The sequence below is a fragment of the Pleurodeles waltl genome, chromosome 4_2 (genome assembly GCF_031143425.1).
Source record: "Pleurodeles waltl isolate 20211129_DDA chromosome 4_2, aPleWal1.hap1.20221129, whole genome shotgun sequence".
NCBI classification, from domain to species: domain Eukaryota; kingdom Metazoa; phylum Chordata; class Amphibia; order Caudata; family Salamandridae; genus Pleurodeles; species Pleurodeles waltl.
The window spans coordinates 737,303,787-737,375,875 of record NC_090443.1 but is presented as its reverse complement, the minus strand read 5'-3'; the positions used below and the strand labels follow the sequence as shown (position 1 = coordinate 737,375,875).

General features: G+C 46.1%; 1 protein-coding gene across 1 annotated transcript; it reads left to right on the top strand.

The window, feature by feature from the left end:
• The first annotated feature begins 34,840 nt into the window (after positions 1 to 34,840).
• GFI1 (growth factor independent 1 transcriptional repressor) lies at positions 34,841 to 59,525 on the top strand. Its single transcript, XM_069232358.1, has 7 exons — positions 34,841 to 34,978; positions 35,637 to 35,897; positions 39,026 to 39,181; positions 44,681 to 45,144; positions 49,872 to 50,009; positions 51,443 to 51,608; positions 57,279 to 59,525. Exons 2-7 carry the CDS (start codon positions 35,783 to 35,785, stop codon positions 57,455 to 57,457), a joined length of 1,218 nt encoding a protein of 405 aa, XP_069088459.1. The 5' UTR covers positions 34,841 to 34,978; positions 35,637 to 35,782; the 3' UTR covers positions 57,458 to 59,525.
• Positions 59,526 to 72,089: the final 12,564 nt, after the last annotated feature.

Below are 72,089 nucleotides of genomic sequence, written 5' to 3'. Positions count from 1 at the left end.
CTAGCCTGGCTCACTTATCCACCGAAACAACAAATAGTCATAGTTGAAATTGAAGAAACCCCAGGTAATGGCATATATAGCCAGAAAGAGATAAACGCTAGCTTTGCTAAATACTATTCTACATTGTATGCGCCACCCACCGAAACCCTAAGTAACTCCCAGATACAGGAGCTAGAGGAACTGGCCCTCCCTAAACTGGGACCTGAGGAGAGTTTGACCCTGGCCGTACCAATATCGATTGCGGAGATCAAGGTCGCGATTCAAAGTATGGCAAAGGGCAAGGTTCCGGGAACGGATGGACTCCCATTAGAGTTCTATATTCTATACCAGGATCTACTAGCCCCACATCTTTGCACAGTATACGCAGAAGCATGGAACAATAAAAGCCTACCTCCGTCCATAAACAAAGCTATTATGGTACCTCTCCTGAAACCACCTACTGATGTCCGCTCCTACCTACCATTATCCATGCTTAACATGGATTATAAAATCTTAAACCGGGTACTAGCTAATAGACTTCTACCTCATATGCCCTCACTAATCCATCAATACAAATCGGGCTTCATCCCACATCGTAGTACAGCTAAAAATATTAGGCGCCTGGTTTCAGTACTCCATTCCATACCCCCAACAATGGCACAAGCAGTGATTATATCAGTAGACATCGAGAAGGCCTTTGACAGCCTTGGGACTATCTGGAACAGGTCATGCTAAAGCTAGGGCTGGGAGAGGGATTTGTACGGTGGACAAAACTGCTGTATACTAATCCTACCACAAGAGTGCGAACAGGCAGTACTATGTCTGGCCCTTTCCAGGTTTGTAGGGGCACCAGACAGGTTTGCCCATTATCTCCCCTCCTCTTTGCGGTGGCAGTCGAACCCTTAGCTCAAATGGCCAGAACAGGGCAGTACTTCAGGGGCATCCCAATTAGCCATTGGACTCATCATATTGCCCTCTACGCAGATGACATGCTGCTCTTCCTTCAGAACCTGGAGGCCGATCTACCAGGAGCAATGGCTATGTTGGAGAGCTACGGAGTAGCCTCCGGGCTCCGAATCAATTGGAGGAAATCTTCTATCTTTCCCGTGATCGAGGGCACCACTAAGCCCAATGACACAAGAGGTCTGCTCTGGTCCCCTAACACGTTTAAATATTTAGGAGTGAACATATACCACAAAATGGAAGATTTGTTGGAAGGAAACATACATGGAGCACTCAGAGGGACTACAGCTAGCATGCGCTTCTGGGAAACACTGCCCCTGATGGTATCAGGAAGAATTGCCTTGCTTAAAATGATAGTACTGCCCAGAATGTTATATTACTTCTCCACTATCCCACTCATAATCCCGAAAGCAGTGTTCAGAGAAACTGAATCCATGACCACGAGCTTCATTTGGGGAACAGGTAGGCACAGAATCACATTACGCTCCCTTCAAAGACCCACTGCAGAGGGAGGATTGGCTGCCCCAGATCTAGAGATATATTACTGGGCAGGGCAACTACAATGGCTAGCAAAACTAATTAGTGAACCCCCAGTTGCAAAAGAACTACAGATCCCTTTAAACTGCCCACTTGAAAAGATACTGGGTATATTATTGAACCCCAGGAAATCAAAACGACAATTGCCACTGGAGTGGGAATCGACAAGATATTGTTGGGAACAATACCTAAAGCGCACTCACACTAAGACTCCATACGCACCAGAGGCGCCTCTGGCCTGCTTGAAACATATAACAGGGGACCAAGCGCTAATAGGCCTTAATAAACTAGTGGCACATAGCATCACAAAGCTGGGAGATCTGTACTGTAACGGAAAACTGCGCACATACCCAGAACTACAACATCATTTCGATCTCCCATCTGGAATATTCATTACCTACAGCGCAATCACCAGAATCACTCATAGAAAGCGGGAACACTGGAGCCTCTGACCCACAGAGGTTGTAGCCTTATTTGCTCATTAGGGGAGCAGAAAGGAGTGATATCAGCAATATATAAATCCTTACAAAACAGCACATGCACACCTCTAAACAAATTTAAAACTAAGTGGCAGACAGAGTTAGAAACCACCATAGATGAACCACAGTGGGCAAGGATCACATCTCATATTTACTCAGTGTCTAGAAACACCAGATTTAAATTAATAAATTTATATATCTACCATAGAGCCTACTTAACCCCGCAAATGATAACTAAAATATACAATACAAATGGCACAGGCTGCCCCAGATGTGCCGAACCAGCCGCAGGACTTGTACACATGCTGTGGAGTTGCCCACGGATTAGTTCATACTGGGAAGAAATATTTAGGAAAATCTCCACTAGCACTGAAAGGGCGCTGACTCTGTCTCCTTTAGTGGCTCTACTGGGGGACTTCCCTCATCCCTCAGTTCATAAAACGTCTAATATATTTATCGATCTGGCTCTTGTCCTCGCCAAAAGGGAAAATCACATCACATTGGAAAGACTCAGTAGACCCGCAAGTAAAGAGATGGCAAGACGCGTTAAAACAGTGGGCGGAAACCGAGGGAACTGTACTACTACAAGAAGCATTACAAGGGCGGAGACCTAGGGATAGTGCTAAGCAAAAGGACTCAATACTGGAGAGCCTGAGGGCCCTTGACGCCCCTGTTCCTGAAGACACTTCGGTGGTCATTCTGACCCTGGCGGTCAAAGACCGCCAGGGCGGAGGACCGCGGGAGCACCGCCGACAGGCCGGCGGTGCTCCAATGGGGATTCCGACCGCGGCGGTAAAGCCGCGGTCGGACCGGCAACACTGGCGGGCTCCCGCCAGTGTACCGCCGCCCCATTGAATCCTCCACGGCGGCGCAGCTTGCTGCACCGCCGCGGGGATTCCGACCCCCCCTACCGCCATCCAGATCCCGGCGGTCCGACCGCCGGGATCCGGATGGCGGTAGGGGGGGTCGCGGGGCCAGTGAAATACGCGACGGGTGCAACTGCACCCGTCGCACAGCTTCCACTCCGCCGGCTCGATTCCGAGCCGGCTTCATCGTGGAAGCCTCTTTCCCGCTGGGCTGGCGGGCGGTCTGAAGGCGACCGCCCGCCCGCCAGCCCAGCAGGAAAGTCAGAATTACCGCCGCGGTCTTTCGACCGCGGAACGGTAATCTGACGGCGGGACTTTGGCGGGCGGCCTCCGCCGCCTGCCAAGGTCAGAATGAGGGCCTTCGTCTGCCTCAGAATCCAAACCTAAGTTTGCCCCTACGCTAACAACATAGAACTGTGCACGCTTGTGTTGGGCTGTCATCTCAATCAGAGAACTATTGGCTTTGGAATATAACATGATGTCATAAGTGCATGAATGGGGGGAGGGTGGGATCCGTAGAGTGATGTTAGAAATGTCAATTATGTGCATATTATTGACATGTTTAAAAAAAAAAGCAATGCAAGATATTTAAAAAAAAAAATAAGGTGTCTAACAACTGGAAATTGTAACCGAATACTGTTTCCAGTATTGGTGGTCCAAGTCCATGCACCCTGGGGGCTCCACTATGGACCCCCGGTCCTGCCATACCAGCCTTCTGAGGTTTTCACTGCAGCTCCAGCTGCTTCCATCTCACAGACAGGTTTCTGCACTCCTGGGGCTTGAGCAGCTCAATCCCAGAAAGGCAGAACAATTCATTTCATTTAGGAGAGGGGTATTACTCCCTCTCCATTTGGAAATAGGAGTTACAGGCATGGGAGGGGTATCCTCCTAGAGCCTCTGGAAATGCTTTGAAGGACACAAATGGTGCCCTCCTTGCATAATACAGTAGTCTACACCCGATCAGGGACCCCCAGTCCCTGCTCTGGTGCCACACTGGACAGAGGAAATGGGAGTGACCACTCCCCTGTCCATCACCACCCCAGGGGTGGTGTCCAGAGCTCCTCCAGAGTGTCACTGGGTTTTGCCATCTTGGATCCAAGGTGGTGGGATACTCTGGGAGATTCTGAGTGGCCAGTGCCAGCGGGTGATGTCAAAGACCCCTCCTGACAGGTCCATACCTGGTTAGGTAGCCAATCCCCCTCTGAGAGCTATTTAGGGTCTCTCCTGTGGGTGTTTCCTCAGATTTGGATTCAACACTCCAGCAGGAATCCGTTGTCTCCTTTATTTCATCTTCTACCGACGGATCGACCGATGCTCCAGGAACTCTACAAAACTGCAACAAAGAAGCAAAGACGACTTCTGCAACAGTTTCCAGGTTGTGCATGCTCCGAGGACTACCTGTTTTCATCCTGCACCAGAAGAACCGAAGGATTCTCCGGTAGAGTGACAGAGTACTTCCCTGCTTCAGCAGGCTCCTCTTTGCAGTGACGACCGGTACTCTGGGTCCCCTCTCCTGACTTGGATCCTGGAACACAGGTCATAGACTAAAGTGACCCAGACTGTCCAAAAGTTCAGCTGTCCAAATTTGGTGGAGGTAAGAGTTTGCCTCCCCGTGCCAGACAGTAGCCCTGTGCACCACATGTTTTGCAGCTCCTAGGGCTTCTGTGCACTTTTCCACGAATTCCTTTGTGCATAGCCTAGCCCATGTCCCCAGCACTCTATCCTGTTATGCTCAGCTCCCTGAGTTGTTCTCCTGTGGCACTGGATCCCTTTGTGTAGTGCTGCAATGACTGCCATTTGCAACTCTTTTGACCCCGTGCTGTGGGACTCCTGTGTGCACTGCCTGGCCTTTTGAGTGCCCTCTGAGTTCCTGAGAGCCCTCTTTGTCCCCCCCTTCTGGGTAGAGTCAACCAGGTCCTTCCTGGGCCCAGGCAGTGCTATTTTCAGTGAATCGTAAGCTTTGCGCTTACCAAGGCTTGTTTGCAGAATCCAGTAATGAAAAATAGAATGCATTCTTCCACCCAGCGTGGGACATCTTCTGCACCAACCAGGAACCCGCACCTATCTTCTTTGGTGCAATACTGACTTTGTCTTCTCACAGGTGCTTCTTCTTTTGCACCTTCATCCGGGTTAGCAGGGGCTCCTGTTCTCCCTGGACTCTTCAGTGCTTGTTGGACTTGGTCCCCTTCTTCCACAGGTCTTCAGGTCCAGGAACCCATTGTTGGTGTCTTGCAGTCTCTTCTGGTTCTTGCACTGTCTTCTACCACGACATCTAGTGTGTTTTAGGAAAATTGCTGTCTTTTACTCCTGCTTTCCTCGGCTCTGGGGTGGGGTATTTTACTTACCTTTGGTGTTTTCTTACACTCCCAGCGCCCCTCTACACACTACACTTGCCTAGGTGAGAAACTGAATTTCGCATTCCACTTTTTTAGTATATGGTTTGTGTTCCCCCTAGGCTCATTGCAACCTATTGTGATTTTCACTGTTTGCACTATTTTCTGAGTATTTACTTGCCTCTTTTGGTTACTAGTGTGTATATTGTGTAATTTACTTACCTCCTAAGGGAGTATAGTCTCCAAAGTATTTTTGGCATTGTGTCACTAAAATAAAGCACCTTTATTGTTGGTAACACTGAGTATTGTCTTTCATGTGTGTGAGTACTGTGTGACTACAGTGGTATTGCAAGAGCTTTGCATGTCTCCTAGTTCAGCCTTGGTTGCTCTGCCTACAGCTACCTCTAGACAGCCTGGCTCCTAGACACTGACTACATTTCACTAATAAGGGATAACTGGACCTGGTATATGCTGTAAGTACCTTAGGTACCCATTACAAACCAGGCCATCCTCCTACATGTGATGATGCAGTGCTGGCAGGTGTGAGTGGTGAAGTGACTGTAAGGGAGGCAGTGTGAGAAGTGTCTGTTGTTGTGTATGCAGATGTGTGGTGTGTGTGTGCATGCCTGTGGGTTTGTTTGTGGTGCTTATGTTTATCTTTGCACACCTTGTGTGTTGTAGTGGGTGTATGCTGGTCTGTAGGTGTGCCCTAGACAAGTGTAGGGAGAGGGGTTGTGGATTGGGAACAGGTAGCTGGCAGGGGGATGGAAGATGAAGGGACACTGGCTGCCATCAACGAGGAGGCCAGAGCCTGAAACGATCTCTGTAGGCCAGACAAGGCACCATGAATGCTTTCCAGGAAGGCATTGGGCTGCTCCATCTAGGATGCCAGTTCCTGGATGGCATTCAGGATGGTTGTCTGGCCCACAGAGATGGACCTTAGGAAGTCAATAGCCTCCTCATTGAGGGCAAGAGGGCTGACTGGGGCAGGAGCAGAGGTACCTGTGGTGAAGAAGACGCCCACCCTCCTGGGTGAGTGGGCACGGCCAACTGGGTGGGGAGCTACTGGGAGGGCGGTGCTGGTAAGGAGGTCGGTGGACAAGGATTGTGCTGGGGTGGTCCCAGATGGGTCCGCCACCACCAGAGAGTCACCATCAGAGGAGGAATCTGAATCAAATGTGGTGGTAGCTCCAGTCTCCCCAGTGGTGCTCCCCTCACCTTCCATCCCACTGGTCCCCTTGGATTCGCTGGTGCCAGCCTCGAGGGTCGTGGGCTGCTGCATCCCCACTTGCCGGTGCCCTTCCTCCTTCACCAGATGATGCTAATGCACACATAGGCAGAGGTGGAGAAAGAAGGAGGGTGGGAGAAAATGAAAGAGAGGAAATGGTAATAACCCACACATCCACTTCACATACAAACAATACATACATTTGCCCCTGTCGGGAAAACAAGAGACCATTTTGCAGTCATGAACAATAAAGTCCTGCAAGCCATATCTAAACTTATCACCTCATCCATGCAGCCTAGACACCTGATTGAAAAGTCCTACATGCCTGTCAACTGGCTTAATGACTGATCCAACAATTTAACCCATTAACATACCCAACCACATGTCAGTCATTACAGGATGAAACAAATCTGACCTCAGAGGAACTGTGCACACAAACCAAATGGGAGGTATATGTGGAGTACAATTGGTACAGATGTCCATTGATGTTGCAATTAAATCAATTGCAATGTTAACTAAACATACCTGTCATTACCCAAGTACAGTGCCAATAAGATCACTTTGGACTACTACAGTATACGGAGAGATGGAGTATGAAGCCAATAAAATGCCTGAACATTTGAACAACCCATATGTACAGTAGAATGTGTTACAGCACCACCACTTCTGTTCTTGCATGGCTCTACATAGCTAACGTGTCACACTCCAACAAGATTGGTGTGACAACCAGGATTGAACACTCTCAAATTTCATCTGACCACGTAAATCCCAAGTCAAGTGAGGGTCACAGTACACAACCATGCAGAAGTAACCTAACAGTCTACACCTTCCCCCCAGTGGCTGCTGTGCTGCCCTCAAGCATCCATCCAACTCTTGGTAGCAACCATCAGTATGCAGGCCATTAGGGGTCAGGGTCCGACGGGCACACCTTCCACATTGGGAGGCCATCCACAGCTGGGCCTCTGCGGTATTCCAGACCCAGCATCTGAGGTCTTTCCACCGCTTCGTGCAGTGGGTGTTCCGCCGGCTGAGGACCCTCAGGGTCCACACTTCCTTGGTGATGGCTCTCCACATTTCATCTGACCTCGTAAATGCCAAGTCAAGTGAGGGTCATAGTACACAACCATGCAGAAGTAACCTAACAGTCTACACTTTCCCCCCAGTGGCTGCTGTGCTGCCCTCAAGCACCCATCCAAATCTTGGTAGCAACCATCAGTATGCAGGCCATTAGGGGTCAGGGTCCGACGGGCACCCCTTCCACATTGGGAGGCCATCCACAGCTGGGCCTCTGAGGTATTCCAGACCCAGCATCTGAGGTCTTTCCACCGCTTCGTGCAGTGGGTGTTCCGCCGGCTAAGGACCCTCAGGGTCCACACTTCCTTGGTGATATCTCTCCACATTTCATCTGACCACGTAAATGCCAAGTCAAGTGAGGGTCACAGTACACAACCATGCAGAAGTAACCTAACAGTCTACACTTTCCCCCCAGTGGCTGCTGTTCTGCCCTCAAGCACCCATCCAACTCTTGGTAGCAACCATCAGTATGCGGGCCATTAGGGGTCAGGGTCCGACGGGCACCCCTTCCACATTGGGAGGCCATCCCCAGCTGGGCCTCTGCGGTATTCCAGACCCAGCATCTGAGGTCTTTCCACCGCTTCGTGCAGTGGGTGTTCCACAGGCTATGGACCCTCAGGGTCCACACTTCCTTGGTGATGGCTCTCCACAACCCTTTTTTCAGGTGGGCGCTGACCTGAATGGGAAACATTCCAAAAGTAGAGGACATGATGTAAACATTACCAATACAGCTGCAATCTTTGGCGTCACTCAACATACACAGACCATGCACACTGCCAATATACCACACACCACACACATCATGTGCATGCAAAACCCTAAATCAGTCATCCCATCTCAATGTCTGCGCACATTCACCATCAAACACCACCTGAAATGTGGGACAAAGGACATTGTACTGACCTATTGCCCAGGAGCCCCATACAACCGCCTATACAGGGGTAGGACCCCTTCCACCAGTTTATCTAGCTCCTCAGCTGTGAAGGCTGGGGCAGTACGTGCCATTGTTGGCAGTGCATGCCATCGTTGCCCCAAGATTCAGGACACAGCAGCACACAAAGTGGAGGTCTTCCTTGCCCGAATGCCAGGAATGAAGTAAGCTTGCCCATACAAAATGGCGGTCACGACCGTCAGCGCCGGTGGTGATCGTCATTGGTCCCAGTTTCCCATAGACGTCAATGTTAATCAAAGAGGAGTTGCACGGCGGTTCCGACCGCCTTCCGCCATGATGAGTGCCGCCGGCGGAATGCGGTCACTTCCATCTGTCCAATGCATGCATGACAGGCGGATTCCATTTTAGTATGTTACATGACTGTCCTGGGTTCACACTGTATCATTACTTGCATATCGTCACAAATTGATTCATGTAGGTTACATCTTGTGGATAGTCACAAATGTAGTGAGTGTCAGGTGACATCACCACACGTGTCACTAGATATATATATGTATTGACAATCCGTATGGTGGAACACATGAAAGGTGTATGTTTACATGTTCTGTACACATCCCTTGTCACAGGGATTATGTGGCATTGTCTGTCTAGGAATGGAGTGTGGAGTAATGTGTCTTTCCACAACATGACAGCCAACTTACATGACCAATACTTCATGATTGTCGTATGTCATACTTGGTGCACAACATTGTGAGAGGTGCCCAGATTGTTGTTTGTCTCTCTGCCTAGATACCACCAAACTGGGGTGATGAGGAATGCACCAGCTTACTGGCCCCTAGTAGATCTTGAAACCATGGAGGAGCGCCACATCATCCTGACCTATCGACTGAACCGTGTGACCATCAGGGAACTGGTCACCCAGTTGGAGCCAGACCTTCTGCTGGCTTTGAGAAATCCCCATGTCATCCCTCCAACAGTCCAGGTGTTGGCAGTCCTGCATTTTCTGGCAAGTGGCTCATTTCAGGTGACTGTGGGACTGGCTGCAGGGATGTCACAGCCCAAGATCAGTAAGGTGTTACAGGATGTGCTGGATACCCTACTCAAGCATGTGAACAGGTACATAAAGTTCCCACAACATGCTGAATTGCCTGCTGTTAAAGCAGCCTTCTACAATGTATCACATGTCCCATATGTAATAGGGTCCATTGATGGGACTCACATTGCCATGGTACCTCCCATGATGATAATTCTGGGGGAGGTAGTAGATGCTAACCACCAGTCCTCATGATAGCGATTTGGTGCCTGGAAGCCATGGCCAGTACCATCCCCCTAGGTCATTCCACCTCTTTCTAATGTCCTCTCTTGTGTGAATGATTTCCCACATCATTCACCCTGACGATGATCCTCTGCCATAAGTAGTTTTTCTGGGCTATGGATGTCTGCTGAACCTGTGCTCCAAACAGTTGCGGCTTCACTCTGACGATTTCGTCGTCCATGACCCTCAGCTCTTCATCTGTGAATTGTGGGGGTTTTTGTGGTGTCATGGTGGTTGTGTTGTGCGTGGTAGGGTGTGTGTTGTGTAGGGATGCTGGGTGTGCTATTTGTTGGTGTGATTTTGGGTGATAGGATGTGTGTGTGGTTTGTGGTGTTTGTGTGCAGTGGTGATGTGCATGTTGTGTTTCCATTGACGTTGTGTGATGCATGTTCAGTGTGATGGTGCCTGTGATATCTGGGTGCAGTGCCTCCTTTCAGTGTGTTCTTGTCTATTATACTTTCTGGGTGCAAAGGGTTCCAGGTATGTGTGGGGTGTGTTTTGTAGTGCTGTGGCCAGGTGTGTGTGGTATGTGTATGTGTATCAGGTGTGGGGTATTGGTATTGCCCAATGTGGTGCAGTGTTCTGGTGGAGGTGCTTTTTTCCTACTGCGGTTCGGACCGCCAATGGATTGGCGCCATGCTAAGACTGCGGAGCTGATTTGTGATTCGTGATATGGCAGGTGGGATGTTTTCGGCATGGCGGTGCTGGTGGTGCAGACGCTTCTTTCACGCCATCGTTCAGGCCGATAGTGTCTTTTTTTTGGTGGTGCTGTGTTGGACACACGCAATACGGCGGTCTTCAGTCCGCCATCACTGGCGGTCTTTCGCCGCCTGCTTACACAGTGGTCTTCGGTAAAGACCGCCAAAGTCAGAATGACTACCTGAGTGTGTGTCTCATATATTGCCTGTGTGTGTACAACAAATGCTTTGCACTACCCTCTGATAAGCCTTACTGCTCGACCACACTACCACAAAACAGAGCATTAGTATTATCTACTTTAGGCTCTGTTAAGCCTATGGGGAACCCCTGGACTCTGAGCACTCTATAACTCATTTTGAATAGTATATACAGAGTCAGCTTCCTACAGAAACCATTACACATTCCAAACACCTATTTGCATAAGAAGTCAAGTACACTCTCATTTAATGAGGAATAACAGTACACTGAGGGGGAAACATTTTTGGTATATTTCAATAAATTGAAGGTAGAGCAAACGAAGACAGTTAGCTTCTTCCTGTAGGCTCTTTCTGTTATTTCAGTTAGAGTTTTGTCTGGACATAAGGGCTTAATGAATGGGTTTTCTCAATTATTCTATAATAGTACACTAAAATTACTAATGATCTTGTGTACATGTGCTTGCTATGCAGTGGTGTAACGAAACTTGAGGTGGCCCCCTGCAAACTGCCTGGAGAGGGCACCCCCCAGACCCAGTAAAGGGCCTGCCACCCGTGCACACTGTACTGTGCTGGGGGCCCCCTTGCACCGCTGGCCCTACGGTGGCCTTTGTTATGCCACTGATGCTTAGGATGACCGACCTACACAATGTTATCCCCCGTTGCTGCATAAATTCGAGTGGCCCGGACAATTGTGAAGCTCTGTATAGTGGTTTGGGGGTTCTCACTGCGATGATGAAACCTATATTTTGCAGGAGCCTGTCAAATATTACTCATATGTTATGGATTCGTGTGAAATATGGATCTTTACGTCACTGCATTTTGAGCAATTGAAGCACCTAAAATGGTTAAGTAAAAAAATACAGCTTGACGCATTTGATCAAATATTACAACACTGTGTGGCAAAAGCCATCAGTTATGACATATAAGCATTGATAACAATTTCGGCAACACAGAATTACCCACCTGAATTTTTGACTTTGTCGAAAATAATTTAGCCCTTTCCTCTGACTCTAACGTGGTATAACTTACCGATATGAATTACCTTATCATCTTCTGAAAGTCCGAACTCCCCTATAATAATACACTTCTCTGTCTACAATTTGCATGTTTACAGATAAGACATGATAATGGGATCAAAAGACAAAGAACTCTTCATGGGTGGATGCATTATTTGGACGAAGGCAGTAAACTGTGTTTTATTTTTATCTAAGTCAGTGCAACAATCACGCATGTTCATTGAGAGACCCCCGTTTACAAAGGCATGAGACCCCACAGTGTGACTAAGAAGTCGAGGAAGCACCCAAAGTGCATTCTTTAGGTCGAGCATAGAAGTGCACAAGCGCTGCTTTTCCTACGTGTTGGTATGTATCTGGGCTTTTAACCACACCCACCGCAGGCCCATCATTATAACTCGTTCATGGCTTGCCCTTCAAAAATCCTTTATTTTCGTTGGTAAATGCTTTATGTTTGTCCCTCCTTGGAGCAGTTTAGTTACAGCCTTGGACATGGCCCTTGTTACATGGCTAATTGCACTTTTGCTGATATGTTTGACTGCGAGCGAACTTCTTTTTCCTTTTGTGTACCGCTTCACGCTGATGCCGCGGCGCTTTGAATCGGCTCGCTTATGTGAAACTGTATTACTTTTCATTTTCAATTTATGTGGCAAGAAAAGTACAGTTAAGAGTTTACAACGCCAATAGCTCTAACTTGAGCAAATGTGAGACCCATTGCATTGCAAATGCTTGTTTTTTAGGGAGTGGCTGCTGCTCCATTCACCCAGAAACTGTGGGACTGCCAGAGGTGGCAGTACTGATTCTAGTGAAGAGACAGGACTTTTATGAGAGAGATGCCTACTAGCCTCCCCTCTTTAAATATTCTGCCAGTTTGTCATAATTGGTGTCTTTCGACTGTGTAAAAGGCACATGAGCACTGTATCTATGGCGTAGGGTGAGTGGAGAGCTTGTAACCATGTCTGGCTAGGTGCAACAGAGAATCTGTTTTGATTTCCCTTTATGTGTAAGCCAGCAAAAAGGTGAATACGCTTGGGTAAGGCTACTCAGGTATTTTTTGTTAACAAGAGAGCCTGTTCTATAGAATTCCTTCCCCCAGAAAGCAGTGAATCCCAGGAGCTGGTCAGGCTTAAATCTGAATACAAACAGCGGATTAAAGAGAAAAATACCTCTTCCTTCCATAGTAAGTAGGACGAGATGCAGGAGATCATTCAATCAGGGGATCAACGAGAATTTTGGGTCCAGTGGCCTAAATGGGGGGACCCTAGTATATATAATTCCCGAGGATACATGGGCAGGGTATTTGATAGATCTGTATTGTAGCCCTTCCACCTCAGTTAGGTCCCTGTGCACTGCTGACATGAAGCTCCCCTCTCCCTGGTTTTCAGTGAAAGAGGTAAGGGCAGTTGTCGATAGGATAAAGCTTTCAAAAGCCGCAGGCTCAGACAATATACGGGCAGTGATGATTAAATCCAATAGCAATTGGTGGGAAAGGGTGCACTCTCTTTTGTTCTGCTGGATCGCCTCAATGGGCCTCCATCCCGCAAAGTGGAAAGGGTCAATAGTGAAACCCATTTTTAAAAAGAGCAATTGTTCAGATCCCTCACTTTACGGGCTGATTAGCCTTTGGGACATCTCGGTCAAAACGTTCTCTAAAATTATTTTTATCAAACCTAGAGGACTGGAGATAGAGAGCAAGGGGGTTTTGGGGAGGGCCATTCAACCTTAGGCTATTGCTTTGTTTTATGGGCCATTACTTAAAAGGCTCTGGAAGTGAACCAAGGGCTCTGTTGTTGTTTTATTGATTTCCGACAGCTTTTGATTTGGTGGACAGGGAAATCCTATGGAGAAAAGCTGCCACGTGGGAGCTTCTTTCAGACCTCCTTAGTGTATTGCAAACTTTACACACAGACAACTGGGCCCCGGTTGAACTAGATAAACCAAGCAGGCTATCCCAGAAAATCTCCATCAAGAATGGCCTTTGGCAGGGGTGCGTCTTAGCCCCCCTGCTTTTTAGTTTATTCCTAGCCAACATCCCTAACCCAAGCAAAGTCCTTCTCCCCTAAAGCTGGGAATCAGCACATCTCCTGTCTGCTTTATGCAGACGACCTGGTGCTGTTAGATCAATTAATCAATCAGAATTTATAAAGCATGACTAATCACCCCATACGGTATCCAGGTGCTTCCCTTGGAGTCCACCCCGACTGGCCTGCAGAAGAAAAGTACACTCCCTTGAGGTATATAGCAAGCCGAACCAGTTGGAAATCAATCTAGAGAAGACCAACGTGCTGGTCTTTGGAAAAAATGTTAAAAGACTTAGCTGGTACCTATATGCTTGGAAGGTGGAGACAATGAGTTCCTATAAATATCTAGGCTTGACCTTTAAGAGAAACTTAAAATGGGACACACACATGGATAGTATTAAGCAGAGGTCCTTGCTGCAAGCTAGTTGTCTGACTAGATTTAATCTGAACTATGGAGGGTGTCCCATACTCCTTTATTGAAGAGCAATGAAGTTAAAATACCCCTGTATGGCGTCAAGGTCTTTGCTCTTGACTCCTCCTGTGAGTGGGACCGGTTGGAGAGGGTGGTTCTCAGAAGGCTCTTGTTGCTACCATTAGGCACCATGGTCCAGGGTATAAGTAGAGAATTGAACCTAACTCCCTTGGACGCTGTTGCCGTTTTCCCCGGTTTTAAGATTTTTTAATAAGCTTTAGGTGGAGTGTGAAGTGGTAAAGGTCTCCAAACGTTGCTGGGATGAGATCCAAGGTAGTGAAAGAAGGTATGCAAGGGAAGTGAGGAATAGATTAAGGGACCTTGAGAATTTACATTCAGAGTGTGGTACAATCTTAACCTGGTCCCTTTTTCCCAGTAAACAAGTATTGAAAGAGTCTGTGGCAAAGGTGGCTGGGACCCTTGACTTTGCTTACTTGAGAAAGAAATTGTCTATTAACTTTTTAACAAGTACTCTTGGCCTTGACACGGTCTTCCCCTACTTTGTGCAGTTACCCAACTCCAGACTGCAGAATGAAATTTTATGGGTGAAACTGGGATGTAACTCAATCGTTTCGTTCCACATCTGATGTGCTATGATCCAGGATAACAACCCATGCCCTCTGAATGTAAAATGTTCCCTGTTACACATACCTATTGATTGTGCTTTTTATATTTCTTCTTAAGACCTTTGTTTTTAATGTATAGAACAGTATTAAGAGAGAAGTAATAGAATTGCTTTCCAAATTCGTTATTTAGATGTGGCAGTAGAAATTGCTCATTTTTTATGCACTGTCAAAGAGCTTTTATGATTGGCTACAGTAGTGTGGCAGAGAGTGCAGTAGTGCAGAGTGGTGCAGTGGCATAGAGTGCAGCGTAGATGTGTGTGGCATAGAGTGCAGTGGCATAGAGTGGTGCAGAGTGGAGTAGTGTAGAGTGGTGCAGAGCAGAGTATAATGCTGCAAAGCGCAGTGACGTACAGTTTAGTTATGCAGAGTAGAGTGGTATGGAGTGCAGTGGAATAGAGTGTATTGCTGCAGAATGAAGTAGTACAGAGTAAAGTGGTGTAGAGTATAGTGACAGCCAGTGCAGTGTTGCAGAGTAGAGTGTCAGAGTGCAGTGGCATATACAGCAGTTGTTTAGAGTGCACTGGTGTAGAGTACACAGAAGTGGAGTGCAGTGGGGCAGAGTGACGTAGAGTGCAGTGGCATACGTTAGATTGTTTCAGAGTAGAGTGCAGTGGCATATAGTGGAGAAGTGTGGGGTAGAGTGCACTGGCACAGAATCTAGTGGCACAGAGTGCAGTGGCGTAAAGTAGATTGTTTCACAGTAGAGTGAAGTGGTGTAGAGTGGATAGGTGCAGGGTAGAGTAGAGTTGCATAGAGTGTGATGGCATAGAGTAAAGTAGTGTAGAGTCCTATGGCATAGAGTGCAGTGGTGCAGAGTAGATTAGAGTGGCGAACAGTGTATTGATGTAGAGTGCAGGGGCATAGAGTTGAGTGTTTCAGAGTGCAGTGCGCTAGCATAGATTGCAGTTATACACAGTGCAGTGTTGAAGAGTGGCATAGAGTGGAGTTGTGCAGAATAGATTGGTGTTGCCTAGACTGGAATGGTACAGCATGCAGAGGTGCAGAGCGCAGTGGTGTAGAGAGGCATAAAGTGCATTGGCATAGTGGTGGTGTAGAGAGGCATAGAGTGGTACAGAGTAGAGTAGAGAGGTGTAGTGTGAAGTAGTATAGAGTGGAGTAGTTTAGAGTGGAGAATAGTGCAATGCCCCACAGTGCAGTGGCATGGAGTGGTGTAAAGTTGGGTGATGCAGATTAGGGTGCAGTGGTGTGGAGTAGTGCAGAGCAGAGTGGAGTAAAGTATGCATGGTGTGGTAACACACTGCCATTATAGACAACACGTTTTTGATTGAAATGACCATTACATTGCACTGACATTCAGTTTTTCAAATAAAACCATACAGTGCACAGACGATGATGTGTGGAAATTGCATCACCTAATGCAATTATTTTTTTAATTATATAAAGGTATTTGTTTCCAGCCCAGTTCAGAATTTAAAAAAACATGCTTCACTTGTACTCCTAATCCTGATATATTCTGACGTTTATGTAAATGTTGTCATGTGATAGAAAAAACTCTTTCCTAACCCCAGTATCCAGCAAGATTGTCGCATAAATCCTCTCACTTTGAAGTCAGAGAAAGAAAAGTAAACACTAAGGGCCTCATCACAAGTTTGGCAGAGGGGATTACTCCATCCCAAAAGTGACAGATATCCCGCCTACCATTTTACAAGTTCCATAGGATATAGGGCAGGATATCTATCACTTTTGGGACGGCATAATCCCCTCCCCCAAACTCGTAATGAATCCCTAAATTCCCACCGAAAACAGAGCCTGACATTTGACCTTGTTCTTTGAATGCACAGCAAATGTGATGAGATAAGAACAAGATTTACATGCCTCCTTACAGAAAGTGAGCACTAGGAAGGATTCTGTAAATAAGGTTTGGGCAAGGGAAGGGACGAACTCAAGCTGCATAGCTTAAAACAAATAAAGCCAGCAAATTGAAAGCAACGAAATATGAGTTACAAACCACAAAGCCAATGGCAAACAACGGGCGGAATGCATTCCCAAGGAAGCTCTATGAATGCACTTAAAGTGACAGCCCTGAGATACTTTGTGGGGAAAGTCCAGTATTTTAGGTCAGTCCATATCTTGCATAGGTTTGGCCACATCAATCACCCAGGTAGTATGACGGGAAGACCTGGAGTGGTCTCAATGTTGCAGGAAAGGTCTGTACACCCATTCTATCAGTTTGCCACCAGTTCCTATGGTGTAGAGCTTCTGGCACACCTCACGTAGGGTTACTGCTAGGTGGCAGACATGAAATAGGGCATTTAATGATTGTTTAAGGTGGTTATAAGTAAGGAATTGCCTGGGGTGAAGATGGTAGTCTGCCACAAGGGTTTGGAAATTTAATAGTTAGCCATCCAGAAACAAATCCCCCATATTTAAGACACCTGCAGCATGCCACTGCTCTGAGCACAGCTGTCCTGTGTGAGAGGGACGGCTTAGCAAAGGTAGTGCAGGAGCACAGAGTTTCTTTGTGTCAGTAAATTTACAGGTTATAGCAAGGCAAGAGAAAGCTGTGCATGATAACCCCGGATGGTGATCCGTAGAATGGTCAGTAGGGAAAAATGAGCAGTGCACAAAGCCCTCCTTAAAAGTCTTTACAGATAAACCCAACCTCATGCAGGGGGGCGGGCATAAAGTCAGCAAGCCACCCATTGGACCTGTGCAGCTAAATAATAGAGTTCTAAGTCCAGAAGGCCTAATCCACCCACATTCACAGGTAGCTTTAGAGTGGAAATAGCTACACTACAGCGCCCCAGCGACCAAATCAGATATGTTGCATGTCTGAAGAAGGAATAAAGGATGTGTGTACTTGACACTTAAGCATAACCCAGATCACTAGTTTGGCTTTTGCTCAATTTCAAAACCATTTTAAGACATGGACAAAGTGAGCAATTGCCTTACACAACCTTGCAAGGGATCTGGCCCCTGCTCACCCTTCACAAGCACGAACAGCAGACCACTGCACCAGAAGAGTTTGCCAAGGTGGGTGGGTGCTGCTTGTTCAACTACTTGACAGTGCTTCTTCTATTTTTCTCCTGTCTGCAGAGACAACTCGTCATGCACCCAATACCTTCCGATAGTCTTGGTGGACCCATCTTGTCTGATTTTAGGAATTCTTAGCAAAAACCTCCCATTTGATCCCAATTTCATCCTCCTCTTTTATTATCTGTTATTGGTAGTCCGGACTCCAAATTATAAGATAAATGTAGAGTCACAGACAAACACTCTAGTGCTGTGAGACTACAGACAAGTTGTGGGTACCTCACATCCTGACATTAGGTGTGAGACTGTTGTTCACACCATCTGCCATGCCTCATTAAATTATTTTTAGGTTGAAACTCCATGGGCGGTTGGGGTGAGCTAGATGTTTTTGTTCAATTTGTTTAAACTAGCATAAGGTTAATTACCTTAATGTTTTCCGAACTGTTTGCCAGGGTTTTAAAATGTTCAGAAACATATTCAAAATGTTGTTGTTATTTTCTCTTTAAGAAACATTGGGTAGATTTGGGTAGGGGTGATGGCCTTTACAGTGTTGAAGGGCATTGATTTACTACTGAACAACGATTTAAAGTGACACCTAAATGTAGCATACCAGGAGGCAAGTACAAAAAGACCATAATGAATAAATAGTGCTATGTTACAAAAGAGAAAAAAATGCACTGATAACATAGTATGGCATGGCCTCTCTTGGATGTGTCTGTAAAACTGATCTTTGTTCTTGAATTTTTGTCCTGAATTTTGACACTTCGTCCTGAATTTTTGTCCTGAATTTTGACCCTTTGTCCTGAATTTTTTACAGTCCTGCCCAGAATTTGCCTAAATGCCAGGTGGTCACCCTACGAAGACTTGCTAAATTTCGAGAAATCTGTTGGGACAGATGATCAAAAAACAGAACTGCCTTGTTAAATCAAGGACAATGGTCACCCTAAATTTGGACTACTTAATTCCTGACGAAACATCTCCCGTATATACCCCTGGAAAATTCACAACCAAAATGCGGGTGAAATCTCCTGAGTGAAATATGGGCCAAACATGAGGAGCTAGCATGGATATAGAATGCTGTGGAAATGCCCCATTTATCTGGGGACACTTGAGGAAATACTTGTAATAACGCGGTGTTTCTGCGTCCAAAAAATATGCTTCTTCTTTGTGTGGCAATACTAATGGGGTGTTCCAAGATCATTCATAATCGGGCCGTAGTGGGTCAATAAATTCAGTCAGAACCCCGAATAACTCTCTTGAATCCGAACAGCCTTTCTGATCTCTCTCTTGTGGTCAGGGCCAGTGGAATTATACGGTACGGGGTAAACAAATTATGCAGCAGGATTGACTAAATTATGCAAAAAGAAAAGTCAAAATATGTGGTGCAATTTTCATTTGGCACATGTTGTGATTGCACTACTTCATGTTGTTGTCATTTTCATATTTCTAAACTGTCTGGACACAAGTCTCACCTTATTTCTATCAGTTCAACACCCAAAGATAGCAATAAACAACTGAAATGTAACCAGTCTACCTTTATAAAGGGCTTTCCACTGTGCGGTAACAAACGTCCCTGCGTTTTTAATACATTTTGATCCGCTTGAGCTAAAATCGTTTAGTTTGCTAAAACCAGAAAATTATGCGTCAGGTCGCGGTTTACGTGGCAAATGCGAAAAATCCATAATTAGGCGTAAAATGCCGCAAATTCGCATAATTCCAGTGGGCATGCTTTAGATGTACATGTGTTGACACCAACATCAAGGCTCGTTTTGGACAGACTTAAAAAAATGCACCTACAATGGCTTAGTGCCCAGTGAGACGCTCAAGCCTCGGCGCTGCACAACCTGCTTCTGAAACAAGCCTTTATATTTAGCATTGTTGACCGGCCTCCTACGCTGAGGTGCGAGAGGCGGCTGAGAGTCTTTCAGTTTCTGGCCTCGTGTCTGCAAAGAGAGCAACCTCGCCCCCACTCCTTCCAAATTTAAAGTTTACCAAATCCTTCGGGAAATGAGTAAAGGCCAGGGCCTGGTGTATTTTCGTCTCTCTTAGGGCGTACCTGGTGCCTGTCTAAGTAGTTGCAAGTTATTTTCAGGATAGTGCCAATTTACGGCTCTCTAGTCCGTGCGTACTGGAGGGAAATGCTTGGGGTTTTGTTTATTTCCCGGTATATTGGATATTTTAAGACAGCCGCCCGTGCCTGACGCGAGGCCTCGGGTCCCCGAGCTGATGCTTAATTCTGCTTTTGAGCAGCAGATCTCGGCGCAGATATGGCGGTGGCGAGGCTTGTCGGTCAATCTGTGTTGTGAATCAGTGACGGCTCTGGAGGGGGGAAGTGGGGCCGGCCCAAGAATAGCGCCGGCTCGTTCTGCTCTCTGGCGGGGTGATGGGCCGGGATGCTCTCCCTCAGGCCTCGGCGGCGGGAGAGCACGGATGGCAGCCTGATTGCCTCTCCTCACGCTCAGGAAGTGGCGTGTGGTTTGGGGGCCGCGCTCTGAAGAAGTGGGTAAAAAGCACTACCTCGGTTCCCGGAGCAGAGCCGGTGTGAGCTCGTGTCTGCAGGCGGTGGTGTGCACCGGCCCCGGTCCTGCTCGCAGGTAAGCGGTCGAAACATGAGAGCTTGTTCGTGTGGTGTGTGTTGAATCACTGCTGCGACTGTCCCCGCAAAAAAAAGCATTTCAGCTGCAATAAATGCGTAGGTATGAAAACGGGTTAGCTGCAGGTGGAAATTCAGCTTTTAAACCCAAAACATTTGCCTTTAATAGACTGACAATCATGTTTGCTTACTTATTTTCAGGACCACTTAGGGTCCCGGTTGCTACCTAACAATCTAACATAGACCGATAACTAGTGAAGGGTTTGTAAAGGCCCTTTCCTAAGGAAGACTTGTAGTTTTCGGGCCCGCATAGGTTGGTTGCCCAGAGCAAATTATAAGCGTCTATGCCCACATAGCCCCATTCTTAGCGCAGGTTTGAGGTTTACACGCCCAGAAAAAGCTCATTCATAGGGCAGGTTTTTAATTTTTCGGCCCACATGGGTCCTTGTTTTTGGCAGCGTGCCCATCGTAGGGTAGTGTTTTATAATTTGGACTTGTACCGGCCCATTGGTAAGCAGTGACGTAAAGCAAAATGATAGGGGGCCCTGCAGAATGGGAAGAGGGGCCTCGGAGTCTCCCATATCTGACAGGTGTTCATCGGGCTTGGGCTGAATGGGGCTCCTGAAGGGTTGAGGCCCAGTTACGCCCCTGTTAGTAAGAGAAGATAGCTTTTTCAGACCCAGGCAGGCCCACTGCTAGGGATGCTTATTTCTTTTCTGACTTATACAGGCCCATTCGTAGGACAGGCGGCTAGCTTTAAGTTTCTGTAGGCCCATTCCTAGAGCAGGTTTTTGGCTTTCAGGGCCTCGACCTGTCATATCTGGGGTAGGGTGTGAGCTTCGAGGCGCACCTAGGACATTGTAGGATGCTAGACTTCACACATCTCTTCACATTGGTCTAAAGAGCCCGAGTGTCATGTGAAGGAAAACCTATAGTAGCGACCAAAAGTATGACAGTCATCATTATTTTGCTTGCAGGTGTTATTCGGTCCATTTATTTTTATCGAGGGTTTCAGGAGGTACACACTCGCAGTAAACGAGGACAAATATGAAGCACTGTCCAAGCACGTGCATACTAAAAAAAACAGAATTATGACAATAGAAATGAGACCCATCCAAGCTTTGAAAAGAATAATCCCCTCTCACACAGTACACGTTCTCAGTAGATGACAGCAGGAAACGAACTGAACTCGTGGCAAACGAAACTGTTATTTAGCTTTTCTGAAACAAAATAACGTTTGTTTTTTTGTCTAAAAAGACTGGGGTGCACGCCTTTGTGCAGTGAGCAGCTTTACAGACGTCGGTGGTGCAGGCCACTCTCAAAGGTTTCCACACGGCACGACGCGCGGCTCCCACAGTAGATCCCGCGCGCGTACCCTTGGCGCGCGTAAATCAGATCCACAGAGGCTTTCGGTGGAACGGGAGACCCCCTGAAGCGCGCCCCCTCCCCGCGCCGCAGGGGCTCGCGCTCCGCGCCTACAAGACTGCCACGTTTCCCGCGCTGTCCGTGTAAACAAGCAGGAGCGTCGGTGTGAGGGGCTCTGAGGTGATTTAGTTCTGTGAGGAGCGGGTGAGAGTCACACCTCCTGACTGGCTGCCGCCCCTTCCCTCCTGGAGGTCAGGGCGTGCAGCAGGCGGCGACGTTCCCACATTAAGAATGTTTAATTTACAGAGATTAAAGCCTGGCCTTGGCAGGGGCGGGAGGCGTTGGGGCAACGCGGATTTAGTGCACGGCGAAGGGAAAACGCACATTCCGGTGCCCTGATAAGCTCGCCGCATCTGGTTCAGTAAATGGCATTGCTTTAAATGGGCAGGGCCACGTCAAATACAGAGTGCCTGCTTTTTTGTTTACTTTGAAAGGGTGAGTACCAGCACGTCTCAGCAAGGGCAGCAGTTTTAATGAGGAGAACCCTTATTTACCCGCAGCTAATTAGGTACTCAGTCAGTGAATACCTGCACCTTAATTATTCAATTTAAAGCACTGGTGGTCATGGCTTTCGTGTTCCACCCATGCCCCTTTAGTTATAGAGTTATGCATGCTGTGATTTGTAGGTTAAGTTTACACGTTTAAGCAACGCCTCTTGAAAGGATTCTTAGGTGCAGTTCATTAGCCACGCCTCTTTCAGAGCCCCCCCCCCCAACAACACCACCTCCGCCACCTTTTACATCTCACTTAAAACACTGGCCCTGCTGCTCATTTGCAAGCTGCATTTTGGCATGCTGGGCTCTTTGTGTAAGCCACCCCTAGAAGCATGGCGCCCCCAGAAGCGTGGAAGGGCAAGCGCTGACTGACGCATGCTGTTAAATCGTACTAGTGTCCAACGTTTAAATCAACTGCAGCTCTTGAGTAGTGATAGCCGCAGACGAACAATAGGGGGCAGTGTTATCTAAGCGCGATTGACAGGAGGTAGTTTCATCCACATCGGACGAGGGCAGTTTTAGCTGCAGCTGATCGGCAGGATGCGGTTTGCGTTGCAGCAGATCACGGGGTGGGGCAGGGGGCAGATCGATAGGTGCCAGTGCTGGCTGTAGATTAATGGGGCAGGCTGAAGGAGCGGACGCACAAACACTCTTATCGGACACTTTGATTTCTTGTCCTATTTCCTCGCTCCCGCGGCTCCTTGTTCAAGGATAACCTGGGAGCAGGTGGCCGAAGCGGGGACTCTCCCACAGGCTCGCAGCATTCTGGAGTGAACCATCTATGATACAGACCTTTGGGGCAGCGCGTTCATTGCAGAAATCTGCGTGTAATGCGAACCAGGAAGAACCAAGACAGAAGTGCTCTCTTGGTTCCTATACGCCAGTGCTTAATTTGAGCTGGTGGTTTCCGGTGCGGGGCACCCAGCACTTATTTTTCTGCCTTCAGCATTTACTGCGAGCAAAAGACACACATGGAAAGACTGAAGAAAACAACAACGAAAATGTGTCACAAAGTGAGAAAGTATAAAGCAGCAAGAGTGAGCTAAAGGGGCAGGGGGAGGCTATAAATGGATTAGATGTCCCAGATTGCTTCAGGGTGAGGCTGCCTCAGTTTTCCGTGCTCTCACATTTAATTGCAAATGCTGCATGTTTAAGAGGAGAGCTTTGGGCCCTGGCACGTTTATATTTACACATTTAGCACTGCCAAACAGCACAACTCGGCCACACCCTTCGGCTGCTTTGTTTTTTTTTAGATCTACAGAAAAACATGTGAAGAAACGCAGAGGGTGCTATCTCCGCGGGTGTACAACGCCGAGCAGAGACATAAATGTATTGGGCCATTTATCCACACACACAACACCTTTACCTAAGGACCCTGACCACATGTCCGACTGAATGTGCACGGACTCCACCTACTGTAGCCTGGCCACCCGTCCAACTCCGCACCTGAGGACTCCACCTTCAGAACCCCGGTCACCTTCTAATCCCACATCCAGAAATTCCAGGCAAAGCAGCATATTTACCTGATCAACTTCAGATCCAAGGACTTAATATAAAGGAGAGGCTGGTCAACTATCTGACTTCGGATAACATCTACAGAAGCTTACTCACCTTCCCATCTCCGCATCCACTGACCTCCCCTGTCCTACCCTAAAGGAGCATGGTCACCTGTGAGAGCTGACCAGGGTCCTCTAGGTGGAGTCCTTAGATGTGGAGGTGGACAGGTGACTTGTCCAACTCCACATCTAAGAACTCCACCTATAGGAGCCTGGTTACTAGTCCTCTTCCACATCCAGGGACGCCACCTGCAGGAGCCTGGTCAGCTTACCATTTACACATCCATTGACTCATCTTACAGGAAACTGGTCACCTGTTCAACTTGCCATCTAGGGATTCCACCTACAGGAACCTGGTCACTAGTATGACTCCACATTCAGTGATTTTACCTAAGAAACCTGGTTACCTGTCCAATCCATGTACAGAGACATTACCTGCATGAGCCTGGTCACCTTTCCTATCCGAAGGCGGAGATTTCATCTACTTGTGCCTGGCCAACTCCTGATCCAAGGTTACCACCTACAGGAGTCTGGTCCTTTTTTCCAACTCCAGTGGCGGCTGGCAGCTTTAGGAGGGAGGGGGCGGAAAGCACACACACACTCATTCTTTCACACACGCAAACACGCACATCCATTAAAAACACTCATAACATTCAAACATGCACGCACGCACCAAACATTAATTTTAAAATATCACACACACTCATTCTTTCACACACACACATCCATTAACAACACTCATAACATTCAAACATGCATGCACACACCAAACATTCATTTTAAAAGATCACAGACACACACACATACTTACCTTCAGCCTCCGAGGTCCCAGGAGGGTTGGGACTGCTGCCTTCCCTCATTGGCTGACCTAAGAGGGAAGGCAGCAGTCCCAGCCACGTCAACGAGTGGGATGGGGTCAGTGAGACTGCTGACCCCACCCCTCTGTGTAGAAGTGTCACTGATTGACACTCGCCCTGGGTGCTTCATGGCCTAAACCTGAAGCGCCCAGTTGGAAGTCAATAGGTGACGCTTTCCTCATCATCCAGGGGAGGGCCTTGAGGCACCTTTGCTGAGCCTACGAGGTCACGCCCATAGGACCTGTGACCTCCTCAGCCCAGCAAAGTTCAACTCAGGCAGCCAGGATTCTGCGCAAATCGCACATGTCTGCTCCTGGCTGCCTGACCTGAACATGCAGAGTGTCTGTCAGGCTGACCTTTGTTCAGCATGACAGACACTCTTCATGAGGGGCAAAAGGTTGGGGGCCTGGCTCCTCCGCCCTAAAGGACGGGCCGCGCCTGTCCAACTCCATGTCTAATGACTTCACCTACAGGAGCTTGGTCCCTTGTCTGACCCCACATCTAGTGACTCCACCTAAAGCAGCCTGGTCACTTGTCCAACATGGTAAACAGGTTCTGCACCTGTCAGACTGTCCAAATCCACTTCCATAGATTCCAGGAAATCAGCCTGGTCCCCTGCCGACTTCACATCCATTCACTTCACATCCATTGAGACCACCTACAGAAGCCAAGTCACCTGTCCAACTCCACATCCAGGACTCTGTCTACTGGAGCCTGGTCACCAATCCAACTCCACAAATGGGGCTCCATCTACAGAAGCCTGGTCACCTGTCCAGCTCCATATCTAAGACTTCACCTTTCCAATTCTACACCCAAAGACTCCAGTAAAGGAGTGTGGTCACCTGCCCAACTCCACATCCATGGCCACCTGTCCAACTCCACATCAAGCAACTTCACCTACAGGAGCCTTGTTACCAGTACAATCCATATTCAAAGATTCCACCTACCGGAGCATGATCACCTGCCCAGCTCCACATTTAAGAATGCCACCTACAGGAGCCTGGCCAACTCCACATCTAGAGACTCCACATACAGGTGCCTGGCCGCCTGTTCAACTGCATATCCAGAAACTACACCCACGCAGCATGGTTACCTGTCCGGCAACACATCTAAAGACTCCGCTAATAGGAGCCTGGTCATTAGTCAGACAACGCACCCAGACAATTTACTTAAGGGGCCTGTCACTCGTCTAAAACTCTACATCTAGAATGTATCACTACAGGAACCTGGCCACTTGTACAAATCCACATCAGTGTACCCCATCTGGAGGAGCCTGACCACCTGTTCAACTACGCATTCAGAGATTCCACACAAGGGAGCCCGGTGAGCTGCCCAAATACGCATCAAAATACTCTACCTACAAAAGCCGTGTCGCCTGGCCAGCTCCACTTCCATGGGCTCCATCTTTAGAAATCTGGTCACTCGTCCTGTTTCATATCAAGGGACGCCCCCGACAGAAGCCCGGTCACCAGTACCATCTGCGTCCAAAGACTCCACTTACCGGAGCATGAAAGCTAGGGGGGCGTGAAATATTGGGAAAATGATATGTAATTACATAAAATGCAAATCTGTCTTTTAGTGTTGTAATTTAGACAGTTAATTCCAATGAGCTTTCGTGGTAAAAAAAAAAAAACACAAGCGATGCAATAGCCGCTCGCATTCTGACCATCCATGTTACTCCTGTGGCTTGTGGCAAAATGATGCAGTGAACAGCGTGTAGTTACACATCTTGGCGTAATTTTGAATAACAAGCATAACACATGATTCCCGAAATTGCCCGAATTACATTAAATATAATGTTCACCTGGATCTAATGATTGCCTGTCCAGGTCCACATCTAAGGACTCCACCTACATAAGTCTGTTATCCACGCGCAAGGACTTTACCTAAGCAGCATGGTCCCTTGTCCAGCTGCATATGCACGGAGTTCACCTGCTGGAGCCTGCGCGTACACTGAACCCCTTCTGTCAGCAATGTGACCCGCCAATGTGCCACACATACATTGAGCTTCGTGTGTCAGAAATGTGGTCCATTAATGTGGCACACACATCTCGTGTGCCAACGGTGTGGCCCTTGTGTCCGGCGCATGCACACAGGTACCGTACGGCGTGGCCCAGCAGTGAGACTCCTGCGTGCGCGGTACTGACACACTCCGTGTCTCTTGTGCCACTGGTGCGGCCGTGTGTTTGTGGCAGCGGCCGTGGGTCACACCTACGTGTTACACTGTTGCAGGACACCCTCCAGACACTGCCCGCAGGAAACGCGGCAGGAGACATGTCGAGTGAGCACGAATCCGAGCAGGGCGCGCTCGTGGTGTGATAGGAGCGGATCTGTGGGGGCAGCGCGGTGATCTCTGCGGGAGATACCTGCCCTCCTAGGTTCGAGAGACGTGCTGCGGAGCCACCCTGCCTATCAGCGCCGAGGCCACCCGTCTGCTCCAGGCCCACAGACAGTCTGCAGCCGGCAGTGCACGTCCCCTGCTCTGCCCCCGACGCACCTCCTGGTCGCACCCGGCCTGTGTTACAAGGGCAAGGATGTGCTGGGAGATTACCAGGTCCGGACTGGGAACGCAAAGAAGCCCTGGCACATTATGTCGGACTAGCCCCATAAGGTGCATAAAGAGCGAGCCTGACCACGGAGGTAAAGTTTGGAAAAATAGCAACTGCATTACACAACATATTTTCATTTAATATTCAATTGTATTCTGTTTTAAAGCTTAGTCAATGATGACGTTACAGCCCATGATAAGGCAATCTTTATTGGGTTCTTCAATGATTCCCTCACCATCACCCTCTCACAGTGCCTCTCATCTCTTCATAGCGCCTTTGTCACATGTATAGCGCCTCTCTTACCAGGGAAGGGTGTTGGAACACTTTAAAAACACACGCACACGCACACATCTCAACCCCCCAAAAAAATGAATTATACTTGTGTAGATCAGTGTATACAATATGTTACACAAGACAAAGGGGACTGTAAGGTGTAGGGTTCAGATGCATCCATACTGGTAAGCATTTTTAAGAGTGAGTGGTCTGGGGAAGCATAAACTCAAGATTCATAACCTAACACAGTGGTTTGGGTTGGCTTTACTAATCAGTTATTCTACCCAAACAAGCCATTTTTAAGTAAAAATGAGGACAAGGAAAGACTGGGGAAAACATAACTTTCTAACCTGTACTGTGCAGTTTGCTAGCAGTTCATAGCTCACTGTAGTAGATTATGATTGTAATTTATGAACTGCACAGTAACAAAAGGAGCTCTGTGTCAAACGAAGTAACCCACTGAGCATTGCACATAAAATAGTGTTCTGTGATCTGCCTAGTACACGTTCTTTGCAGCAGACATATTAACCCTCTGCGCTACATTGCACAAGTCAAAACTGCCACTAGACAAATCCACGACCTCCCTCCAGCAGGTACATTAATCACCAGAGTTATTTTGGCACTTTTATTGTTGCCTGAAATCTGTTGGAAATTCAAGGAACTCTGCAGTGGTTTTAAAACTACTGCAGTGCTACAAACCAGGGCCCCAGTGACAAAAGAACCCCACCCTCCAATTCAGCCTTCCAGGGAAACGCCCGATGCCCAGTCCAGCCAGTCCTGTCGTTTATTACTGCAGCTGTGGATCACAGAGGAGACCCATGGGGGGGTGGAGCCCCAGTCACAGTCATCACAATGGCAATGGATGTGACACAGGTACTCAAAGGCACCACAGTCGATACTGGGCCAAGGGCAAAGAGTGACAACTGTACACAGGCGCACAATGACACCACACTAAAACCTGGGCCAACAGCAGTGTGTGTGACAACAAATGGACGCATTAGGCAGGTGTGTAACACAGGCCACTGCAACCCTGCAGCGCAGGGGGGAGGGAGCAGCCTTCAGGGACCACCCAGTTCTTCATGGGGCCCCATTCAACTCTAGACAAATGAATATCTGTGACATATGGTGGCCTGAGGAGTCCCCTCTTCACAATCTGCAGGGAGAGCCATCATTTTGTATTACACCGCTGAAGCCACTGAAATATATTTCCAGACATCAGCTCCCTTAACAAGTCAATTAAATTCAAATTTGTAAAGAGCATGGCTACCTCACTGGAGTTTCCCAGCACTGGCAGATCAAAAGTAGACACACCAGAGACGTTGTCTAGAAGAACCAGATCTTAAGAACATGTATTGTAAAGTTTAAAAATAAACATATAAATACATGTCTAAAACAAATTTCAAAATCACATATTCATCCCTGCAAATGGCCACTCAACTTAAATATTCAAGTTTCAGAACATAGCTGCTTAACTCAGACACTTTAGAAATTAGAAAACTTTGCTAGAATTGCATTTTCAAGATTAAAATTGACCCTCTAAAAGTCAGCAAGGTTAGTATTGCAGTACACAGACACACACACACACACTCCCAATTTTAGATAAATAACACTAAAACCATTTTTTGGTTCAGAACTTTACTCTGACTGCATGTTGATCTCAAATATGTACAGTTTTTCTTTGACTGTAGGCCTGATTCGAAGTTGCACAGTAGTATTGGGATGGTAAATCTGCATGCACAATTTACATTACTGTGAGTAACTCTGTACGAGTATCATGCAATTACGAGTTGAGTCCAAGGGGTCTGGAATTATAGCTTGGGACCAGATTTACCAGTTGTAAGACCACACAGAATTACCAATTCATGGGGTTTAATGCATACACACGGAACCTTGCTCTGAGCAGGTGGTAAATGTATGCAGGGCCTCTGTGTGGTGAGGGAGGGGGGAAGGGGATGTGGGGAGTAGGGAAGAGAAGGAACAGATAAGGACTGTCAGGGAAGAATGCTGAATGTTACCTCCTGCCAGAAAAAGAGAAATATCTGACAATGAGACGGCTGCTGCCACAAAAGCATCATGCGATTTTACCAATTGGAATTACCACCCAGCAAAATTGAGTTCAGTGTTCCAATGCCCAGGACAAACTGGCCACATTCAATACGAAACAGAAACTGAAAATGTGAGGGGGCCCTCAAGACTGCATTACGCCACTGGCATTGGGCTCATTCATATGTACCTTACGCATTTTTTAAATCTCCAGCCAACAGTGGGACAAATGCACACAGATATATAGTAATGCAGCAATGGGCCAACAATAGTGTGTCTGACACAAAATAGAACAACAGCACACAGTAAAGGCCAAGAGAAATATCCACAATGGGATGAGAGCAGTCGCCGCCTGGATGGGAGCCAGCTGCCTTAAACTCAACTCAGACAAGACGGAGATCCTCGTAATCAGCTCCACCCCTTCCGCCTGGAACAGCTCCTAGTGGCCCACTGCACTGGGAAATGCCCACGCTCCCACGGACTATACACACAATCTGGGCATCACCCTGGACTCCTCTCTATCCATGACCCGCCAAGTCAATGCCATCTCATCGTCATGCTTCCACACCCTCCAACTCCTTCGAAAGATCTTCAAGTGGATCCCCTCCGACACGAAGAAGACAGTCTCCCACGCACTCGTCACTAGCAAACTGGACTATGGCAACGCACTCTATGCCGGCATCACTAAGAAACTACGATCAAGACTACGAAGAATCCAGAATGCAGCAGCCAGGCTCATCCTGGACGTTTCCCGACACAGCTACATCTCCTTCCTCAGAGACCTGCACTGGCTCCCAGTCAACAAGTGCATCACATATAAACTCCTGACAACAAAGGACTGGCATACCTCAACCACTGCCTCGCCTTCTACGTACCCAACAGACTTATCCATTATTTCCAGCTCGCCCTTGCAGCCGTTCTCAAGATCCAGAAGAGCACAGCAGGAGGAAGATGTTTTTCCTACGTCACAGCTCGGAGATGGAACACGCTACCTCTCAAACTCAGGCAGACCACATCACTGAAGCAGTTCAGGAAGGACCTCAAGGCCTGGCTCTTCGACTGATCAGCACACCTGCAAACAGCGCCCTGAGAGCCTACGGGTGATAAGCCGCACTTTAGAAATCACTGATTGATTGATTGATTGATTGATTTAATATTACAACACTGAATCTTAGGCCAAGGGTAAAGTATGTTTTGCAACTGGGACAACTTGCACAGATATGGAAAACTAGCACACAGACTCCTAGGCCAACGACAAAGTGAGACACAAGCTGGGTAACTGTTGCACATTTATGCAGTACTACCACACTGAGAGGCAGATTTACTAACATTTTGTGTTGGGTTTGCATCACAAAAGTGATGGAACCCTGCACAAAGTGTCTATTTTGGATTTACTGTCTTCCTATGGAAAGTTGCTTGAAAGTAACGCAAAGCAGCGCTTTTTGCTGCTTTGCATTATTTTGGGACTAGGGGACTATCTGTGCATGTTCCCATGCAGCCTCTCATGTTTTTTACGCTAAGCCTTATCTACTAATAATAGTAAACAAGCCTTTGCATAAAAAAAACACCTCTTTGAAGATGGCCTTAAAAAGGGGAAATGCTTTAATTTCTCCTAAATGTTCACACTTAACATGTTTGCTCCCTTTACAGCACACATCCAAAGTTAAAAAATGTTCAAGTTTGTGTAGTCATCGTATTTTCTACTGGAAAGATACCCTTCCAGTACAAGACATATGCTAGACATGGCACATAAATGTACACTATGGTAAAGTTGCAAAGGTGTGTGCATGGCTATAGGCAGCCTGATTGTGCGCCAGTGCTAGGGAGAAAGCAGGACAGAGACCTATCTTAGTAGATATGGTGCTAACCTGCTCCCTCCTCACCTACAGCACCGCAGCTAGTCTGGTTGCTGGCTGCAATGCATCTTTGTATAGTTGCCCCTAAATACTAAGCCAGTGATGATATACATGTCACAAAATGAGCATACGCATGCACGTGCGCAATGCCACCACTCCAAATCTTGATGCAACAGTACAGTGCATGACACAAACTGAGAACCGCACTCACAAAAAACAGCAAGTTGAAACCTCCTGGAAATTCCTGGAGACCAGTATGTAATGGTTTCTTTATTCCATTGCGACATAAGCAGGGATGTAGCTTGGTCAGTAAGATTGGGGGAGAGGGAGGCTCCTCAGATTTATTTTCTACCGATCAGGCAGGCATATAATGTTAAAACGCATTAAAGGACAAGCAGGGAACATTAGAGGAGCCTAAGGGGCAGTGGAAAGGAAGAGGAAGACGGGTCGATAGGAGTGCTGAGAGAAAAAAAGGACAATATTTTGTAAACTAACAACATTTTTGATGAGGACTTAAAACCGAGAGGGAGAGTGTGCGTTTTTCTCAGTGTGTATGTAAACATCGATGGTGAAATCCGATAGACATCTCACCACACCCGACTGACAGCATCTGTACCCAACTGTTTATCAGAAAGTACATTTATTAGGGTGGTGACCCCACCAGTAACCCCTCCCCACGAAACGACGCTGCTGGGCATAAGGCGTTCTGGGCATCGAACGCCCGAGACACTTTTCAAGTTGATCCCTTTGCAGCCTCCAACTGGATACTGGGCGTCAGGGGGTGTTTGGTGTGCAGCAGATATTTACTTCCCGTGTGTTTTTATTCTGCTCGACGCTAGTTCAATGTTTAAAATCCCTCTATACTCTACCTGTATGCAGCAGAATCCGTTTGAATCTGACCTCTCGAGCTCCCAGGCACTGCGGCTGTGTGCATACTGTGGTCGTGTGCTAAATGTATGTCCAACTGGGGCACTGTGCCGACCCCACAGCAGCTCACCCTACCGCCCCACGTTTGAAATGGAGATCCCGAAAAGGGAAGCGCGCATCAAGCCACCCAGACTCGTGGAGCAAACAAAGGGCCCATCCCCTGCTAAGAGACACTCTGACGCCCCGGGGATGGGTGGAGGGGAGCTCTGGCCATGCAGTTCAAGGTGGGTGCGTAAAGCCGGGCTGAGCGCGGAGGACCTCGTGGTAAACCAGAGGCAGGGAGTGGGCCGTTAGCAAGGCAGACAGATGCCCCGAATAGGCAGATGTAATGCTCTCTTCAGAGCACCTCACGAAACGCATGCGTGTTGGCAAGTATTTATTTGTAACATTTTGCGGATACCAGTCCGCCTCCCTTTCCAAAAAACACTAAAGACTTGCGCGGGGCGGTGTAATGTGGGCAGGTCTTAAAAACGTTTACAGGACTGTTTTTAGTGCCCAATCCACCCTGGCGGAAAAAATGAAAAATATGACTCTTTTTGTAACCAAGGTTGGGTAACACAAGCTGTGCAGACAAAATTTAGCGGCACACATGAAGAAATAAATATGTCTGCATAGGAATATATGCATGGCATAGAGTACCTTTCGTTATACGTTATAATGATATTGCAAGTTACCGTGGGGTTCAGCGACTATATAGAGGAATGAGTGCGAAGGGCGACTTCCTTTAGAGGGTCATGGAACTCCGAGGTGACCTGCAATATCCTTATAATGTAGCACAAAAGGTACTTTATTCCTTTTAATGATCACACCATGACTCTTCCCAACAAACAATTCCTTGGTGTGGTGCTCTTACATATGAAAGTGGTAAGATGCTTGTAAACATGAAGAATACAATCCGAATCTCTAATGCAAACTTAAACACACCAAAATCAGTTAGATATTTGTTGTAAAAAGATATTAGACCATTTTAAAAAGGCAGATTTGAAAAAACAACACTTTAGCTGAAAGTGTGCATAAAAATGCAGAGATTTTATCCTTCATGTAATTACCTTATGCATGTAAAAAATAAACATGTTGCCATAAATATCTCCTTCCTGCTTAACATTATTCATGTAGAAAAACAGAGCAGAAGGAGGAAAGGCCACGTGAAACTGCAGCTTTAATTAAACTCCCTGGCATGCGTTTCCCCTTGGGTGCAGGCTCTGACAGCAGACGGATGGCAGGACTCAACTGTGAACGGCTACTATAGTTGAGTGGCTACATCATTTCTATATTACAGGCGAGTAGGGGCATCTTAGTCTGTTTTTGACCTTACATATCCAGCTCATGACATGTTCCTGTGACATCACTAATGACATCACTGGGCATAGTGAGGGAGCATATTATAATTACTTGAGTTAACTGTAACTGTTGAATTTCAGTGTTTTTGTTTTACATTTTTAAATGTTATGTTTTAACTGACACTTTATCTTTCATTTTTTTCAGTGAATATTTGTGTGTTTAAAAAAAAGTAAAGTAACTTATTATTAACAAAACTAACTATAACTTCACTTTAACCTTTGGTTGTTTCACTGAATTTCAAGGGATACTTAACGTAAAATAAAATATTATTATACCTAACCATGTCAAACCCTGTGTGCGGTGGGGTTTAGTCTGTGGCAGGGCCCTGCACCACAAACCCCCTCAGCCAGCTAAGCAAAGTCAATAATGGAATAATGGAATTCCAATAGTGCACAGTAGCATAGCCAGAGTGTAATGGGACCTGGTTCAAAGAAGGAAATTGGCCCCCTGACCGAGGTCTGAATTATGAAATACATTTATAATCAGGATTCAGTGGGCTCCTCGGGCGTCTGGGCCCCAGTGCACTGCACCTGCTGCACCAATGGCAGCTACGTCCCAGATAGTACGTTATGTAGAGCTATTCACACATGAATTGTCACAGTGCAAAGGGCATATTCAGTGTAAACCCAGTTTACAGTCTCACAGAGTATGGCAGGCATCACCATTGATGAGGGGGGCAGAGGCATCGTGACGCACTGCAGGCTTAGGCTGTTGTGGGTCACGGCCCCCTCCACCTGAGAACGGTATTTAAGAAATAACACACGATTCTCCTCATATGCGCATGTATGGTTTATGCTCTGCCGCCCCTTGGTGAGGATTAATTATAAACATTTTAAGCCGACCCAGGTCACGATCTCACGGAACAAAAGCGGGAATTTAAACTGTGACGTTCTGAAGGGGGGTCCTGGTCCAGTAGACTCAGCGGGTGCCACTATATTATGGCTGAAACGTGGGATCTGGCCTCTGTGCGCTTTTGTTAAATTACCGCATCTGCTTGCTATTATTATACTTGCCCCAAATAATGTATTTTATATGGAAATATACAGTTTCACTTGGGTTGAGTAGGGAAGAGAGAGAGGAGAGGTAGTGGAGGTGGTGTGTGTGTGTGTGTGTGTGTGTGTGTGTGTGTATATATATATATATATATATATAGTGCACAACGATGTATCACGTTTCCCCGCTTCGTGCCACAGGTCTGCGAGTCCGTGATTTCACAAGAGAACAAGTAGTGCCTGCATCCTCGTGCTCAGCAGGGCAGCATCCGTGCCCCCGCATCCCCCGCAGACTGAGCTGGGATTGAGTAACAGCATTGAGTAAGAGGGCGGATAACACAGCAGGCTCTCTAGGAAATGGGGCAGCTCCAGGGGTCTCCGAGGGTGAGTATCACTCCAGGGCCTGCTGGGGCTCCAGTGTGGGTCCAGAGGGTGAATATGCCTTCCAGTCTCTGGTGATTGCCAAGTGGGCAGGGGGTGAACATCACTGTAATGCCTGTGGGCGTACCCGGTGGGCTCTGAGGGTGTAGGGCCCTGCCAGTCTCCGAGGGTGCGTCATGGTTGGGCTCACAAGGTTAATATCAATCTCGGAGCTTGGGTGGGGGGCTCCCATGATGGGTCAAGGTAGTCGGTATAACAGTTGGCCCCTGTGGGTTTAGGTTAGTGAACAGCGGGTGAATATTGGGCCGTGGGTGCTCCCCGGTGGCCTAATGGGGGTATGTCGCTGTGGGTGACTGCGTGCAAGGGATGGATACCACGCCAGCCTCTTGGGTGCCCCTGAGTGACCTCAGAGGGTGTCAGTCTCAGTGGGGGGGGGGGGGGTATAGGGGGGTGCACAGTTAGGCCTTGTCGCCAGCCCTCCTGCTGCCGGGCGTTGTTTATGGCACAGAGGGCCGCCTCCTTGGCCACCTGTCTGAATGCCACCTGGTGAACGGAGGGGGTCCCGCGCATGCGCCGCCCCGCCCCGGGCCGCTGTCAGGCTGTCTAGGAGCTAGGTTAACACCCCCCGACCAATGGGCTGTCAAATGTCCCCGCAGAGCAGCCGGCACCGGCCTTAAAGTGCTTCACCGCGGCCTGCGTGACAGGAGGGAGGGAGCCGGTGTAAACAGAAGCAGAGAGTGAGGAGGAGGAGGAGGCAGCCACGCCAGCACCAGCGGCAGAGCCACCACCGGCAGCAAAGCCACCGCCATGCCACGGTCTTTCCTGGTGAAGAGCAAGAAGGCGCACAGCTACCACCAGCCGCGCTCCCCCGAGCAGGACTACGGGCTGCAGCTGGACCCCGCGCTGGCCCGCATCTGTGCAGGTACGGGGGGCTCCAGGGAGGGAGGGGTCCCACACGGGCCTAGACGTCTACTGACCCATCTCTGCCTTTCCACACACCGGGCGCAGAGCAGGAGCGCGCCCACCCCACGCCTGGCGCCGCACAGGGCTTCCCAGGGGGTGCTTGGAAACCCCTCGTTCCGCGCAGAGCCCTGTCTCCGCGGCTCTCATTCCTGTGTAATCTCTGATCGCTCAAATCCGTATTTAGAAGAAGAGATTTCGCTTGCTTAATTAAAAACAATCTTTCGAACCTGTGAGTTACCTGAATTATATAAAAAACGAATCACTCTGTTTTTAGGGGCGTATGCCATTACATCCAATAAACGGCTGAAATACAATTACAGATTTATACGCATAGATGGCTTATTCCATGGATACTATGTAAATTTTCCTTTGATTGTAAATACTAGGTTACGAAAAGTGCACTGTTAAAACAAGCGATGTATACTTGGATTAATAATCAAAAATATATGTGCTACATATATACGAATTCAGTACACATTTAGGTACAGAAATGTACCTATACATCTTCCATTATAAAATGAAGATTACATTGTAAAATTACATTAAGTTAAAAAAACTGTGTTCTCTTCACTAGATTTTATGGATTTAAAGTCTTTCTTCTGAATTCCGAGGTTAATTGGGTCGTTTTGTTAAACTGGGGGTGTCACGTAAGAACGAAAGAAGTTAGATATTAAAAGGAAACGGATACATGTACGGAGTCCGTGTTATTTCTGCCATAACCGGGTGTCGTGTCCACGTCCTGTGTGCCAGCGCCTGGCTCGGCCGTGAAGCCGGATTCTCGTACAGTTCATCTGGTTTTAAGGCGGGGGGGGGGGGGGGGGTTATCCCGAGGACACCCCGCGGGACCCTGTTGGGGTTTTACACCTTTGAACTTGGTTTCGGTACAGGTCGTGGGCGGTTTCTGAAGATTTTGTTGAATGTACAAGGCCTCGAGCGTCGGCTCGTGCAGTCTAGGCGCTGCACCGTAGTGCCTGTGCCTCGCCTCCTGCACTGTACCGCACTGTGTTATTTTATGCCACCTTAGGACCGGTACTGTATGTACAATGCGGTGCCGGTCGTGCCCTGCACGGTGTCCCTTCATGCCATGCTTTGTGGTATACTGCGCTTAGGTTACTGCTGCCGTACTGGGCTGTAATGCGCTGCACTGTATTATAAGGGGTTACATGGAGATGCGCTGTACTGTGCCCTGCTGTGTTACAATGTGATCTGCTGTGTTTTACTGCGCCCTGCTGAGTTACAATGTGATCTGCTGTGTTTTACTGCGGTCTGCTGTGTTACAATGTGATCTGCTGTGTTTTACTGCGCCCTGCTGAGTTACAATGTGATCTGCTGTGTTTTACTGCGCCCTGCTGAGTTACAATGTGATCTGCTGTGTTTTACTGTGCCCTGCTGTGTTACAATGTGATCTGCTGTGTTTTACTGCGCCCTGCTGAGTTACAATGTGATCTGCTGTGTTTTACTGCGGTCTGCTGTGTTACAATGTGATCTGCTGTGTTTTACTGCGCCCTGCTGAGTTACAATGTGATCTGCTGTGTTTTACTGCGCCCGGCTGAGTTGTATTGTGCGCTGCTGTGTAGTAGAGTGTCATGTTGTGTTGCACTGCGGACTGTTGTGTTGCACCCCGCCCGGCTGAGTTGCACCTGCCCTGCATGTTGCATTGCATTTGTTTGCGCTACACTGTGCCCTGCTGTGCATTGCAGTGCTGTGCTTGCAGTATTATCAGCAATAAGGCGGCGTGAGCCAGTAAATCCCTGCCAACATCGATCTGACAAACGAAAAAAATGAAGAATAGGTCTTAGGGGTGATATTTCCTTCAACTAGAATCAACCATTGAATGAGGTTCTCTCTTTGGATCTGCACTTAACAAATATTAGTTCAAATTATCCTAGTTAATGAACTGCTTTGCCTTAGGCGCTGCACCCCGTAGACCTTATGTATTCTTCAGAAACATGTATTTTGTTCTTCTTTGAGTATACACCCGCACCACTGGTAGTTACACCTTACATCAGTAGTCAAAATGCATCCGTTGGTATTTGAACTTGTTTCACAATAAGTCCTTGTGCAAAAGTGTTCTTTGCACAACACTAACATGTCAGAGCCCTTGATTGCATAACGGAGCTATATGTATGTTGGAGACAGTGTCTTTCTCCACACTTTCAGCAACAACAGCACTTTACCACATTTGTTACTTTACCAGTCCTCCTGCTGAAGGGTCGACAACGGGTTTCAGTCAAAATTCAATCCAAGATGCAGAGAGCGGACAGATCTAGTGTTCTTAGAGATGATTCCCCGATAGAATCCACGAATCCTAAGGGTGGCGCCTGTGAAGGACAGGGCCCCTGCAACAGCCGTGTGTCCGCGGGGTTTCCGGAGACGAGACGCCAGGGCCTTAGCTCTTTCCGAAGGTCCATCGCTCCTCTGAATACTCTGTACGAACTGCCCCTCGGGGAGCTGGACAATATTCGGGAACAAGGACCTTTAGGATTCGAGCCCTTGAGTTTGAACAAATAAGAGGTGTCGCTCGCACGTGAGGCTGACCTTAGAGCTGTCCGATCCCTGAATCTTTCGCCTGATGAAGCCAATCAATCGAATTTTGGCCGAAACGCATGAACCCTTCAGGCACGAGATTGTTAAGAGAACACCTGGGGTAGAGTGGTTACTATTCATGAAAGAATGGAGATAGGGGCTAAGTTACAACCTAAATTTAGTCTTGGAATGCAACCAAGAACACTGAAAGGTTAGTGTTGTACAAATTGTCACAAGGACTTTTTCTGAAATAGATTCAAGCATCACAGAATGCATTTTTAACTATTGTTGCACTTTATAGGTACATTTGATTCAATGTCTATACTTAAAGATGAACAATGAATATTTTTCTGCGATAGTTGTACATAATTCAGAACCTAAGGTAAACTAGTACATTAACTGTGATGTTAAATTGAAAAAAAAACGTTTTTTAGTGCAAATGCATGAGAGGTACACATGAGCTTCGAGTTGAAGTGAAGCCGGCGCCGCAGAGGTGCGCGGTGCTGTACAGTGAGCTGCTGATGCTTGACTCCGCCACTGACGCTGTCCTCTCTCTTCCAGCCAGCCACCCGTCGGCCACCCATGGGGGCAGCCTGTCCCCGGGGGAGGCGGCCCCGGTGCCTCCCGAGTCTCCCCCCAGCTGTGAGGGCAGCGTCTGCGACCGAAGCCCCGACATAGAAGACTTCTGGCGACCGCCCTCCCCCTCCGTGTCCCCAGGTAAGATTGTGTGGAGCCCGGGGTGGTCGTGGGAGGGCGTGGACTGGGTGTGTTGAGCCCACGGCCCGCGGAGACAACACAGAGCATCGGTACAACCCGTGAATCCCATGCACAGATGGGGTTCTGCTCTGTACGCCGTACAGGCCAGCCAAGTCTGTGTACGGGACCCGTGCGGGAGCGCGCACACACGTGCATCCCTGTACACATTCCTGCACGTCACTGGACATCCAAGTCTGTGTACGGGACCCGTGCGGGAGCGCGCACACACGTGCATCCCTGTACACATTCCTGTGCACGTCACTGGCCAGCCAGGTCTGTGTACGGGATCACTAGAACTCAGACCGGTTTTTGTCAACAAACTCAGAACTGCACAACGGATTTGGAAATGTGTTTTTCAAAATCACCAATAAGTCCTCAAATTGCCTTCAATTATAAATGTAAATTATGTATACATTGCTTAAAGGTCATGGCAGATTTTCCACAGACTGACTTTAACAGTATTTCTTTTAATAGTTTGGTAGCGGTTGCCGATAAACAAATAATATACTATGCTAACGTTTTGCAGTGAAAAACAAACTTCAAACGTCATATTTTGAGAGCTTGTTAAATAGCATGAAGGGATCGAAAACTAGTCCCACGCTACAATGTAGAGCGCACCTGCAGACGCGTTAGGCAGTGAGATTGTATCTCACGAACTGAAGTCTGCGCTCGCGACTTCCACGACATCGGCATCACTTGCACTGGGTGTGGAGTCCACAGCCTGTGCACGTGACCCAAGGGGGCGCTCCTTGTGTGTCCGAAGCAACAGTCCCAGCCCTGGGATGCTGTGTTCAGTGCGTGTTTCATGGCGGGGTGTTAGAGGGGGATCATCGCAAAGTGTGAGAATAGCAGGTGGCACTTGTGCCGACCGAAATAGTTTATTTGAGCAGTTCTACCGCATTTTTGAAGACGCCGATACCGGAATGTGCGCGGGAGGGTGGTCAGACACAGAAGGGCTGCAGCCTGGAGGGTGCGGCACGTGCGCAGGGAGGTGTGATCTGAAGCGGGAAGGGCAGGAGGTGCCGGCACGTGCGCAGAGAGTCGAGCCGGAGAGAAGGGCAAGAGGTACCGGGATGTGCGAGGCGGGGGCGAGGCTGGTCTGAGGAGAGGAGGCAGGAGGTACCGGAACGCAGGTGATCTGCACAGAGGATGGACAGACAGAGCGCAGGAGGCCTGGGGATCTCAGTGTAAGTAGCCGGGGGGCACCGGAATCCCGCTGCTGTCCTGGAAGGGGAAGCCGCGCATGCCCAGCACAGGGGATATTTAATGAAGTGTCTCATGAATGCGCTCTGCATGGTTCATGACGGTGACGTGTCACCTTTTACTGCTGTGCCCGGGTAGGAAGGCACGCGACAAGTGTGGCTTTTAAAAGACGCCCTTCTGTGGCTGGTCCGTGCTCCCAGGAATCGCCATTTCCGACATCATTTAATGGGAAAGTTCAGACAACCAAATAATCTCAACTGGTATCGCATCGTGTCAGTGATTAATTTGTAAATAAAAAGGTGCCGGTGTCCAAAGCCCTCCTCATTGAACACACGGCTGCTGGAACTAAATGTGTGAACATGGAATATAAGGCGGTGTAATCCTGAAGCCATCTCAGGCCTCTTCAATCCATATAAAGCCACTCCCTGCCCCTTCAGCTCACCCTTGCAGCTTTCTGCTTTCTCCCTTTGTGACGCTTCTTCATTTTTCCCTTCATCCGTCTTTCCCAGAGTATATCTGACTAAAGTGTTTTATCCAGCCCTCATCTGGAATATTTGCCTCTAAAGGAGTATTAGTTTCATCAGAAAAAAAGGGCTGATTTATAATTTTCCAGAATAAACCACTGTTTTTTTAGGGTATCTGGATCCAAGAGTTGAGCCAAGGCATTATCTTTCAGAGTCTTTTTCCTCTCTAGAATAGTTTTTTTATACACTTTCCTAGCATTTACTATTTTTGATCGATCTTTAGGAATAGTTTTTAATGCCTTAAGTAGTACACCATGTGCTTTAGAGCATTCCTTATCAAACCATCTATTGCCCTCTAGCACCTTCTGGCTAGATTTAGCCTGAAGACTACGAATAATTTCTAGGCAAATCTGATCAAATGCTAATATAACCTCCTTAGGATCTGGATTTTCCGCTAGACATATAGAGATTTCATCCTCCACTTTAGATAAGACCTCCTGAAAAAAAGTTTCAGGGACTATTTTTGTCCACTTCAACCTACGATTCTGGTCTTTGACTTTAAGGTTCAAGCCCCCACTCTCTGCGACTGATTTGAGAGAAATCAGTTCAGTGTTCTTAAAAACAAGTACAACAGGATTATGATCACTAAAAACTGACACCTCAGTACAATAATTTAAAACACTATTTAACAAAAAAGAAGACAAAAAAATATAATCTATAATAGTACTATTTTCTTTGCCCTTAAACAATGCACAGTCTGAAAGTGAAAAAGAACACTAGGCCTAACCTCCTGCTGACCGAGCTATTCAGATTCTTCCCAGAATGGTGTGTGTGGCGCCTACAGAAGCTTATTCACACTGCCTCGAATCCTGGACTTTCCAGGAAGCCTGGCTCAACAGCATCATAAATCTCATTTATAACAAGAGCAATATTTCTTACTACAAACCACACAGTCCCATTAGCCTGATAAGAGGTGGGAGCCATGATAGTCACCAAAATACTTTTGAGAAGCTGGATAGGTGACAAAGGCATCTTGATTGCATTTGTGAAGTGTTTACTGAGAGGACGTGCTCCTGCTCTCTCCACCACAGCTCAGACTTTCACTCCCAAACATCTGGTGTTGAAGTACACAGAGCAGAAAAACAAATCCATACATGCACATTTTTTAGATTTTTTTTGCAGTGCTTGACCCTATAGATGGGAACAAATTGTGTTCGTAAGGGCAAACACTCAGATTAATCTACACATTATCCTTCTACCCAATAATCTTTCAACCGATAAAACTGCATATGTGAGCTAAGGAGGACAAATGGCCAGCTGGCTCCTAGTTTACAAATACAAATAAAATGTCCTCTTCAGCGTATACATAAACAATTTTCCCTTAAGAGAATCCGGAAAGGTCCTTCAAAACACCAACAATCCACACGAGGTCAGTTCCCATCTTACTCTTTGCAGACAACTCTGTTCTACGTCCTGTCCTCTCCCAATGTCTGGCAACACCTTTTTGAAACAAACAAAAAACAAAAGCAAAATCCTGGTGAGGGGGACAACTGAAAAAGACATCTAAGTACGGGTAGGTCTAAAAGTGAAGCAATCAAAAGATTTCAAACATTCACCTACCCAGTGCTTGATTTGTAAATAAAAAGGTGCCAGTGCCCAAAGCCCTCCTCTTAAACACGCGGCTGCTGCAATTAAATGTGTGAGCACGGAATACTGAGGAGGCGTGATCCTGAAGCCATCCCGGTCCTCTCACTGCCCCTTCAGCTCACTCTTGCAGCTTTCTCCTTTCTCCCTTTGTGACGCTTTTTCGTTTTTCCCTTCCTCCGTCTTTCCTATATGTGTCTTTTGCTCGCAGCAAATGATTGAGGCAGAGGAATAACCCCGGCCCTCTAAAATAAGTGCCGGTGCTCAGCACCGGAAACAACAAGCACAAATTAAGCACTGCACCTACCTTGTAATAGCTTTTACAGCTTCTATCTTCTTGAATCCACATACAGGCAGCAAATCAAAGAAGGATGAAGCAGCTGGTAGGGTGATTTACCTGCCGCCTTCATGAATGGATTCTGCTCTACTGCCTTACTCTAGCAGAAGCAAAAACGGATTAAATAATCCCTCACACCACTGAAATATGGTCAGATATTGGACAAACATGGGGTTTGGATCCCCGCCAAAGGTAAACTGTGGAAACCCTTGCTCCTCAGACCACAAGCGACACAATATGCAGCCCTGCAAGCTGACTGCACCTATATATCCGCAGACCTCCAATGCCGCAGTAGGGTGATGTGCCATAAAGAATGACCTACTCATCTCATGCAATTATTTTTTGTTGGAACGTGTTAATTAAACCAAGTACTAAAGTCATCAAAAAGGATCAACTGGCCCTTTAAGTAAGGAACTTGAACCTGCAACCTGAGATATTTCTTTCGCGAAGATTGTCTCTAGGCCACATAGGTTACAGTTTAGTGTTTACGAGTGAAAAAATGTAAATGCCTCAGTCATCGAGAATAGCATGGGCAAACTAAATCACTCAAAGTCATCCCTTGGATTGAGGATTTACGATCTGCAGCCTCAGCAATAACCATATCCTCCTCTATTAAAAGGCCTCGAAGATCATACACAATTGCTCTGGCATAAGTGAAACTGATGCACACTTAGAAACAAAGAAACATATCGAATTTGGGTTGATCTGCAGTGTTATTGTGATAGAAAGTCTAATGAAAATATCGCACAAAGTTCAGGACGATTTTCCTCAGAAAAATACTAAGGTCAGGCCCATCTACAGAACTAGACATGCAACTTCACCTACACCATCTAAAAAACAGGTCAGGCAGCCTTGCTTATCTCATTGGGAACTAGTTTCCAGGGCTCATAGAGATAGATTACTGTCACGTTTTGTTCAGCAATGTGTGAAAATTAGAAAAGGGAATCTTGCCGTTTGTCAAGCATCAGCTAATGAGTCAACAGTGGATGGTCCCTTCCAAAACAAAACATAACACAACCCACTCCCACGGAAAGACACCAGCACCAGGTGATGTACACAGATGGAATACTCCTGAAAAGCCTAGTAGGTGAAAAATTGCAGCCTTGACAAACAAAAGAGCGTAAGGTATTGTCCATCTGTGTTGCCTCCCCCCTTTTTTTCTCTTCAATTTTTATTTTCCTTTTCTTTTTCAGCACTGGATATCTCAGACTGGCTATGCCCAGCCTGTGCAGGGAAATAATTGGAAATGGATTGCCCCCAAAAAGGGACTAAAAGATATGCCTGAACACTAAGCGGCCAGTGGCCAATCCAGCAAAGGGTTCAAACAAAATTACATTTTGTGAATGTTTAGGTGGCAAGGGGGACGATTTCCAACCACACACCATTCGCATTCCCCACACTTTAACAGAAATTAGTTTTCTGAGATAGATTTTTTTTTAAGTTTGTCACATTCACTTTGCATTGTTGGTTTCAATTATATAATTTAGCATTTGTATGCAAAAGTCCTAGTGACCAAATGCCTAATAAACATTTGTAAAAAAAAATACAAATGACCCTTATCACGTACCACATACCTGCAATGCTTGGGACTAAAGAAGCCACAACTGGCTGAAGGTACCCCCCAGCACTTGGGGCCTGGTTCTTGTGGATTGGCTACAAATCTCACAATGGATGTGGGATAATGTAAGTTTCTACTACAGCATCAAAAAACATATTTAATGGAATAACTTCTCTCGGTGAGACCAACCTTTGTGGGCAGATATCTATGTGTTGTGAAGAAAACTAACCATATTCTTTTTTCTTGTGTTGCAGATTCTGAGAAATCTGTCTGTGTGGATGAGAACACCACCCACCCACTGTCATTCAAGCCCTACTGGAGCAGCCTGATGGGCTCAGAGCTCCGGCAGCTGGTGTCGCAGGGACGGCCCTTGGTGCACAGCGCTGCACTTGGGCTCTGCAGGGACCGAGGCTCCGAGACCTATGACAGGGAGCGAGTGACAGCGCTTTACAGCAGGGAACATGAACCAGAGACTGCAATGTACAACCGAGAACAGGGTGCAGACCCCATCCTGTTCGGCAGGGAGCATAGCCCCAACCTACCACTGTACAGCGACTTTGGCTCTGCCCCTGCCCTGTACAGTGAGCGCTCTGCACTGTACCAGGAACATGGTCTCCACATGCAAGATAAGAACTGCACCATTAAGATGGAGTCAGAGATGCTGTGTACGCGCCTACTTCTCAACAATGGAACATACAAGTGCATCAAGTGCAATAAGGTAAGTCGGAGTCCAAAACACCAGGTCAATGTTCTCTGATACCCATAATGCAATGCTGTGTGAAAATTGTGTTACAAGATTGGTCCCAAAGAGGTATATATGTGATTGTGTACCAAATAGCCAGGGCTTTCACCACTCAGAAGTTATACTCAGAAATTATAATCCATGTGCAATTCTGGTGGTCACCAGCCAATCATTGAAGAAAATCCATCACTAACCAATACATTAGTTTATTCCTTCCTAGGTGACCACTATCCTTTATAACTCGCCTCTGAATAATTTGAAGCAGGACTAAGTATTTTATCAACAGAACACCTTGACTCTGGTCAATGAGAATCCAAGAACCGCAAAGGAAACCTAGATTCCGAAGCTGCTTTAGTGCATCACACAATTGGTAGAAATGCATTATAGAAATATCCATCACATTGCATTGCATATTATTATTTCGGGTTTTATAGAGTGCATAGCTACCCAAGAGTGTTTCCCAGCGCTAAGAATGAGTTGTGAGGTGGCAAAGCAGAAACCAAAGAAAAATATTAGAAAAGTCAGGTTTTCTGAGATTTATGGATAACACTAATGGATGGGCACATTCTTATCGAATCTAGGAGAGAATTCCAAAGTTTAGGCCCAAGTAAGCAACAGAACAACCGCACTGATGCGATCTTTTAATCCTGGGGACTGCACCCAAATTGCGATTGCTAGATAAGAGAGAGTGACTGGGATGATAGTAAGTCACAAAGAGCTCAAATAAGAAGGACCAGCATTAGACACGCCCTTGTGCGTATTGCAAAGAGTTTTAAACTGAATAAATGTTGCCACAGGCAACCAATGAAGGTCTCGCATAAGGTTGGACATAGAAGCCTGTTTAGGAAGATGGAATAACATTCTAGCAGCCACGTTCTGAACCACTTGCAAACGTTTAAGTGAAGTTTTAGAGGCCCCAAGGTGAAGGAAACTGACACAGTTCAATCTGGACAAGATCAAGGCCTGAATAACTGTTCACTGTGCTGAGAATAATAATCCAAAGAATCTATCTTAACCACGTTAAATAGCAAACAAGTAGAGGCTACCTTAAAAATCTGAGTTTTCATTGACACCTCACTATCAAGTCAGACATCCAAATTCTTGACCACTCAAATAGGAGCTGGAGTAGTGCCAAAGGTGTCCGGCCACTGATGGGGTCCCCAAAGTAGAGGGTTATTACCCAGAATCACAACCTCTGTTTTATCTCCATTCGGTTTCATGGAATTGATGTTGGTCCAGGGAGGTACCTTCAGGAGACAGATGTTCAAGGAGTCTGAGCTGTGATCTTTCTTAGATTGAAAAAAGAGGATGATGTGGGTGTCATCTGCATAAGAATACAGAGAGAGAACACAGCCCTCCTCAATATCAGCCAGGGGGTGCATGCAGATGTTGAACAGCAGTGGAGTCAAAACCGACTCCTGGGAGACTCCTGAGGTGAGAGGATCGAGCCTGGAAGTATGGTTAGAGGCAAAGAGCTGGAAGGTCCAATCTTGTAGAAATGAAGCTAACCAGGGCAGAGCCAGATCACAAAAACCCATATCCTCCAGTCTTTTGAGGAGCAGTTCTTGAGATACAGTGTTGAAAGCTACACTGAGATTAAGTAGTATCAGTGCAGTGGTACCACCGTTGTCAAGATGAGATCTGAGTTGCTCAGTGATTCTCAGCAGAGTGGATTCAGTGTTGTAGCCAGCCCTAAAACCAGATTGAGACAGATAAAGAAGATCATTTACTTCAACAAATACCAAAACTAGTCCATTCACATGCTTTTCAAGAATTTCAGAGAATAAGAGTGGAAGCTAAATTGGTCCAAAGTGAGACCAATTAAGAGGATTAATGTTTTTTTTTTAGAGGGGGCAAGATCATAGCATGTATCCATGCTTTAGGGACTCTGCCCTCTAAAAGAGAAGAGTTGAAAAGGGCTGTTACCTTTTGCAGAAGTTCAGGGCAATATTTGTCCATAAAGGAGAATGGAGGAGGGTCCAGAATTTATAGAACTGAGCAGTGTAAGGAGGGCAGGGACATCCAGGTGGAGCTATACCACCACCAGGTGGGAAAGTCTTGATTAGACATTTAGGATCATGAAACAATTGACTGTCACTGCAGAACACCTTTGAGGCATCAACAGTTCTGGTGCCGTCCAACACCCATTCTGACTTAGGCTGAAAAGTCTGAGACATAGACAGAAGGGAGGCCTGAATGTCCGCTACATTTTTTCCCCAAAAAAGCAGATGAGTTCGGTTTCACACAGACAAATATATGGGACCTCTGTGTTGCAAAAAAAAAAAAACATCTGCTGTCAGTTGAGTGCATAAAAAAGTCAAAGCAAGGATGCAGATCATGTTTAATGAGATCCTTACATCTCAATAATTTTTGAGTGAGGAATATCCCCCGTTGTGTATTTTCCGAATAAAACTGACATACTTTGACTACATCTTGTCAGACTTTCAAGACCTTTCAATCTACATATATTGTAGGGTATTTTGGGTTTACAGAGGATAAATAACAAATACAGAAACCAATATAGCTACTGGCAAAACACTACAGATAGTCATAGGTAAACAGCTGTCATTTCAGAACATCGTTGTGGTTAATGTGTCAGACATGAAACTCAACCGAACTGATGAAACATGAAGTGGATTGTTTTTAACCCAGAGTACACTTTTTCTGCTATAACTAGCAGCATTCCTGGCCTAGCACCTCTGTATGTTTACTGCTGACCTGGCCTAGTCAACGTGGCTTTGGGCAGCGAAGGTGGAGCATGTTTTAGAGCGGGACGGTCATCACGCATCATTATGATCAATCTTTTTTTTCAGTCCCTGTTCTCCACACACCTTTAAGGGGAGATTTGACTAATTTCGAATGATTTCATAAATATTTAAAAGGGGGGAATGAACAAGCCTGAAATAAAAAGGTAACCTACTGGAAGTAGGTGCCAAGAAAGGAAGAAGCCCAAAGACAGAAAAAATGGACAGTGATGATCGGGAAGCAGGAACAAGAGCTCAGGAGCAGGATCTAGAATTCAGTAGCTGGATCTAGGGTTCAAGAGCATGAGGGCGTAGGCAGTAAACTAAGGGGGAAGTGAATGTGACATCCACGGAAGCAACTGCCATTCGTCCAGATATTGCTTCAAATCATGACATGTACAACAAGGCCACAAAATAAAATAGATCATAAATGGTAACCAAATTTAAAACATTTAAAAATAAAAGCAGGTATCCCCACCCCAGACCGATAAGTCTATTCCTATTCTAAAGGTGAAGCAGCAGCTGAAGTTAATGTGAGTCGCTGTCGCATGCAGCAGGCCTCAGGGGGCTGAGGAATAGGGGGGTGTTTTGCTCGGGGAGCCGAGTCTTGAACCTCGCACCAGCCCCTAGCCCCTAGCCCCAGAAAGATGCAAGTAAGGACATGAGCTCCATCTCACTTCACCATGACTCACAACAGTCTTGGCCAGTCAGCAGCAGCCGGAATGGATCACCATGCTGCCAGTAGACTATATCTGGAAACTGTAGGCAGTGCTGGAGCCTGGTTCCAGGATTACTGAGCTCCTTGGTTGGGAAGTTTCCTTAGATTGTTATGATATCAGAACGGTGAAAAACACTTTCCCTGCCTCCCACAGAGGTGGGTGGTAGCACGGACTGTGTTAACTATTAGAGCATTGACGGCTGAGGAATGGAGGCAGCAGGCAGAGGGAGGGGATATCCCAAATAAAATATGCCCATCCAAAGATTGAGGGGGGGGGGGTCTGAGTTCCTGGCTTTAGTGCCAGTACAGACAGCGTTTGTTCTTGTGATGGGTAAGGTGAATGGGAGCTGTCTAGGGGGGTCAGCCAACAGCAATTCTGTATCTAGTAACCATAGTTCTTATAACCTTTTACTGCTAAACTAAAATACAAGTTCACTTCCTGAGCAGCAGAACAATACTCCACGCCAAAAGCCATAGTAAAACTATGTAACTTCCTAAAACTAGCGAAACAAAAGTTGCATGTCTTACTCACAGGGTAGAGTCATTTTTATGTCTGGACACAAAAGTGATATTAATAAAAAAAGGAAGAACAATGTTTTATTGATATTGTTAAAACGTGAAAATAAACAACAGTAAGATTCGCAAGAACAGTTGTCAGTCTAAGTGACCAGAAAGACGTAAATGCTTGACTTAGATTTACTAGGTTGTTGTTATTTACAAAACTTTATACATTATGCCTCAGCCGGATGTCCTGGAGTGCTCCCGAATCTTATCACAGGCAGACGCCCTCTCGTTAAAAATTCACGGAACAGTGGGTTTCAATATAAATGGCTTTCCTGTTTCTCCACAGGGAGAACGATTTTCTCCTATACCCCCACTGCAATTTGGGATGATGCCTTACACTTTACCATCTCTAGAAATACTCCTATGCTAACAAGTTTTGTTGTACATTTATACGTGTTAACAGAGTGCTAAACTACCTGCAAACGTTTTGAGGACGCACAAAGTTTCAATTTTGTGGCAGTTCCGAAAATGTGCCTTTTAAATCTGACAGCCATAAAAACTGTTTGTGAACCAGGTCCGCAGTCTTTTCATATTAGGCTCAAAATCAATGTTTTATATTTATATGTGCATAGTGGCAGCTTCACAACTGTGGTCACAATCCTCCGGGGTTGCAATTACATAAAGTAGAACTCTGCCTTTCTGCATTCAACAACTTAGATCTTGCCTCTGCCCCTCAGGTGTTCTCCACCCCCCATGGGCTTGAAGTGCACGTGCGCAGATCCCACAGTGGTACAAGGCCCTTCGCCTGTGAGATTTGTGGAAAAACCTTCGGCCATGCCGTGAGCCTGGAGCAGCACAAAGCCGTCCACTCTCAGGTAAATGCTTTGATACATCTGCTCAGGTCACAATGTACTGCAGATGCAGATACCTTGTCAGGTTTGAAGAGAAATGGCAATAGGTGATAAGCATTGCAATTTAGCCTCAATTTTATGGGTAACCAAATGTATATTGAAGGCACAGTAGATTTCCACTGGTGAGAGGTAATTTTATGTTTTCACTACTCTTAATTTAGAACTGCAAGTTAGAAGTTTCCCCAAAAACATTATATGACAACAGCATATGTAGAAAATGGTGAATCATTTATATTAGTTGTCTGCTATCAAAAGCTCTAGAGTCCCATTACGATTTAGATGTATTTCGTTTTCTAAATCATATATGTATTGTCAAGTCAGCTGAATACAATGGAGTGCTTCTTTCCTGATGAGAACCCTAGAAATAATATTTATGGTTCAAAACTTCAACCCTTTGCACTCACGGATTGTCTAAATAGATTCTTTGGCCTGACTTATCTTGGTTAAGTTATCCACAAATAATCTTCTAATCCACTGTCTGCCATCAAAGCTTACTTCCCGCGTGTTATTTTATGAATCTGTTTAAATCATTGTTAACACTCTGCACATATCCCACATGACACTCAATACTTTGAAAACATCGTATAGGCAACAAAGATTTACCATCAGACATAGGTGACTGAGTAAATCATTTGCAAAAATTAACGCACAAAACACAAAAAAAATCAAATCTCCATTTGACTAAGTTTTCTGTGTCTCTTCTCTTTTTTTATTCATTATTTTCATTTTCCTGCTTCTTGGAATTAGTTGCATTACACAGTCCTAGTAAAATCAGTTAGAAGTGTATAAAACAGTTCCTAGGGAAACACAGTGCTTTAATACAACGTACCAAGTTAGTTACCGACCAATGAAGAATTTTGAGGATCAGTCAATATTTTGTCAACCACCTTTCTGCTACGAACAAAATGCATTTTTTCTGGATAAATGCACACAGCATGCCTAGAAGCATCCTCTTCCTTCATTTTTGGTAATAATAAAAGACACTTGCTCATTTGTATACTTTACTTTATAAATAATAAGAAAACATCAAAACGTTCAGTGAGGAATGACTAACTGAAAAATAGGGCTTTCAAATGAACAGGAATATTGCACGACTGTTCATTTCAGGGCTAGTAGGGTAGAGTTTCAGAGTTTCAGCACCACACTCAATATGCATATTCTGACAGTCTCATATGTGAACCCTTGGTCTGGATAGGCACTCTCCTTTTGGAGCTGTCAGACTATAGTTTCTAGACCTCTGATGCACCACTGAATGTGACACCTAAAGGGCCAGTGTTTCACAGAGAGAGAATTGGTACTCTGCTTAACTCTTTTTCCAACCAGTGGGTGGCACTAATATTTTTTTTAATGCAGAATGAAGTGCTTAAATCATTTTTCTCTAATGTTGCCCTTGCCAGGAAAGAAGTTTTGATTGCAAGATTTGTGGCAAGAGCTTTAAGCGGTCTTCCACCCTGTCCACTCACCTACTCATCCATTCCGACACCAGACCATACCCGTGTCAATACTGCGGAAAGAGGTTCCACCAGAAATCTGACATGAAGAAACACACCTTTATTCACACAGGTGAGTCAATTTACGTTATTGCACGGGCAAATGCAACTTAGTGTGGATACTTAGGGCCTGATTTATAAAAGCGGCGCAAACTTACAAATATATTTTGTACGTTCGCGGCGCGTTTGCGTCAAAAAATGACATTAAGGCGGCACTAACTCTTCATAAATCAGGCCATTAATCTTCTAAAGTGCTGCCTTGAATAGGTAATAGCATGTTGTCAAAGATCTAGAATGCTTTTTCTCCTCATGTTGTACCCTACTTCACCCTTATCTCCATCAATACTTCTAAACTAGCCTGCTCTCCCTCACCTGGCCAGCTTACCTTTATCTCCCATGAGCTCCCTTTATGTGCTCTTCCGCGCTCTGCACCCTTCCCCTTCATACTCTCCTCTTACAACTAAATCAAGAACATATCTTTGACATCTCTCTTTTTAACTCCATACTCCCTGTCTCTGTTTCTTAAGCTCTTGTTTTGTGTGACACAGAAACAGAAACAGCTTTAGTTGTCTCACCAGTCTCATGTAATCAACAAATCATGAACATGTAATAGATATATAAATAACTGGAGGGGGTTTGGGTTAGCCCTTTTCGTTCTCTGGTTAGTTTAACTGTTATTCAAATTCTGCGTCTGCCTACTACAGCGTGCGGCATGGCGCAATGGGCGGCTTACGTGGCCATTAACTGTCTTTCATTTTGAATGACTATTTTTCCTGATCAAATGAGCGCATCCACCTAAAAAGAAGCATGTCAGTGCCTTTCCTGGTGGGCCAATCCTTTGCTTAGTCAATTGTTTTTCTTTCCATTCGTTATCCTTTCAGAATGTAGAACATAACCCACCTGCCCCAGTATGAAAATATTTTGATAACATTGAGCAACTCATGATTATTGAACCAAAAGGAATCATTGTACGGTAATGACGGTCATTCACAGGAAGCATTGGCAAAAATATGATTGAGTCATAAATGATTGTGCACTAATCTTCCACGCGAATTCATTCAATATCTATCCGACCGCTATCCAGAATAATACTGCTCTCAGTAATGCACCAGCCTGTCCAGTATGCCACACCCTTGAATAGTATGAAACACAACAAAATACAAGTGAAACTAACCACTTTGACTCAGTGAGTATCCCACAAGATCTGCGTTCTGCAATGTACATACCAAGGTAACATATAACACGAGGTAGTGCAGCACAACATGCTATTTACATACTGGTATGTTTTAGTGTGCTATCTCGCAAAAGAACTACAGCTGATATTATGAAATAAATGTACTTTACTTTTTCAGGGATTGCCATGAGTTTTCCTTTTGCTGCATTGCTGCATGCCCATCATCACAAAGTACACACTGTTAAAACGGGACCGTGTATGACACTGTTGATGGGAAGCATGTGATTTCATTGCCAGCCTCTGTTTGATACCACAATGTTATCCCATGAGCAGTGCTGCTCTACAGTGATCCGCCTCGTCTTTATTCGGGAGAGTGTTTGCAAAGGCTGATTTGTGTGATGCTAGGTTAGTGTGCTCTTGACTTAGCAGGTGAACCAGGCTGAAAAACACAAGCCTTTAGCCTGCTGTAGCAAGCATCGCACACATCCTAGAGCAGTGCACTCTGATTCAAGCAGAAGGCTTGTGCTCTGGTCAGAACCCAGTTTAAATATTTGTTTTGAATTTTGCATTGAGCTTCTGCAGATAGATTCTCAATCAGAGCACTCCAGGTACAATAGTAAAACAAGCACTCCCCTCTCGAGTTTCAGTGCACCAAAGAAAGAGCAAAGTGCAAAGGCAGGCAGCCAATAAAATGCAGAGCCCGGGATGTCATATGAATGGTAGATTGTGCTTGTATAGGTGCATCAATTGAATTTCTATTAACATATCAAAATATAGGATTGATTTATTTGATCAGGTATTACATACTATGCAACTAAGGGTTTGCTTATTGTATGTGGGATAAAGAACCACACAAAAACGATTTTGCTGACATTGTCTTTAGAATGTAAATTTAGTAACTTAAAAAAGACCACGGAAATTAGAGCCCGTTGCTTGGTTATATGCAGACTTTACCGCAGAATACTTCCGATTACAATTTTCAAAAAGTTTTTATTTTTATTTTGCAACTGAGCAGTTTATTTTGATACATTATTTCAACCACCTATAAGAATGAAAAGAAACACTGACTCTAAAACATAATGGTAGTGAGTGTAAGTAAGGAAGAACTATTGGGTTTCCCCTTCAGAAGTATTTAACTATCTATAGTCCACAGAGCTATTGTATCTAATGCTTTAATAAATACTTAGACTGGGCTTTGGGTCAGCCCGCCTCAAATCATTGGCCTTTTCTGTCTGTTCTCTTTCAACCATTGTCAGTCTCATTTTGGATCAGCCCACATGCAACTGGCTCTCTTACCTTATCCTTATTCTATCAGCTGTTTTGGTGTCCTTTCACCTCCTATAAAGTCATTGGTTTCCAGTGCATGAGGGACTTTTTCCCTCCTGTGTTGATCTCTCTCTCACTGCTTACAACTGTTCTGTTTGCTGCCCCTGCACTCCCTTTCCCCACTTGAAACTCCATTCCACAGCCCTGCATTCCCTACTCATATAATCCTTTCCACAACGTTCTTCTTGCTTCCCATAATCCCTCCCTTCTCGCTGCCCACAGGCCGATACTGCTCCCACTCACCAATACTGGCTTTTCAAATGCTTGCATAATTGCATTGGTAAAGTCAAAATCAGCTAGAAGCCATTTGTAAATGGTATTTTTCTCCATTAAAACCACGTAAAGATGGCGGACAGCGTGTTCATATACATGTGCAGGAACTCGCACACTGGTGGCCATCTTTGAATAATTGATTGCAAAAATCATCCAAGAATTGCTATTGATGCATATGCAAAGGCGCACACTTGAGCATACACAAGACTCATCCTTGGCTGTTTTGTGGTACAATCCATTCAGACATTAAAGCGATGGCACCTGTGAGTGTGCACGTCTGAACCGGCAGACATATTTGAATGTTTTTTGGTATATCTACCAGAAAATTATAGAAAAGCCATCAAGCACTGGCAAAGCCAGTAAGACTGCCGATGTATATAATAACGATAAAGGTCGATTGGCTTTGCCAATGTATATTACCAAACTACATCCAGAAATTAAAATATATAAGATGTGGTTTTACATGAATGTAACTATCCATAAAATGTAAAACATGTTAAAACATGTTGAATATTGCCACGTTCTCTTGGGTAGCTAAGCATAACGGAGGAGGACCCAAAGGGTACTGTTGTTTGTCGCACGGAATGTAGTTTAACTTCTGGCTCTGACAACCATGTCATTCAATCAAGCAGATGGTACACAGTATTCCGATGATGTTGTATTTGCTTACGGAAGCACGCATTAGTGTCTTATACTGAATCATGTCATTCTTCATGTATGCAAATGGTCAAATTAATGAGTGACAGCAAAGCCAGGCCTATAGTGAGGAAACATTAAGCAGCCGCTTAGGACTGCCCTACATGGGGTTGACAGCCTGCCTCCAGAGGAATCGCAAAAGACCAGATTGTCAGCCCAGAGAGAACAATATGCAGTTCTTTGAGTAATATACATAGGTAAAAATCGTAGATTTTATTTTGAGAACTTTTTCAATAAACCCCTTGTTTACTGAATATTGCCAGAAAAAAAAGTTAAATAAACATTTAGTGAGTAAAGAAGATAATAATCATGTTAACTGAAACTGCCATCTGTGAAGAAAAAATAAGTTATTGAGCTCCAGCAAGATGTCACTGAAGGTGGACTTTGGTTTCACTGTGGTCCCTCACTAGCTGGAGTACCTTTTTCATCTTAAAGTGATATAATGATTCAACAAAATGCTTCTGCCACCTTCTCCCTGACAAGCACCACAGCCATGGCACATTCTCATGTCAAAGGTGGGTGATGGATCTTGGCTGCTGAAAGTGAGGGTTTGGTCCTCATCTGTTTCTAGCTCATTTGGACATGCTTTGCAGGCTTTAGCATATGCAGACAGCCTCACCGCGAAAACGATGGCCTCCTTCCTGCGTAGTACTGTTAGGAGACACTAGGTTTTTTAAACCCACATGGCTCAAGGTTGGCCTTTGTTGTGCCTAACTTCCTGCTCGCCCGAATTGTTTTTCCCAACCATCATGCACTGCATGATGTTTTTTGGGCCTATGGATTTCCAAGGATGGATTTGAGCATTTTACTGTGTGCCAGTGAGGAAATAAATACACTAAAGCCTTCATTAACTATTTTATTTTTCCTGATCATACCGGAATGGTGATTCTGCCCACAGTTGAAAAGAGGTTGATCTGCAAGTGTGATGCTGCGGCCTTAGTCTCTGTGCTCTTCCATCATTTGCCCACGGTGCATGTGTTGGTGGGGTATTGCGCTTGTTATCTCATGCCCACGTCCTGCATACTTATGCACGGTACGGAACTATAATGCTATTGTGTACTATGGTGTTATGGTAATTAATGCTTACAGCGTTGAAGACGCATTAAACTCCCTATGGGAATCCATATTTTCTGTGTTTACGATCAGTGCTGACCTTTCCTGTATGTGAATAATGAACTACAACAGTGTTTTCATCCATCTCTTGTGCCCTTACTAAAGGCCAATATTGCCTACTGCCACCGCTGGGCGCTATTTCCCCGTCTCTAAACAGTCCTCTCCAAAGAATTCGCCCCAGATCGAACAATGCGCTTGTAAGTAGTCAGTGGAGAGATGTTAGAGCTGGGGAGAGTGTTCTTTTTTCACTGACTGCCTCAGGTGGGAATCAAGAAATATTGGTCAACTTCAACGAAGGAGACCAATGAGGACACCAGACAGGAAACATAGTTACAATCGCCCCTTCTCCGTCTAGTCCCAAGAATATGGAACACAGTGCCTCCAGAAATCAGATCTAATCCCTCAACTACCTCCCACAAAAAAAAGTAAAAATGCTTCTGTTCAACAGATTCCCTCAGTAGCTGCTTTTAGTCTTTTCAGCTGGGCATCTCCCCATGAACACTTTTGATGCTGGAATCAATCAGGCAGCTAGTTTGATGACTCTGTAGGGTTGTTGTTTATTCTTGATTGCATTGATCTATTTGTGTTTTTGATTTATTTGTTTGATACATAACTCACATTTTTTCAGTTTATGTATGATTTGTTTGCTTTTGTTCAGCGCTCTCATACTCTTAAGGGTCATGTTTGCACTATATAAACTCCTCAAATAAAAAAATGAAGATAAAATAGTGGGGTCGGCACCCACACAGTCCCAAACATCAAGCAGTGTGAGGGGCCCACTGTAGCATAACGACAGTCTTTGGTACCTAATGGAGGGTAGTAAGGTTCATGTTCCTTGCTTGCTTTTGAACTCATTGCACGCTTTGCTCAGGCCCTCGTTGAAAGATAAAAATACCTCATCTCAGAATCACCACACTTGAGAAGAACCTCACAGATAGGCTCACCTTATAGTCTGCTATTACGGAATATTCCTCTAATACCCCAGAAAACGCTAGAATGTGGGTGGAAGTAAGTAACCCACAATATAACCATCACCCAAATTACTGGATTTTTTTTTTTGATTCGTTATGTATTGTAATGTTAGTCTCATGCGCGTGGCTTTGAAGTGTTCAAGTTATATAGAAATACGTTACCTTTTTTAACTCTCTACACCCCCTGCAGGTGAGAAGCCGCACAAGTGCCAGGTTTGTGGGAAGGCCTTCAGCCAGAGCTCCAACCTCATCACGCACAGCCGCAAACACACGGGCTTCAAGCCCTTCGGCTGCGACCTGTGCGGGAAGGGCTTTCAGAGGAAGGTGGACCTCCGCAGGCACCGGGAGACGCAGCACGGACTCAAGTGAGCTGTCGGGAACGCTGCAGCCGGGAGCCCTGACGCACAAGAGAGACTAAGGACCCAGAGGACTGTGCGCACGGAAGGATTAAAGCTGAAAAGGCTTTACTTGTAGCAGAGGACGCTATCAATTAGCAACCACTCCTTCCAGCCGCCACCTCTTCAGCGGCCTCCATCTTGACATCACCAGTTTTCACTCACCCAAGAAGGCCGCCTGTGGCTGTCACCGGGAGCGACACGGGGCTTATGAGCAGCGAGGGTATTCCATCTCACTGCATTGAGGACTACTCCCAAGGTGGAACTGTCTGCCTGGGATTCCGGAAAATATTGTCCCACCATCGGCACTTGACCAGCAGTGTTGCCAACACAAGTGAAATATCGATTTGAACCCGCCGCCGCCAGTTTATTTCAGCTAATAATGTAACTGTCTTTGTCTGCAGGCCACTGGTATTGGACGTGGTGTAAACCACAGATTAGTGTAAAAAAGAGCCTGTCTCATAATTCTGAAAACTTGTGTCACCTGGGTGTTAAATAGAAAATTGATGGTGGGCCATGTATGTTCACAAACTGGGTCACAGCGATGAGAGGCCAAGAAACTGGCAAATGTATCATTATACAAAAAGGCAGAACATAGCTCAAGATACAAAAACGGTATAACTTAGCTCAAGTTACATAAACTGATAGCAAACGTAGCGACGGCTGATTTATGAAAACATGCTGGTTGCACTTTTCGGTCTGGTGGCTCGGTTCACTGTTGAATGTACTAATAGGATCTATGTTCAACTCGCTGGTCATGAGTTGAAAGGTGCGCTCAGCCTTTCATCCTCCCGATGCGGATAAAATGAGTGCAAATGCGTTTGATAACTATAGATATTTGTTATGTGTAAATAGCGCCAACAAGCCAGTCGTGGTAAAATGCACTCTATAAATATTTTCGTTGAGTTTAGCTAAATTGGTGACATTCACTTAGCGCGAAACAATGTCAGTGCACAAGTGTGTCGGTAGGCCGTGAGCCTATCTTCATTGTGCATTTACAGTGGTCGTGTGTTCAATGTACTAAGGCTACCAAGTCCTGCCTGTTTCATACAATTTGGCTCAGAGACACAGCTATTAGTGCAGCAGATGTATTGGTACCAAGGCACCAGAGTGTGTGTGTGTGTGTGTGGGGGGGGGGGGGGGGGGGGCGCAGAACCCCATATTGTGGTTGTATTTAATTACACAACCAAGGGACATGGTGTCCTCCATTTTGCCCCTCACCTGACTGAGGACGGGAATCCTAGCTTCGACTCGCATTGAAAGCCTTACAATGCTGCTCTAACAGGAGATTGCTGGCCATCTCCGTTTCCAGTGGAATGACTACGAATGCCCACAGGAAACTGTCCTTTTTGGGGGTGAATATTAGTATAAAAGAAGGAGCTGGTCTCTCTGAATAAGGGAAACTTGGGAGCATTGTGGAAAGTGTTAGCACTTTATGAAGCTGCAGGTCCTACTAACCAGCATATTGTGTCTCCGATTTACGTGCAACATGCATCACCCCGTTTCTCCACCAGTTCTGTTCATTTACTTCATATCACCACCTAGCGTTGGCTGTATTGTCCCTGGATACACAACTTTTTTTGCTTTTAAAATATTGGCTTCCTGCGGCCGCCTTTCACCGCCTTCCTTTCTGTTATAATAACCAGGATGAATGTCCTGCACGTGCCCCTCACGCGCCACAAAATGCTGCACCCACCATATCCGTGACATTGATCTTCGTTGGCAGGCTGTCATTTTCTTTCCACGGACCTCAGCTCCAAGCAGACTCGTGTCGGCCCCGCGAGGCTCCATAACCCGGAAGGCCTCGGAAGCGCCCCCTGCCGCTGGTTTGTTTGCCTTTGTTTGTTTTTCGTCCTGGACTCAGGACTGGGACTGAATAGCATCGCCTGAAGTGTTCCTTACCCTTCGAGGGAAAATAAGCCGTCCTTTCAACGGCTTGTAAATAAGCCTCCGTGTAGACTTTATCGAGTGTATCTTGCGAATTGCTATTAATATATTTATTTGAATTGTGTTTTAAATGAATAAAGTATTGCCGAACTGTATCTTGCAGTGATCTTTGTGTTGTTATTTATAGAACGCCGAAAGACACGGAAACCAACCAACATATTGACATTAACATATGTTATGTGGGACGTGTAAAGCAGCGAAATGCTCGTTGTGCCCAGATTCCGAAAAGTGCCACGGAATCATGAGAATGGTAGCGCTATTCAAATACGTAGCATAAAGAAATTCTAGGTTATAAACGGTGACCATGGCATATTGCTCGCTCCTAACTTACAGACAGGAGCGTCGCTTGGTGGAGGGGGCAGGGGCTTTATCGGGTGTAACGCCCCCCTAATGTATTTGTTGATAAATATTTGGGTACAGATGCGCTCAGTCAGGTATGGTGAGATATGTGTCGGATTTCACTATACATTTTTCATACACACAGATAGAAATGCACACATTCTCTCCCTCTCTTTTTTTAAAGTCCTCAAAAATATTGGCTATTTTACAAAATATTGTTTTCTCTCTTACTGCTCCTAGGAATCCGCATTCCTCTCCCTTTCCACTGCCTCTTGGGCCCCTCGCATGCACCGTGCTTATGGTATAATGTATTTAGGCGATATGTCAGCCTAATTCATCTCATTGACCAAGCTACGCCCCTCCTCACAGTCGCAACGTGTTCTCTGGGCTAAAATAAACTTAACAGCTTCGTGGGAGAAGCATCGCATATTTAATTTCGCTGTTTCACGATAATGGAGGTAATAATAACGTTTACATTCTTTCTTATTTTGTAATCACACAGAAACGCCAAACGTGAAATGAACAAGCGCGCGTTGCAAAACATTGTAGCAATTGTAACTCGGCGGTAAGTTGGAGGTTGAAAGGACCGCTGAGTAGGCCTGTGCACAGTACACAGGTGTACGCATGAGCTATTTTTTTATGAAGGCACCGTGAAAATAAGGTGACGTGCCATGACGGCGGGACACATTAACGCCTTTTATTTACAGCGTTTTGAAATTGCAAAATTGCCTCCGTACGTAAAGGAAAAGTTGATTATTATTATTTGTACACTTATTGTTATTATTATCATTGTTAGTAAAATTATCAGTGAGTACCGGCGAGCTACGTGCAGTTTACCATTGTCCAACTATGTAAACCCGGTATCGGTTCATCTGTCAGGTTGAAATATTTCGAAAACACTGCATGCGTATTGGGAGATACCTATGCACAAATAAATACAGGAACTGATGTTCGTTTCGTGTTGCGTGAACGGAGCGATGACGTGTAACAAATGTCAGTTTTAACATAGAAGTCAAAAATTAAACAAAGATATAAATAAAGCAAATAAAATAGAGCACGTCATTTCTAAAACACTTCTGGAGACAGCTGACAATTAGGCACTGCTTCTTTCAAACGAAACAATTCAAAAAGTGACTGCCTTGTTGGCGAGAGTAACTTCACATCTGATATCGGTAAGTAATCAGGTGAGCTCTAAAAATGTGTTTTTAGCAGTTGCCTCTTTTTACCATACAACAATAATATTAATAACACCAACAACAATAATAATACCAATAATACAAATATAATAAGAATGCATTCTTGCCTTCTCTGCTAACAACGTACTTCTTCGACAATAATGTCGCACCTGACCCCCTCTAGGTACCGCCCAGAAGCACGTGACCTCCTTTCAGGGGCGGTGCTGGAGCTCCTCTGTGGAGCCTCTGCACTTCCGTTTGCTAATAAAGGGCCGCATTGTGGCTCGAGGGTCCGCTCTCGGTTCCCAGCTGTCCCCGGCACTCACCCTCCGAGGGAGCGCACGTGCCCCGGAGTGTCTGCACCTGGGGTACCAGGGCTCCGCTGACCGTTCCATCTTACCTCCGGGGGGGGGGGGGGGGGGGGGGGGTTGGTGCGCGCGAGAGCACAGGTCAAGACTGGCAAATATCTTGTCTTTGAGCCAGCCAAGTTATTATGAACCAACAAGAACGGCGAAGTAGCCTATATAATTTAAGTTAGCTCGTAGGAGAACGTCCGGGTATTTTGTTTACTATTTTAAATTTTCATCTGTATTTATTCGTGCGTATTGTTGTTCATTTTATGCGCGTTTTACTTTGTGCCAACTAAAAAACGGATCTGCAAATAACATATTTTCACATTAATTGACGGCAACTGTAGATTCGCGCTGTTGAGTTTTAGAACTATATGCAGGCGTCTAGAATATAACACACTCACCTGAAACCGTTAGCATTGTAAAACAAACGCACAGTCACATCTACAGTCTGTTTGAGGAAATGTTATCACTTCTTTTGACCCCCCCCCATCCCGACATGCTGTCACTGCCCAGATAGTGCATTTTCAGTCACAGGGGACAACATGTAAGCAATTCAAAAGAACCACTTTTTGTTTTTCTGCTTGTAAAAACAAAATCAGACTGAGAATCACATCAATTTATGTCGGAATGTATGTAATTAAATCAGCTGAAATTTAAAATCGGCAGCCTTTTGCGCCCAGTAGTAAATCCATTTTGACCTTTCTTCCTACTGTTTATTGTATGTCCATAGATTCTTAATTCCTGCGACGGAATCCAGTTTGCAGCTTTTCAAACACATTTTCCCACATGGTCATTGCCTGTTAGAGGGCATATAACAATGCTGCGAGACGTCGCTTTTTTCCTAATTTAAAAAAAATATTATTATAAGGAAAAAATCTGTAGTGAACGAGTATTATGAAGAGATGTAGTTATAACAGTTCACAATTTATAAAGACACCCTGAGATGACAAGCTAGAAGAGATCTGAGGTTTGTACCAGAAAACAGATTTTTTCCGATAAACTAAATGAAATATGAACAGTGAGTGACTCAGCTGTTGCAGTTAAGGTACTAGTTCCATTGAATAGGTTTTTTTAATTAGCTAATTACTTTGACTAAACAAAACTAATGTGAACCCATAATAAAACTGCCAATTTTCATTCGTCAAACCACACGTTTGACGTATTAAAATTGGCTGTTTTTTATGGGTTCACATTAGTTTTGTTTAGTCAAATTGTGTAATTGATGGGACAGGAGTCTCCGAGTAAATCCAAAAAATATTATTGCCGAAGATGCACATTAGGAGACAATCTTGTTTCAGGGCAAAATAGTATATATGAGGGATGTGGTTTGAGTGAACATGGGTCCCAAGAAATGGAAAAAACAGCAGAAACGAGAGCATTGTGATTATTAGTGCAGGAAGTGCAGTTGTTCCAGGGTCTAGAGGACCGAGGGGGCCACCGAAGCCCAGTTATGGTTTTGTTTTTAACACTTTATAAGGGGCACATTTCCATCCGCCCACTAGGACCCAATTAACTACTGCTGTATATCACGCCTGGAAGTGGATAACTTGACAAGGCGAGGCTAGTGCCTCGTTTTCCCCTAGACCCGGTTTCCTGGTTCATTCTCACACCTAGATTGCCCCGTGTGTGCACTCTTAGCACCAGCACCTGTGTGATACATTTCCACCTGCTGCACAAGCCCCAGTGACCTACTTCTGAGTGTGGTATAACTGTAAAATCTTCTGCAGTGTTTACACCTGATTTTACAATCACTCGTTCTTCAACTGTTTCGCCCATTGTGTTTTTTTTTAAAAGACTTTGCATTGTTTTTATTTTTTTAAGACTTTACATTGTCAAAAGTGCATGCACATAACCCAGGAATTCTCCGAGTTAGCGCTGTCTGTAGCTAGCACAACAGGGAGCAGGGGCTGCCTCCCTTTTCTGAGCTGTGCTACTTTCTGATTTCTGAGGAAGTGCTTTCTTTAGACAGTGCAATGCTTTAAAATCACGCGCAGAGCCGTGCCTCGCGCACCTGTTCATGACCTCGCCCCTGCAGGAATTTGCACGCGCTAAACTTTATCCACGCATGGAAATACCATCCGAAAAAAATATGGCCGCAGAGACTTTTGGCACATTCTTTTCCACTGCAGGTAGCTACATTTGGAACCGACCTGTGGCAGTATGCAATCCAAGCAGCATGTACACGGGCATTTTTAGCATGATTCTTACATTGCCACAAATCTGGTGGGTTATTTGCTAATATTTTGCGCGGGCCTTTGTGTGACGCAAAGCATCGCAGCTATTTCCCTCCCATAAAATAAGGCCCAGGTGCATAGCTCCGCACGAACTGGCATCAACACTAGTAGATCTAGGTCTTGTATTATTTGCGGTGCTGGTGAGCTATCAGGACCGGCTGCTGAGGTGCTGCTACGGTCTCGGGACTGCTGCTGAAGAGACACTACTACACACTGAAGCAGGGGCGCAACAGAGGCCCCCAGGCTTTCCCGTACTGGAGGGGGCCCCCCTCAGCCTATACTGATGTGACTGGGGGGCAGTGGCAACGAAACGTGAGAGAGGGCCCCCTGCACAGTACAGGGAGCCCCCCCCACCGGGTGGCCACCGGAGCTCGGGCCCCCTCCGAGCTGCGGGGGCTTTTGTTACACCACTAGTTTGGGGCCCCCATTAGCTTATCTGGCATGGGGCGCTCACGTTTTGTTGCGCCTCAGACTCCCTATTTCCGCGCAGTCTGCGCACCCACCTGCGGCTCAACGCCCATTCTTTGTCAAGGGCCCTGAACGTATCCGACGGGGACTAGGCCCAATCAGGACAAATGACTGAGCAGGGCCCGGTGTGAAACGCGAAGATTGCAAGTATCTGTTTTTTTTACCGTTATTGCTGCGCGCATTAAAGTTGCATCGCCGTATTTCGTGTCCCATTATTCATGAGGCGGTTCTGTGCTTTTGTGTGCGTGTAACCGCAGGAAGGCTGACAGCAGACACCGGCGCACACCTTTGTTGCTCTGTCTACATTTTTAATGAAGCCCTCGGCTAACCATTTGGTGCAAGCTCATCTCCTGCATCACAACACCAGTCGAGGAGCTAATTTCAGCCTCTGTTCATCCACACCGAGTGTGATTGAATTACCTCTCGCGTGCTCAGAGATATCAGGATTCAGGGCTTGGAAAAGCTGAACAAGTCACCGGGATTATCTGAAGCCATCGACACGAGCAGCAGGTGAAATGCGTGCACACTTCATGCTTCATGCAAGGCGCCTGGATGACTTCGTCATGTCCGGGATCCCACTGGACTACTGGGCAATCAGGTAGTGCCCAATCGGCTGCTATGACAGATTAAAGTGTGGACTGTTTTTTTAGCAGTTTGTGGGCCTGTTTTATGGTCTAGTTGACCTTTTTTTTACTTTTGATTTTCCTGAATCTTCCATGAGCATTGCCTGTGGCCAGCTCAAACACATGTATCCTCCCATACCTTGCAAAAAATAAATGTAGCATCTCAATACAACTTCAAAACTGGCCTGATTTGCAAACGTGGGGCAACTTTTTTTTAGCTATCTGGTTCGCTAATGGTGGGCACTTTTATTTTGATGTCCGGACTTAAAATTCTGACCCTGGTTTTGTCACGTTCCTCGGACACGGCCTCACGACAGGCCTCAGATACAGCTTCATGTCAGGCCTCTGGCTTACTGCATCATGTCTAGCTCCTCAGACACTGTGTTACATGCTTAACACATTGCTTCACATCAGGCCTGAGACTGACTCGTGCTCCTCTGAGACACTGCTTCATGCCAGGCTCCTGGGCTGCTTCACACCAGGCCTCTGACTGCCTACTTCATGTCGGCTTCTCAGGCACTGCTTCCTGCCAAGGCCTGAGATGCTTCACATCAGGCACCAGACTAACTGCTCCATGTCACGGTCCTCAGGTGCATCATGTCTGGCTTCACACTGCCTGCTTCATGTCGAGCTCCTCAGACGTAACTTCATGTCAGGCCTCAGATTGACTCAGGCTCCTCTCAGTCTCTGCTTCCAACCAGGCTCCTGGTCATGCCAGGCTTCTGAAAGACTGCCAGGCTCCTGGGAGGACCCAGACTGACTCGGGCTCTTCTGCAACACTGTTTCCTGCCAGGTGCCTGAGATGCTTCACATCAGAACTCAGACTAACTGCTTCACGAAAGACTCCTTCACGCTAGGCCTCTGACAGGCTGTTGCATGTAGGGCTTCTGAAGCACTCCTTGATAGCAGACTCCAGAGATACTGCTTTATGTCGGGCTTCTCAGACACTGCTTCATCTCAGGCTCCTGGGATGATTCATGTCCGGCCCCTGAGGTGTTTCATGTAAGGCTCTTTGAGACACTGCTTCATGTCAGGTTTCTGAGATGTTTCATGACAGGCCCCTACAATGATTTATGTCAGGCTCCTGAGATGTTTCATGTCAGGCTCCTTGAGACACTGCTTCATGTCAGGCTCCTGAGATGATTCATGTCAGGCTCCTGAGAGGATTCATGTCAGGCTCCTGAGATGTTTTATGTCAGGCTCCTGGAGAAACTGCTTCATGTCAGACTTCTGAAATGTTTCTTGTCCGACTCCTGAGATGATTCATGTCGGGCTCCGAGATGCTTTATGTTAGACTCTGTATATGTTTTATTTCATGCCACACTTCTGCAACCCTGCTTCATGCCAAGCTCTTGAGGTGCTTCATGTCAGAACCAATGAAGCTGATGAAGTAGTGCCTGAGGGACCCCAATATAGGGGGCTGCAAAGTAATGCCTCTTTTTGCATGTTCACCCCCACATTTTTGGACTAATGCTGGTTTTTCGACACCGAGAGTGCACTGAGGCCTGCTAACCAGATATCAGTGCTAGTGTTATGACTCCTCACAAAAAATGTCAAATTGGCTATACTCTATTGGTAAGTGCTGACTTATTTATAAGTCCCTAGTATATGGTACCCCAGGTATGTAAGACAGAGTGTCCACACAGGGCTGCAGCACTGTTTGTGCCACACTGAGTGTGACAAAGGACAAAATGGCTCCCAGCGTATTTAAACTAATGGCAAAGCCACCACTTTCCTTAGTCCTATAAGAAGTCTTCCCAAAAGAAGGCCTATGGTAGGGAGCTGTATATTGTTAAGTAAGAGTACAGCACCATTTCAAAATTGTTGTTTTGATGGGACAATGTAGCCCCAATGCCTAACACGGGGCTACCGACTGGCACCTTAGCCTGGCTAACTCCTGAATGGGGCTACCTAACTGGGTACTGTAAGGTATCAAATTAATCGTGGCATTAAACCCGATCTGATGCCCAGGCCAAATTTAATGTCACAGTTATAGGTCTACAACTTTTAGAAAGTTTCCACTCTGTGCCCCAGGTAGTTCTGTGGTCTCACAAAGGCCCACAGACATGTTTTTGCCCACCTGGGGAGACGTGTGAACGCCTCCTAGGCTTAGGATCAAAGGCAGATGCCACTGAGTGTGATCTCCTCTTCTAGGAAGACCACTCAGGGTGTTAGCCCAAATGGTGAGCTTCAAAGGGGAAGTTGCGTTTGAAGGGGAAATGGTGTTAACACTCCAGAGTGGGCTGCCTTTGGTTCACGTAGACAAGTTGAAGCACGGGACAGAGAGGGAAACACAGTGCTCAAACCAGTTTTCCTGTGGGCGTGTAGCACACCTCTAGGGTGGCTACCAAGCTCCTGATGACCAAAGAGGGGTCCCAACATCTTGAGAGTGACTAGAATAGTGCACTCTGGGATAACCAAATGCCACACATTGCAAGAAACACATCATCAAAAATGAGGGGAGCTAGTAGCCCATTGGCTAGTGACCGTGTGGTTCGCTCAGGGCACTTTCCTGGGATAAATATGGCACTCTGCCCCTCAGATCACATTGGATTTTGAGAAAGGACTGAAGAAGGACTGCTCAGTTGCCCTTGAAACTGCACGAAGAGAGGCTGCACTGTTGGAAGGACTGCACAAGTTTCAATTTGTGCTGTTGAAGTTTGGACTGTGCCTGTGGCTCCTGGTTGAGGGAAGAGTTGATTCCCAACCCTAGATCAAAGCAGGGACTCCAAGGCTCAGTTGGCTGATCCCCTGGAGCCAGCACCAGGGACAAAAGAGCTGAAGGAGCCCAACCCGGCAAGTTGGTAGCCACCACAGAAGTTACCTGCCTCCGTGAGACTGAAGTGACCAGTCTACGGCAGGCAAAAGTTGCACCCACGTCTGCTGGACCCAGAGTGCTGTCAGCAGGTTCATTGCTGAGGACGTATATAAACCCCCACCAAAGGATTTCACCCTAACTGTAGTGCAAGGAGACCAGTTGCCCAGCATCACTGGCCAGCTACTGCATCAAAGAGGATTTTGTGGGACCCCAATCTCTGTGGCCAAAGTTGCCCCACATTACCCATGAACCGAGGAATCACCACAAAGGCACCCTGGTCAACTGCGCCTCAACCAGAGCATCCTTGAGTATGTTTTTATCCTGTACCCTCAGCATCAGGACCACTCCATTAAAGTCTATGGCGTTTTTTCCTGTAAAGTTTGGAACTCGACTTAAAAACACCCTGGGGGGCCAGGTCTAATGTATCCTCTCTGGCCCCCTAGGCCTTCATCCTGTTGGATTTGGTCACCCAAGCCAGGCCAGAGTAGCCAAAGTACAAGTTTGCAAACTTTTTGTTGACCAATGCTTGTTTGCATTTAAAAGTATTAATACGCTCTAAAATATGTATCTTCGGAACCCTCCCTCATAAACATAAACTCTATTTTTATAAATTGGTGCCCTGATTCTTTCATGTTATGTGACTTTCTTATTTCATTGTCTGATATTGTTAAATACTTTACACTAAGGGGCACATTTATGAAATTATCAAGCAGCATAGCAAGTCACCTTGCTGCGCTGCGAGATAGGGAAAGGGCAAAAATGCACTGTACTTAACAATAGACGGCATATTCCTGTCATTTCCCAACACTGGTGCACTTTTAGCTGCCTAGCAGTAACACAGGCCACCTTGCACCATCATGCAAGGGTGCCTGCGTTTTAAGGAGGATTGTTTTTGTGCAGGAAGGCACACTTTCCTGCATAAAAACAAACCCCTGAGGCATTTTCCTCTCTCTGTGTGCTGCATTCTGTAGCAAACAGAAAGAGGAAAAAACCAAGGAGAAGTAAACATATTACTCCTCACCAGGGAGTTGTGGTAGTTTTGGCGCATTTCCAGGTCCACCACTTATGGTAAAACTAGAAATGTGTCAAAAGCCATGGGTACTGAGTGGGAACACCCACGCACCACCCATGGAACTCCTCCCTGGGGCAAAGTAACGCAATGCAGGGATTTGCACTGCGTTGCATTACTCCAGATTTATCAAGCCACTTAGGACCACGCAAGGTGGCCTTGCGTGTCTTGATAAATTGCATCGTAAGGGTTGCATTGCTTTTGCACACCATTGCGTGGTGCAAAAGCGAGGTAACCCTTTCATAAATATGGTCCCTAGTTCCTTTGTTAAGCCTAGGTGCTCGAAGCCACAGCTACCCAGGGTAGAGCTAAATGTGATACAAACAAGCCTGACTGGACCTAAGGCAGTTTTTGCAATGGTATTCCACGATAAGGCTCCAAAAAGGCCCCACAGGCATATCATTTAATACACCCAAATCCTCACAAGAAGAATGCAATAATCTAGTCTGGATAAAACACACAACACAATCACTTGCCAAAGGCGATTGAGAGGGAAAAACAGAGACATTTCTTCAAGTTTTTGAATTGATCAGAAAGAATGAGCCACTACTGCCTTCACCTGAGCTGCCATTGACAACTTTGAGTCCAGAAGGAACCCAAGAGACTTTACTGAATCCTCCAGAATAGGAGCCTGCACTTTATGGCCAGTCATAGATGGTTTGACCATCTTTTTTTTCTTTTTTCTGATCACTAGCAATGCTGTCTTGTTGGTATTTAGCTGAAGAAAAGAACAAGACATCCAGGTCTGTACCCATAGTAGACATTGTGGAAGAGTATCAGCAGAGCCCTGGGAATGTTGGTCTAAAAATATGGGTATCATCAGAATATGAGATCAAAGAGCAGCCAAAAGTTTTAATGAAGATTGACAGGGGGCATATATTCTCGCATGTGCTGGGTGCAATAGACTGCACCGATGTCCAACTTGTCCCTCCTGCTGTAAGTGAAAACCTCTACAGGAACCGCAAACATACACATTCCATCAATGTGCAGGTCATCGTAGACCACAGTGGAATCATCTCAGACATCGTAGCTAAATATCCCTGCAGCGTCCCTGATGCTTACATCTTCAGGCACTCTACTATAAACCAACAATTCCAGGATGGACAATATGGCAATGTCCTACTTGTAGGTAAGATACCATACAAATCATAACACAGGCAACACACCAAACTGGTAGTACAAACAATACATACACCATACTAAACACACATGGACAGGGAAACAGATGTATAGACCACAACACATGTGCCACACTGCACCACATTCAATGCACATCACCCTCACATACGCCTATATCTACAAGTTCATGACACCACCTGACTGACACATCACAGGATGGACAGGTGAAGCAATGTTACCTTTGAATACAAAAGCCACTCTCAAACAACTAAGTGTCCACAGGTTGACAACAAAACACAGAGCCTTCACACACCACTTAGCAAGGAATCGCTCTGCTATGTGGATTGCATTGGCCATTCAACCATTAAACAACTCACGTATTGACACTGCCCCACATTTACCATGCTGTAGAAACCTCAGGCAGCACGGATATAATTTGCCAGCCAAGTGGTCCCATCACCATCTACATATCAGCAAAACTTAGTAGATATAGGCCCTCATGATGACTTCGGTGGTCTTTTCCAAAGACCGCAGTGGGTGCCAAAATTCCACCAGTGCTGGCAGTCTTAAGACCACCCTAATACGAGTGATCTTTGACTTACAACCAAAATCGGGTGGAATTCTGAGACCAGTCATGTTGGCAGTCTGCGATGTGTCGGTGTCCAGATGGTGAGGTGCTGCCGGCGGTGGAAGCGCCAGGACCCGTACCCTCCCTGACGACCTCCTCGACAAACGAGGTAAGTGGATCGCCCGACAGGGGAGGTGTGTGTGTGTGAGTGCGCGTGTGAATGTCGTGAATGTGGGGGGAGTGTTTGTGGGTGCATGTCTGCATGTGTGAGTGATTGTTTGTGGACAGGAGAGGGGGTGATTGTGTGAGTGGATGGGGAGAGCATGTGAGTGTGTGTGTGCGGTGCAGGGTGTGTGTGAATATGTGTATGCGCATGGGAGTAGGAGGAGTGAATGCGTGCATGGGTGCGTTTGTGTATGTTTGTGGGTGTGTATGTCGTGTTTGCGTGGGTGAATGGGGGTGCGTTTGTGTGTAGAGGTGTGTGAGTGCATGTGTGCTGGAATGTGGATGTGTGTGCGAGTGTATCCTGCTGACAGAAATGCTTATTCGTGTCACAAGGGTGCAAGACTGCCAGCTTTTTCTGGTGGTGCGACTGCCAGAAAAATGCTGGCGGTCTCCCGCCTCGTGATATCACTAGTGGTATCACTCCATCCACTGTGCCAGGCAAAGCATCAGGGCCCAATGGGATACCAATAGAACTCTATAAGTTGACAGCACTAAGCTTGCCTCACATCTGAAGCAGATGTATGAGGAGAGTCATAAGGGGGGAGTACTCCTGTAAGACCAGCGCCAGGCTTCAATAGTGGTCATCCACAAAGAAGGGAAGCCAAGAGAGGACAGTATCAGTTCCATACCTTATCAATGACTTAACAGGCATCCTAGGAATCATCTCAACTGTTTATGGCTAGTCATGTAAAACCATGGGAATTGATAAGACAGATCCTACACAAACAGGTTGCCTGTCCCCAGTACATAATAGGGCATGCCTGACATCAAGAACTACAAGGGTAGCAAAACATACTTGGCAATGAGATTACAATGTGCAGGTGTATGTCTGCAGGGGACTGTGCATTGCCGTGCTGTTGATCTACCATGAGAACGGCAGATCACCAACCAATACCCCCATCCCTCCAGTTCCCAGAGCAGGCTACATTGACCCTTGACACAGTCAGGGGCCTATTGATGGTGCACAGTGAACTGAGTGGAGGGACCACAGTCAACCTGTGTTACTGCATGCAACAATGGGCCTGGGTGGCCATTCAAAGTGCCACAGGAGCAATGGTGGCTATGGTGCCATCACTGCATAAGAGCAGCCCTGCCAGACAGATTGTCTCCAATTTGATCAATTTGGCAATAACAAAAAGTTTGACTCATTGAACATTCAAACTTTATGTTGTTAACACATATGACCTAAAGTTTTCCACACATGTCCCAGCAAGGTGAACCAGGCTTGGTGCTGTCTATATGCGGATGGACAAATGAGTACAATTTTCATGATAAAACGTGTATGTGTCACATTATAACTTACAACTTATTATGACCAGTGCAAGTGTCCCCACATTGTGAAACATATTTTACACTGATATGTGTACACAGCCTTGAGACAATGGTCTACATAGGACACAGCTGGAATCGAGAATTGGTATGTGTATACTCCCTATCCACACTACTGTATCATGCATCACTTATCAGACGTGATATATATATTTTCACATACAAACATGTCACATATATACCTACAATGACACATGCCAGCGCACCATCTCCAACATATTGTATGCATGGGGAACGTTACGTTACATGTGTTGCTTTGCATTATTAAGTGTGTGCCTTATAACACACCAGAGTGGGCACATATGTGCACTCACATTGTGATGGCTTACAGGATCTTAT

What these genes read in the sequence shown, in the direction of transcription:
- GFI1 (XM_069232358.1), top strand. Translation starts at nt 35,783, where the DNA reads ATGCCACGGTCTTTCCTGGTGAAGAGCAAGAAGGCGCACAGCTACCAC. An exon ending in AGTGCATCAAGTGCAATAAG is followed by an intron (nt 45,145 to 49,871) that starts GTAAGTCGGAGT and finishes TCTGCCCCTCAG; the next exon opens with GTGTTCTCCACCCCCCATGG. An exon ending in ACAAAGCCGTCCACTCTCAG is followed by an intron (nt 50,010 to 51,442) that starts GTAAATGCTTTG and finishes TGCCCTTGCCAG; the next exon opens with GAAAGAAGTTTTGATTGCAA.